At 36.3% G+C, this 72,089-nt stretch overlaps 1 protein-coding gene across 4 annotated transcripts; it reads left to right on the top strand.

Annotated features, from left to right (window-relative positions):
• The first annotated feature begins 19,567 nt into the window (after positions 1–19,567).
• On the top strand, positions 19,568–67,124 carry PCDH10 (protocadherin 10). 4 transcript variants are annotated; one of them, XM_087963132.1, is made up of 6 exons: positions 19,568–23,186; positions 25,081–25,139; positions 25,710–25,816; positions 35,475–35,780; positions 60,234–60,309; positions 66,543–67,124. In XM_087963132.1, exons 1-5 carry the CDS (start codon positions 20,535–20,537, stop codon positions 60,266–60,268), a joined length of 3,159 nt encoding a protein of 1,052 aa, XP_087819258.1. In that variant the 5' UTR covers positions 19,568–20,534; the 3' UTR covers positions 60,269–60,309; positions 66,543–67,124. The 4 variants fall into 4 exon arrangements, with proteins under 4 accessions (XP_087819258.1, XP_026524429.1, XP_087819259.1 ...); XM_026668644.2 differs by lacking the exon at positions 60,234–60,309; XM_087963133.1 differs by lacking the exons at positions 60,234–60,309; positions 66,543–67,124 and adding an exon at positions 40,535–40,745.
• Positions 67,125–72,089: the final 4,965 nt, after the last annotated feature.

Here is a 72,089-nt window from a genome sequence, read left to right as displayed (position 1 = left end):
GCGGCACCGGAGGCTCAGGCTCAGCGGCTCCTGGTTTTGCCTTTTCCTTCCCAAGGCAACGCGGACTGGAGCCGCATGGAGCTGCGCCGGCGGTAGCAACTCCTGACAGCCCCAGCCGGACACCTGAGCGGAGCCCGGGCGAAACTGCCTGTTGCTGCTGCCGGAGCACCGCCGGGTCGCCTCCTCCAAGCAGCCTGCCCGCCCACCGGGCTTCCCCTCTGCCGCGCGGCTCGGGGCCAGGCGCGAGCGCCCGCAAGTTAAAAGGAAGCCGAAAGTTGCTGGGAAGTTGCTCGGGTGCTGGGAGCAGGCTTTTAAAGTGCCGCCCGAGCAAAGTTTAAGCAGCCCGCCCGCCCGCCGGGCGGAATCCTTCCTGCTCCTCGGCGGGAAGACGCTCCAGCCTGCAAACTTTGCCTTTGCAAAGTTTAAGCCTGGAAGCCCCGGAAAAAAAAGGGGGATCGGCGGGGACTCACCTTCGGAGAGGTCGCACTCGAAGGTGATTTCGAACTCCCAGCCGAGGCCTTTGCAAATTTCTTTTCTTTCCTACCCCTAGATCGCTCCGCACTGTTTTGCAGCTTTGGGGGCCACGCGGCACAGGGCAATATGCCACGCCCAGCGATTTTTTTTCAGGGGTGGGCCGGATTGGACAAACCAATGGCAGCGATTTTTTTTCAGGGGCAGGCCGCATTGGACAGACCAACGGGCCGGATGTGGCCCGCGGGCCGTAGTTTGCCCACCCCTGACATAAGGGAAAGGAAGAAATTATATGGAAAGCTTTTATATTAACTGATTTTTTTTACATTGATCATGCCATTTAAGAACCAAGTAACTCTTTACCAAAAGTTGTGTTCTCACTCTAGATTGAATAACCAAGCTATTTGGGTCTGTTTGTAGAGATAATTATGAAACATGACAACATGACACAAACTCTACCCCTTTTGTATACCACAAGGAGAAGAGTTGCACTATAACAGTATGTTGCACATTTTGCTCCTTTCAAATCATTGTAGTTAGCTAAAAGATAAAGGGAGTATTTCATGAAAATATTTGTTTAAGTGGAATGGTTAACAGCTTCATATTCAAGAGGTAGTTCAGAAATAAGAGTCACTTACTAATTCCTCAATCATCTGGAAAGAGGGCAGCCAACTCATCAAAGCACAACAACCATAGCTGAGATCAGAAAAGCTCCCTACTGTCTAGAACCTAAATTGGATTCTAGAGTTAAACTGCTTAGTTTTGGGAAATTTCTGTATGTTTATCAATTTCTTTCAATAAACTTGGCTAAAGAAGTCTATGAGAAATTTGCTATCAACTACGTCAAGTTCAAGAGCTTAGCATTAACAATTGACCTTAAATGCTAGAAAATTGAGAGAGAGAGAGAGAGAGAGAGAGAGAGAGAGAGAGAGAGATTAAATCTCAGCTAGCAAAAATACTAAGTCGTATACAACTCAGAGTTGCCATTGGTGAGATGGGCTGCTATATAAATTAAATAAATACATACAGACATTCATGTATACTGTAGCAGGGGAGCTGTTGTGCTGGTAACAATCTGTAAATAGATCTGTGTCAGGAATTTTCATTAATGTTATTGTACAGACTTTACAGTTAGGACAGGAAGGGGCCCTGGAGGAAATATCTGGAAAATGTAGTCCCCAGCAGACAGAATTAAATCAGAGAGCTGGGGGTAGGATAACAGATTCCAGCAGCTGAGGATAAAGAATGGAGACAGAGCAAAAAGAACAACACAGCTACGAGGAAGAGGCTGGACTTCTTTAAAAAGAGATTGCCACCCCAAGAAACAGCAAAAGCAATATCTCAGCCTTGAGATTGTATCCTAACTGTCACAAGGCCTCCATAGGCCTTTCCCTGGGCCTGCAGAGGATATGTTTATGAGACAACACATTGGTATGAGGCCATTTGGCCAAAAGGGACAGACTTTGGGATATTTTTAGCTGTATCAACATTACTCACTATAAGATTTAATATTTTATATTATTGTGTTGTTTGATTTTTTTTAATTTTAACAGCCATTATTTTTAATTAAAGCTTGTAATTCCCTCCAAAGTTATGTTGGTGTGCCTGGGCCAGGTAGGGCTGGTCATGTGGCAGAGGAATAGACAGGCCCAACGGCCAGTGGTCCTTTTAGGGAAAATGCCACATAATTATCAATTAGGTGAATTAGAAGGATGTAAAAGGCACTCTTCATTTGTAAGGTGACTGTTAGGAATATGAGTCACCTAACAGCTATTTGGGTTGGAAATATATAAACCAGGATAAACATTTTAAAACTGTAACTTTAAGAAAATGCAAAACTGTAATTAGGTGTGGTTTCTCAAACGGCCATAAGATGGAGCCAGAAACCTGGTTTGTTTAGTCTGAGTCTCAGAAGAGAGTGTGAGTGTATCTCTGTTTCCTTCTGTTGGAAAGTATTGCCGTTGCTCCATTTCTTCTAATTGACTGATATTACTGGATTTAATGTAAGTCTGATACTGAACTGTTTTTGACACTGGAATTTGATATTTGGATTATCCCTGGATGAAAACTGACTGATTTTACCTGTGAATGACTTTGGATTGCTTATTTTGGACTTTGCTTAAACCTTTCTGGAAGTAAAAACCTACATTTACTATACAGTGTATCTGTGTGCTCTGTGTGTATTATTCAAACACTCCTCTCAAATACGTCTCCCTGTATGCGCTCATTCTCCTAACGGGGAATTACCTCAACACTGGTTATAGGCCCAGGTCATACCAGGCTCAGATAACTGAGAGTTAGTGTGAATATACAGTACTGTATACAGAGAGCTGTTTACTGTTTAATTGTGGTTTACTATCCTGGTAAAGATGGCACAAGTCACTTCAACATGTCTATCACTGATAACCCGGTTGGATGGAACAAACTATGTTTCCTGGTCTATGAAGTGCAGTCTACTTCTGTGTAAAGAAGGTTTATGGAATGTAGTTCAAGACCCACCAGATGTAAATGCTTGGGATCCAGCTAATGAGGATGATGCCAAGAAGCTTGCTGACTTTAACCAGAACAACGAACGAGCTCTTTGTATAATTGGACTAACACTGAGTGACCAGCAGCTAGTCCATATCCGTGGAGAAGAGTCTGCTGCTAGGTGTTGGGAGAATTTGAAGAGAACTTATGTTCATGACAGTGTAGGTGCACACATACATCTTACACATAAACTGTTTAGAGCATGTCTTCTAAAAGGTGGAGATATGTTAGCTCGTTTAAACTTCATGAAAAGAACTTTTCAAGAGCTACATGAAAAAGAACTAATATTTTCAGAGCTGCATCAAGTTTACATCATTCTTTCCTCATTGGATGAAAGTTATGATGATTATGTAACTTCATTGGAAGTCCTGCCCAGAGATAATCTGACATTGACTGAAATAATTGGAAGATTGTTAGAAGAAGCAAGAAGATGGCTGGACCAACTGAGGAAGGAACAACCACAAGAAGAGGATTTATCTTCAACTGCCTATACTGTTAGGAAATGTTTTTCTTGTGGGGCTAGGGGACATATAGCTAGATTCTGTGAGAAAAGAAAAGGACAGAATACTGGCTAAGAATACTGGGAAAGTATTCCCACGACTTGCTTTCCTGGCTCTGCCCAGCCTGCACAGCTCTGGCGCGGCCCTGGCGGGATGAGCGGAGGCACTCGCTGCCTTGGTGAGAGCTCTGCCGCCGGGAAGGAGGGCCCGCCTGTCAGCTGCACTGGGCGCCCCAGGCAAAGCTCTTCGCGCTCTACCCGATGCCGGGCAGGGATGGCGGCTGGGCGCTTCTCCCGAGGTGGGCCAATCCTGCGCTGCAGCCCCGGGAGATTCGCCTCCCCACATGGGGTTGGGCTGCCTCTCGGGCAGGGGAGGCTTTGTTGTAGTAGGGTGTTGTTTTTAAAATAATTCGCTTTACCTTCGAAGGCAAAGGGAAGGTGGCGACAGGAGCGGCTGAAGCCAAGTGTCTCCTCAGGGCTCCAATTGCAGGGAGGAGCCCTGACTGGCCACACGCGGCTGCGCCAAATGCCGTGGCGTTGCTCTAACGCCGCGGCAGCAAGGGAGAAGGGAAAGCAACGGTGACGGAAGGTCTTCCAAACATCCAAGCTGTTGCCGCCTGCCCACCTGAGGATGCAAGGGGGGGAAATTAAGTCACCCCCGAAAAGACGGCCTAACCATTTTTTCAGGGGTCAAAAAAAAATAAGGCCCGGCCTTATTTTGTGAGAAACATGGTAGCTATTGTAATTATTTAGTGTACTGTTGCCATTGACCATGCCAGCCAAAAACTCCAAACCAAAACAAAAGAAAAATATCTGTACCAATGACCTCCCAGACTCCTGCACATGTTTCACATGCTGCCTATGCAATAATCTAGTCCACCCTGCCTGCTTAAATGCAAACCAAAACCTAGCTGATATGGTTAAAAATTCAGATACATTCTTTTTTCTATGTCCATCATGTTCTCCTAAGCTAAACAAACTGAGTATCCTACCTGACAGAATTGAAAGCATAGAATCACTCATTCACTCAAAAGAAGAACGCTTAGCAACACGTTTTGAAACAACTATACAAGCAAGCCTAATCTCTCTTGAAAAAAAAATACAGCACAGATAAGTGAGTACCTATCAACTCAAAATCAAATCCCACAACAACCACAACCACTACCTCAACTACAATCACAACTACAACCAAAAATAACCACCAAACCACAGCCACACAATTACTATCCCTTCAAATAATTCCACAAATAATATCTCCTTACTCATCAGAGACACCATGGAATGTGAACAGAAATGTCCAAATGCCACCTTATTTGGTCTTGAAGACACCAACAAATCAGATGACATCACCAAAGTTTGTGATATCATAAGCAACTCGAATACAACAAACATCTCTTCTGAAGATATCATTAAAATAACCAGAGATGGCCCTGGGTACAAATACAATGACGGCTCTATGGCCCCAAGATTTTGTAGAGTTGTATGCAAAAATGAGTCCAGCAAACGCATATTCATTCATACAATAAATGCCATTGCAAAAACAAATCCCAACCACAAAAAACTTTGTTCAAGTCCAGACTTATCCATACTGCAAAAAACCCACTCCTGTGAACTCCGCGCAGAACTCGAAAACCATCTAGACAATGAAGAAAAGGACCTATACATTGACTACAGAGCTGATTGCATCAAAAGAAAGTCACACAACCCACAACTCCGTATCCAACCCCACCCCATTCAATCCAACATCACTCAACACTAGGCATGCACACCCCTAACTACCTCTATTCCAACTACAACTGGCCTTAATTGCAAGCTACTCAATGCCTTGTAAATAAAATACTTGAATTTTTCATCTAACTAAATACGGCTAAATTTGACATATTATTTGTCTGTGAAACATGGCTCAACGCATCTCTCCCTGACTCCATTACCACAATAAGAGACTATCATGTTTACCGATCAGATCGTAGATCAGATCAAATCCATAGAGGAGGTGGTGTTGCTATCTTCTATAAAAAGTCCCTACATCTAAAAAACATCCAAGTTACCCAGGAGCTTGCTATTCCTGAGACCATCGTTTGTGAACTGTCCTATATGGGCAACATCCTGCCCACACACTTTTATCTTTCTTGGTGACTTCAATCTACCTCATATTAACTGGACCCTTAACGAATGTACAACTGAACCCACACATACAACCTTCTACAATACAGTAACAAATCTGGGACTCGAACAACGAGTAAACAACAACACTAGACTTAACAACTGTCTCGATCTCATCTTCTGCAATAGTTTGAATTTAATTTATGGAATACAAATTAAAGAACCCTTTTCCAACAGTGCCCACAACATGATTGACTTTTGTCTCAACATACGTCCACACAATAATCATCACAACTATGGAATCCCCAATTATAACTTCAAAAAAGGCAACTATGATCTTATAAACAATGATCTCTCATCCCTTGATTGGCAATTTCTATTGTCTGGATGCAATACTATAGAAGACCTTTACAACATATTTTTACGTGAAGTCAAAAGAGTCATCAAACTATATGTACCAATAACAACTCCCAAAGCCAGAAAAAACAAATTACCCATAACAATAAGGAAGCTTCAATCCAAAAAGAAATCAGTTTGGAAGAAAAACAAATCTGGTCATGTTGCCAACTTCAAAAGCCGATACAAAAATTTATGCCACCAGATAAAAACTGAATGCACCAATTATCACATTAAACAAGAAGAAAACCTTCTACGCACCAATTCCACCTATGTTTTCTACAATTTTGTAAACAACAAACTAAAAGACTCAAGATCCATCCCACCCCTGAAAGGACCTAATGGTAAAGACTGCAACGATGACACTATTAAAGCCAACCTCTTTAACACATTCTTTGGTTCAGTATTTGTGAACAGCAATGGATCATGCCCAGTATTTCCTAGTCGAACCACAGACAACTACAATAATCTAATACATATCGATTTTACAGAAGACAATGTTGAAAAAGCACTACGCAATCTAAAACCATCTCTATCTATTGGACCTGATGGAATATGTGCCTACTTCTTAAAAAAGTTATCCACTGCCATAGCTGAACCTCTAAGCATAATCTTTGAAAAATCTTTCAGGACCAGCTCCTTGCCAAAACTATGGTCACAAGCCACGGTCATCCCCATCTTCAAAAAGGGAGTCCCCAGCCTAGTTGAAAATTACAGACAAATCTCTTTATGCTGCATCACCTGTAAAGTCATGGAATATTATTAACTAATCCATCATCCTCCACTTAGAAACAAATAACCGACTCTCTAATAAACAGTTTGGTTTCAGGAAAAAACTATCCTGTAATCTGCAGCTCTTACACTGCAAAAACATATGGACTACACAACTCAATCAGGGCAAAGCAATAGACGCAATCTACATAGACCTCTGTAAAGCCTTTGATTCAGTGGTACATAACAAACTACTCCTAAAACTAAAATCTTACGGTATCTCTGGACACCTGCATAACTGGATAGAAGCATTCCTATCAAACAGACAACAAATGGTCAAAATTGGGAGCATCCTATCAAATTCTGTACCTGTCAACAGTGGTGTCCCCCAAGGCAGTGTTCTTGGACCAACTCTTTTCATACTCTACATAAATGACCTCTGTGATCATATCAAGAGCAACTGCGTTCTCTTTGCTGATGATGTAAAGCTATTCAACACCACAGACAATACTGCTACCCTTCAAAAAGATCTTGACTATGTATCAGAATGGTCAAACAAATGGGAACTTCAAATCTCAATAAATAAATGCTCTGTCCTACATATTGGCAATAAATAAATAAATCAGAAAATAAAATACAGGCTGAATAGTCAAGACCTTGTTGCTGATCCAAACTCTGTCAAGGATCTTGGAGTACTCATCTCTAATGACCTAAGTGCTAGAGCCCATTGTAACTACATAGCCAAAAAGGCTTTAAGAGTTGTTAACCTAATCTTACATAGCTTTTTCTCTGGTAATATTACACTACTAACTAGAGCATACAAAACATTTGCTAGACGAATACTCGAATACAGCTCATCAGTCTGGAACCCACATTATGTATCTGATATTAACACAGTTGAGAAAGTCCAGAAATATTTCACAAGAAGAGTTCTCTACTCCTCTACTTGTTGCAGAATACCTTATGCCACCAGACTCGAAATTCTAGACCTAGAAAATCTAGAACTACGCCGCCTTCGGTCTGATCTAAGTATAGTATATAAAATCATACATTGCAATGTCCTACCAGTCAATGAATACTTCAGCTTCAACCATAACAACAGAAGAGCAAACAATAGATACAAACTCAAGGTTAATCACACCAAAGTTGGTTGCAGGAAATACGACTTCAGCAACAGAGTGGCCAATGTCTGGAATACTCTACCGGACTCTGTAGTTTCTTCCCCAAACCCCAAAAACTTTAACCTTAGACTGTCTACTACTGACCTCACCCCTTTCCCAAGAGGTCCGTAGGGGGCGTGCATAAGCGCACCAATATACCTACCGTCCCTGTCCTATTGTTTCTTTTTTTTTATTTTTCTTATATGTATCCATGTATTCAGAACTATGTTTTTACTTATACCTATTATCTTGTAAGCAATTGACAAAAATAAATAAATAAATAAATAAAAATAAAATAAATAAATATAAGTGAAAAGCACAGAAGAAAACCACAAACTAACAAAAAAGTTATGTGGAAATGTGTTAATGGTCCTGTCGTAAAAACAAAACAAAATACACTATGTTTCTTTAACACCAGGCTTCAAAATCACCTGGTCTTGAATCTAAATTGTTAGATCATCCAATGAAAACATTTTCTATAGGCAAAGTAGACATATGATGATCAAACCTCAGACATTTCACTGGGGAGAAGGAATCTGTTGCTCATTTTCCATTTCAATACGAAAGATAGATTTACCAGGCTACAACCATTTATTTGCATTTCTAAATGGCAGCATGAAGGAAAATATGGTTTTTATAAAAGATTATTCTTCATTTGTAGAAGTAATAGCAGCCTAAAATGATGACATATGGAGTAGCAGACAGAAACTGTGTTGCTCGGTTGAATCTTGTCATTTGCTTCCAAAATCTAGAAATACATACATACATGCATACATACTTAAAACATTTTTGTTGGCATTAAAGCAATTAATAAGAGAAGAAAAAGCATGTCTGCTGTAAAACTAGATTTGGACTTCTTATTAATCAATAACTTACATTGAAGAAAGTTGTGTTTGGCATTGCAGCTGGAACAGTATTATTAGAAAATGATATAGTGAGCATTAGGATATATAATTCATATTGCCTTCATTTGCTCAGACCATTGTGAAAATCTATAAATCATTTTCTTGTTCATGTATTACCTAAGTGCAATTTATCATTTTGCATTAGGGGTTGCTTCAGATCATCAGTGCTTTTAATTCACTATTTAGAGTTTAACAAAATGCTGTCCAGCCCTGCCTGACAAGTGAGACTATATGAAAATGGAGTACCCTTGCACATAGCTTGGACAAACCAGAGAAGAGATAAAGATGCGGGAAGCAGTTAATAGTATGCTGTTAGCCTAATGCTTTGCTTATGCATAGTAGATGCAATCAGTGAGAAGTTATTTTCCTATGCTACACATGAAAATAACAGGAAATTGTACAATAGAATTCTATGGACACTAAATGGAATTGTACAGAGTTTTTCTGGCTTGGACAATCAAGATAGAGGAGAACCAGTTTGGTCTAGTGGTTAAGGCACCAGGCTAGACCAAGAGATAGCAATAGCACTTAGCAATAACACTTAGACTTATATACCATTTTACAGTGCTTTACAGCCTTCTCAAAGCAGTTTACAGAGTCAGCATATTGTCCCCAACAATCTGGGTCCTCATTTTACACATCTCGGAAGGAGGGAAGGCTGAGTCAACCTTGAGCCTGGTGAGATTTGACCTGCCAAATTGCAGGCAGCCAGCACTCAGCAGAAGTAGCCTGCAATACTGCACTCTAACTACTGCGCCACCGTGGCTCATGGAGAGTTCCAATTCTGCCTTAGCCATGAAAGCCAACTTTGGGAGACATGATAGCAGTCTTCCAATATTTGAGGGGCTGCTACAGAGAGGAAGGGGTCAAGCTACTTTTTAAAGTGCCTGTAGGCCAGACAAGGAATAATGGATGGAAACTGAACAAGGAGAGATTTAACCTGGAAACAAGGGGAAACTTTCTGACAGTGAGAACAATCAACCAATGGAACAGCTTGCCCTTGGAAGTTGTGGGAGCGCCATCACTTGAGACCTTCAAGAAGAGATTGGACTGCCATTTGTCAGAAATGGTGTAGGGTCTCCCGCTTGGGTGGAGGGTTGGACTAGATGACCTATAAGGTCCCTTCCAACTCTGATTATCTGTTACCTGTTAAAATTAATGTGGAAGCTAGGCAGGAATTTGTAAATTGCAATCACGTGGTCCTTGCTTAACTACCCATGTGTTCCTCATTTAATAAATAGGACTGCCCAGACTGTTGTCACTAAGCAATGCAGTCATGTAATATCTCACTTTATGACTGTGTCACTTAGCAACAGCAACTCTAATTGCCATTGTAACCAAAGAACAACTGTACTGACTTTGGTAGGTGTCTATATAATTTCAATCTGTAAATTACTCTAGGAGGAATATATGGCCTATAACATGGCTTAACAATATTTTGAGTAAGAAAATACACTGCTCAAAAAAAATAAAGGGAACACAAAAATAAGACATCCTAGATCTGAATGAATGAAATATTCTTATTAAATACTTTGTTAATTACATAGTTCAATGTGCTGACAATAAAATCACACAAAAATTATCAATGGAAATCAAATTTAGCAACCCATGGAGGTCTGGATTTGGAGTTACACTCAAAATTAAAGTGGAAAAAAACACTACAGGCTGATCCAACTTTGATGTAATGTCCTTAAAACAAGTCAAAATGAGGCTCAGTAGTGTGTGTGGCCTCCACGTGCTTGTATGACCTCCCTACAACGCCTGGGCATGCTCCTGATGAGGTGGCGGATGGTCTCCTGAGGTATCTCCTCCCACACCTGCACTAAGCATCCCCCAACTCCTGGACAGTCTGTGGTACAACGTGGCGTTGGTGGATAGAGCAAGACATGATGTCCCAGATGTGCTCAATTGGATTCAGGTCTGGGGAACGGGCGGGCCAGTCCATAGCATCAATGCCTTCATCTTGCAGGAACTGCTGACACACTCCAGCCACATGAGGTCTAGCATTGTCTTACATTAGGAGGAACCCAGGGCCAACCGTACCAGCATATGGTCTCACAAGGGGTCTGAGGATCTCATCTCAGTACCTAATGGCAGCCAGGCTACCTCTGGTGAGCACATGGAGGGCTGTGTGGCCCCCTAAAGAAATGCCACCCACACCATTACTGACCCACTGCCAAACCGGTCATGCTGAAGGATGTTGCAGGTAGCAGAACGTTCTCCACGGCATCTCCAGACCCTGTCACATCTGTCACGTGCTCAGTGTGAACCTGCTTTCATCTGTAAAGAGCACAGGGTGCCAGTGGCGAATTTGCCAATCTTGGTGTTCTCTGGCACCAAACGTCCTGCACGGTGTTGGGCTGTAAGCACAACCCCCACCTGTGGACGTCGGGCCCTCATACCACCCTCATGGAGTCTGTTTCTGACTGTTTGAGCAGCCACATGCACATTTGTGGCCCACTGGAGGTCTTTTTGCAGGGCTCTGGCAGTGCTCCTCATGTCCATCCTTGCAAAAAGGTGGAGGTAGCGGTCCTGATGCTGGGTTGTTGCCCTCCTACGGCCTCCTCCACGTCTCCTGATATACTGGCCTGTCTCCTGGTAGCGCCTCCATGCTCTGGACACTACGCTGACAGACACTGCAAACCTTCTTGCCACAGCTCGCATTGATGTGCCATCCTGGATGAGCTGCACTACCCGAGCCACTTGTGTGGGTTGTAGACTCCGTCTCATGCTACCACTAGAGTGAAAGCACCGGCAGCATTCAAAAGTGACCAAACCATCAGCCAGAAAGCATAGGAATTGAGAAGTGGTCTGTGGTCACCACTTGCAGAACCACTCCTTTATTGGGGATGTCTTGCTAACTGCCTATGCTTTCCACCTGTTGTCAATTCCATTTGCACAATAGTATGTGAAATTGATTGTCAATCAGTGTTGCTACCTAAGTGGACAGTATGATTTCACAAAAGTGTGATTGACTTGGAGTTACATTGTGTTGTTTAACTGTTCCCTGTATTTTTTTTGAGCAGTGTATAATACATTTCTTTTCACACACCTATCAATATTATTAATGATCTGTCTGCTTTTATTTCACTGAAGTATAACTTTTATCTATCTATCTGTTTATCTATCTGTCTAGATTACTAACATTAATGGACAAACATTCTAAGGTAGGATATTGAAAAACATGATGCTCCTCTGTTGACATACCTAAAGAAAGATGATAAATTTATATTTTATTACATACCTGCCTATTGCATTCTTCAATGTGGAAGCTTACATGCTGACATATTGAACAAAGTACACATACATTCATAATGATTCTTTTTCCCCAGGAAATATCTAGGAAAGTGGAATACATGGTTCATAAACACTGAAAATATAACTATTTGTGCAATTCACTACAACGTAGTACATTACTATCCCACAATCTTTTTATAAGCCAATCTAGATATTCTTGTGTAATCAAAAGAAATTGGGAGATAGTCTCAACTGTTTTTACAATTGCAAAAATGCATTATCAATAGATAGATCTGTTATTCTGATTTTCATGTAAAATAATACCCTCAAACAGATATTCTCAAAGCCATTGATGTATTTTTTAAAGATTTGGTAAAAAAATAAAGCTATAACTGATAGAAAGCTTGATTCTTTCAATGCTAAAAGTAAAGATTTGTAATTATTTAAGATTTTTAAATTATTCAAATTTATTATAACTGCCCAATTCCAAACACTGTTAATTTAAATGTGTTTAAAACAGTTGATAGACTTTCCTTCTCAATTTGGCACACAGCTATGGTAGCAGTTAATTCAAAAAGAAAGAACTATAACAAAAGTTACTGAAGCTGTGCTGTCTTCCTGAATTGATTATTAAGAATTACATACGAAGGTCTTTTCCCCATTACTGAGTTAAAATGCTAGCCACCTACTCTTAAATAGGATGAGCAATACAGACATTCCTTTTCTTACTGACACTTCCTATCATGCTTGTATCCTATCTGTTCCAAGTCATTGTCAAATGGTATTCTTCTGATTGGGAGGGGGACACTCAATACAGACAAAGTGACTCTGGATTTGCTTCCACCTTGTCCCCATTCAACATATCATTTAGCCAATGGGAAACACTTCCACTAGGTAAGCCACTGCCATGGGAATGGGGAGGTCTGATTTTGTGATGGTTGGAATTTTTTTTAGGTTGGCTTACCTAGACTTCCTTCCATTTGTTTAGGCTTTAAGTGAATATCATAAGACATTAGGAAAGAAATAGCTCCAGAAAGCATGAAGGCACTCTACCATTGTGGTGTAGCTGGTTTGGACATGTAGAGTAAGTAGAGTTGAAACAACCACCATTTTTACTTTAGGCAGAAGTGAGAAGTAGAACTGATACTGTTGAACATAGGGGAAATAATTATACTACCAAAAGTTCAGTTCTTTATTGTCTGGATATTACAATAAAACAAAGATGATTTAGTTACAGTTAAAGATACTTTTCAAAGTAATAGTAAAATAGAAAAGCATAAAAATATCCCCTTTCCCTCCCAATAGAATAGTGGATGCTTGGTCATATCACAATGCTGCTATTAAAATAGTGCTCAAAAGACCCTTCTTCTTCCCAAAATAAAATATGGAATTCTGCTCCCTCCTCCAATGCCTTATTGACCTCCTACAAAAAAGTTGAAATTAGAAAACAGGAAGGAGAGAGGCATATAAAGTACTGATGTAAAACAAATGCTCATAAAAAGGACAACTCTGGAAGAAAAATGAATCCAATGGAAGTTGAATAATAACTAGATTGAGATGCCCACTCCTTCTAACAGTCCCCTTCTAACAACTCTGATCATGCCCAAATGAGATAGGCTTTTGGCAGGATGGTGAAGACTTAAGGATAAAGTATTACTTGTATTACCAGTACACAATCACAGTTTAAGTGTCTTAAATCAGGGGCTAAGGATGAAATATTGAGATCAAGAGGAAAGATAGGTGATGAAGCCATAATAAACTGCAAGTAGGGAGAAGAACTAACACTACACAACTAAATGTCAATAGTTCATTAACATATGTAATAAATCTCTCAGAATGAAACCTATGCATACTTAATCTCCAGGAAATATAGTATAACTACACTTGTCTAAATATGCATAGGATTAATGGTATAGCCAACATACATATATACTTGTGTGAACTGAGCTAGCCTTCTCTTAGCTACACAATCTCCAGTAGAATTCTCCATTGCAGCAGGGCTGTTACTGAGAATATTGGAAGCTAGTTCTTATATCTGGATAGCCACCCAGATTGGAGAAGGCTAAAATGAGCTATAAATTGTTTCCAAATCTTTTTTTTTTTTTTTGTAGCATAGGCATTCTGGTATTTCTGCTTCAGTACTTAGATATAGATCAGAGATAGATTAAACAGGAACTTCCTTAAACGGGCTGGGCACTGTTTAGGAGTCAATTACAAAAACGCTATCAGAACATGCAAGGATGCAATCATAGCACTTGTCTGCATTTCATTAAAGCAGATGCATAATTTCAAGGTTCACACACCTACCTTATATTTCTTACTTGCCCAATGCATTCCTAACTTTCTAAATTTATGCAGCCATACTCTCATTTATGTCAATGTCATTCTCAGCTATATGTCCTAGCCCATAGGTTTACATACCAAAAGAATCCAGAAAATAGAGACAATGTTCAAAAATTAAAAGGAGAAAGCTGCTTGGTGTTCTGATCACTAGACAACATGTTTTGTGTTATTCCAGTTTTCCAAACCCATCCCTTCCAAATGTTAGGCTTCAAATTTACTATCATATCCAATCAGTATGCCATCCATTTCCACATATCCAAAGGCAACAGGTTGTTGGAAGATTGCTGTATTTGATGGGTTTTAAATTTTCTTCACCATGAAGAAATATGTTTCTGTTTGCCCCTTGTTCCACATTTTTTATTGGTTAATTATCCTATCTGGACCATCTTTTCCCCCTCCTTCGGAGAATTTTTATTACTCCATCAGGATTTCCCGTTTTTCCTCAATTACTCAGAGAAAAAAATGCCTCTCAGAAAGCTCTAAGCATGGCACAATAATAAGAGGATTTAGAAACAGATTGCTTTCAAGTCATGTTAAATCACCACAAGCAGTCATTTATCCAGATGTTAACAAACTGGCCCACTTTCCTTTTCCCAAAGGAAAATGCTTAACATGGAAAGTCCATTTTCCTCCTGCTCTCCTCCATCTTCTCTATGAAAATTCTTAAAAGAGAAACAAGGATTTTTAAACAGAGTAAAATATGAAAAAGAGGAGGACAAGAGAAAATCTCAAAATACCCAAAAGATATCAATAATGAAGTCAATCTGTTTTACCCCATTGAAAACGGAAACAGTTTTTGATAATTTCCACACTAGTGATTTACAGCAGTTTATAACATAACTTAGCCACCAACATGGCCTATCTTCATTACTGATTCTTCAGCACAGCAGTGATTGGAGAACTGCATAACCCTATAAATCACTAGCAAGGGAAAGGGTCTAAATCACATCAAGGATGCAAGTAGAATGCCTCTGATTTTGTACATTTGCCCTCCCTCTGTAAAGAAATTCTTCATGCAGACACACACCTGGTGATTTTATGGCTCATCCAGTCAGTTTTCTTAGCAGCAATAGCAACGGTGCTACCTTCTGTTTCCTTTGGCTCTGAGACTTTTAGGTGATTACTCACCAAAACACCCTGAGGTCTGATTCGCAAAGCCAAAGTGAGCTAAGTGATGAGCTTTCCTCGATGTTATTAGGGAAGGAGGCAAAGTGAGTAACATGATACTTAACTTAGCTTCTGTATAAAAAAAAAAAAAAATCGAAACGTGGGTTTTTGACAGATTGGGGGAAGGGAGGGGTGGTGGCAGAAAGTCCTGCGTGAGATTAATGTAAAAGGAATCGGGCTTCCCGGGAGAAATGAAAGAAGGGATTTATTCGGGAGACAAAATAAAGAGACGCGGGAATTTCACCTGAAATGCAAAATGAGGTCATTTTATGAACCAATATGGAAAAAAAAAAAAACTCGCAGTCTGCCCAGCCACAGGGAAACCGCGGGCATCGCACGCACGTCAGCCAGCCAGTCAGCCAGCCATTTCCAAAGCAGGAAAATGCCGGGTAGCGAATGGCAGGCTTGCAACGTGTTTACGAAGTGGGCCGGTTCTTTAGATTTCTGTTCGAACCGCCGATCTGCAGCCGCTTGGTCTCCTTCAGAAAGAGGGCGCACGCGGTGGCGTAAGCTAACCGTCGTAGTCAGGAGAGATCGGGAGCGAGAGTGTGAGGGAGAAAAGGCCGGGCCCGTGCACACGCGCCCGCGTTTTAGCGTTTAGGGCTACTTACACACACGGCATTGCGAACCGACCTAACAACTTCGGCAGAAACTCGTTCTGATCGCTAGGAGGAGCCTGCTGCTTACATTTGCCACAAACGGAGATTTGTTTCCTCCATCTTCCGACTTGGAGAAAAGGGGAAGGAAGGAAGGAAGGAAGGAAGGAAGGAAGGAAAGAAAGAAAGAAAGAAAGAAAGAAAGAAAGAAAGAAAGAAAGAAAGAAAGAAAGAAAAACAAACAAACAAACAAACAAACAAACAAAATTGGTCTGTGGAACCGGACCTTATTTTACTACCCGGATTCTTCCTTGTCGTTTTCCTCCCTCTCCTGTGAAATGTGCAGTATTCATTTTCAAGGAGAATTTAATCGCGGCTGATTGTTCGTTTTCTCATCTCCCTTCCTGTCTGGGTTTTTTCAACACATAACCACCCGTTCAGCCATCCTTGATGGCGTTTTAGAGCAGGGTTGTCCAACCTTGGCAACTTTAAAGACTTGTGGACTTCAAGTCCCAGAATTCCTCAGCCAGCAAAGCTGGCTGAGGAATTCTGGGACTTGAAGTCCACAAGTTTTAAAGTTGCCAAGGTTGGGACACCCTTGATTTAGGGCAATATATTAAAACAGGCAAGATTTAACCATTGCACACAGCTGTGAATCTTTCCAGAGGTTCAAAATCTTTTTTCAGCCTCCCAAATAAATCGCGGAAAGGAAGTTCCCGTGTGTGTGCAAATAAGAAATATTCACCCGCCTAGCAATTCCCATTTTTGACTCCGGGAAAGCCACAGGTCTCGTTGGTGCTTTCACTCGCCTTTCTCATCCTTTTCCACCAGCGTGTGACGCTGCAGTAGCAGCAGCGGCTTTTCGGGCAGTTTTGCTCTGCCAGTCCGTAAATTTACTGCAGCTAAAAAACAAGCCCTCTCTCCGCCCCGCCCCCTTGTTTTTTTTTCTTCTCCCTGGCAGCTTAGGCTCTCCTCTGCTCAAAGGCAGGACCTATTCACGTGAAAAGAAGCGGAGAGCCGGAAAGGTGCTAGGAGAAGGATGCTCAGAGATGTGTACCTTGCAGCGGTGGGTGAGGACGGGGGTGGGGGGGGGGCGATAGACAGCTTCTCAGAAAGCTAAGAATCCCCTTTTTGCAGCGGGTGGAAGAAACGGACATATGCTATTACATTAAAGGCAGTTGTGTTTTGACGGCTCCGGGGATCTCCCCTCTTCCTATCTAAGGCTGTTTTGATCTTGTAATTCCACATCTTTCCCGGAAATCTATATGACGCTTCACAGCATAAGAGCCAAATGGACCTACCGCTCGATTTATCGGTTAGGCTTTAAGACCCGAAACATGAAGGGGATGGAAGATTAAATATGTTCAAAGGAACATTGAGTTTTCGACCAGCGTCGCTGAAGAAATGGCATTTACCTTAAAATTCCTTGTTTTAAAGAAGCCGACGAAATGTAATGCACGGAGCTGAAGGGGCGCATGTATACATGTTTAGCGCTTGCTAAAAAGAGGTGTTATCTTCAACTAGATTGATAAATGTTTGAATGCAACCGAACGCTGCGTCTCCCTTGTGTCCTCCATATCTGTGCGGAGACCTTGGCAGCACAATAAAATAAAAAAATCATTAGCCCAGACTCCATTTATAAATGATTTCCTTAAAAACAATCCCGTAATAGTTCCGTTTCGAATTCTGTAATTTGGAGAGCTCTTTCAGGCTGCTTTCAGGCGAACTACTTTGGGGCACACATATATAAGATTCCATCGTAAACAGCCATTTCCAAAACAATCTACCCGTGATTTGGAAGGCCACCTTACTGACTATTTATGCTACGATCTTCCAACTCTTCCCCCCACCCCCCACAAAAATGGTTTGGTGGAAATTGCTTGAACCCTAGCGATTGAAGTTTAAGCTTGCCTGCTCAGTAGTAAGCCCTACGAAGTATTTGGTTAATGAAACATCTTCCGCCATTCTGCTCCAATTCACCCTACAGTGATGCTTCAGATCTACTACTATAGTGATACACTATTCGAAGAAGGAGGGGGACGTAGTCGGCGACGCTCGTCGCTTTCCTGCAAGCGCTAAGGCTTTCCAGCGGGGGCGAAGTTAGCCTCAGGGGTTTTGCGGCTCCAGGAAGTTTAAGAAGTCGAGAAGCAGCGTTTCACCAAGAGAGCACTAGAATCCGTTGCTATAGTGCAATTCCTCTGCGCCACCATATTAAATCAGGAGAGCCAGGAACGGTAGTAAACAGCCGATCCGTAGGAGTCTAAGTGTAGGCTTAAGCGGCGAACAGGCATAGTTATTGATCTTAATTTCTCGCCATCACAATGCACAGCCAAGAGCTATCATAAAAGCCAAGACTAAATTCTCTTTCTTCCTGCCCACAACTTGGATACATTGCTTGTCGCCACTGTCATTTAAGCCAATATGTTTATAATTAGGGCCATAAATTCGGCTGCTTCTCCCAAACGTGTGCCCTCTATACATATTGGATTTCAACCCCCATAATTTGGTAGCCCTGGCCAGGTATCGTAGAAATTCATTATTTCTGGAGTCCACCACTTTTGGAAAAGATTGTTTAGAATATGTATACGTGAGACGTCAATCTGATGAAGCAAACCCTTGTTCAGGAAATCCTGTCTGAAACATTTACCAGCTTTCTACCACTCTATTCCTGGTAGTTCTTAGTAGCATCACATGACTTCGAAGAGTCTCCTAATCTGCCCCTCCTTTCTTTTCTTGTTTAATTTCTTCTGCCAATGAGTTGGTACAGTCAAATCGATTAAAGCGCAAAAAAGGGAGTGCGGCCAAATGTTTCCAATACGAGCAACACCGCCCTCCCTACAGAAAGGAGTCAACTTCAGAACCTTGCTGGAAAGTCAAATTCTCGAATGTGTTTTGTTACTATGCAAAATTAATGAGGCAGCAGACAAAAAGGAAAATCTACCTCAAATGTTCCGTGTTTGTTTTGTTATTTTAAGGGCTTTCCTTTTTTTCAAGCAAGGAGCGTGTGGAAAGAGTCAAAAGACGAAAGGGAAAGTCCGCAGCAGGTGGAAATTCCATCTCCAAGGACCAGCTTGTTTATTAGCGTCATGGTATTGCCTGATGACGAGAAGTAATCTCCTTGCTCAGTAACTGCAACAGGGGAATAGTAACTTTCCGAGGCAGAGAATCCCCAGTAAGCGCTTCGGGAGTGTCAGGGTTATTCTCTCCGCCACACACAACACACACACACACACAGAGAGAGAGAGAGAGACAGACAGACAGAGCGAGCGACGGGTTCTCCCGTCTTCTCTCCTCCCTTTTCTCTGACGGAGGTTGCTCGACGGGCGGCTAAACCAATCGGCTCTCGTCCTAGGCCTGTAACTACAAGGCGATTGGTTGGCAGAAGCAGATCGCTGCGCAAAAACAGACCAGCCGAGCGCTCGGAGCTCAGAAACTGCCAGCAAGAGATCACAGAAGCTCGAGCTGGGACAGGAAAGAAAGAGAGCCTCCGAGTCAGTGAATGAGTCTGGGAAGCCAGAGATAGCAAAAAAAAAAAAAAAAAAGAGGAGGGTGGAAGAAAACTGATCCGGACTCTTGTTAGCGGGGGAAGGGGAGGGAGAGCGCTCTCAGAGAAAAGGCATTCAAGGAAGAGATGGCGAGAGAGATTTAAGAGAATCTCCACTGAGTCCTCGAGAAATTCAGGGATTTAAAGTTTAGGGTCGCCGAACTGCTCTTTTACCTTCTTCTCACCCCGCCACATCTTTTCGATGGCTGCAATATCTTCTGGCTGTTTTTAGTTTCATCTGTTCCCCTCTCCTCCTCCGCGGGAAGAGGGAGGGAGAAAGAGCAGCTTTTTCTTGGGTCAAATTTATTTTTCTTCAACCGAAAGGGGCATGTCCATCGGTTCTTCTGGCAGCTTCCCCCCCTCTTGCTCCTACAAGAAAGCCAACCCGAGGATAATCTTGAAATATACCGGTTCCCCCGGATTTGTTGCTGCTGCTGCCTCCACCGCCTCTCCTCCTGCTGCTGCGGTGCAGTGCCTGGACACTGGGAATAAATTAGCACGGGCTCTTCTGTCTATATAGCCACCTACCTATTGCCTCTGGTTAGCCATTTCTTACGAAGATCACTTGGTGTGGTGGGAGCTCTGCCTGGCAGCCTCCCGTGCCTGTCTTGCATGATTTCCCAGCCTTCCGTCATCGTCCCCCCCTTCCCTTTTTTTCCAGTTTCGTGTGAAGGAAGAGGGTGATGGGGAAGAGAAGAGAAAATGAAGGGAAAGGAATGAGCATAAATCATTTTTGACGCTCGCCCTCAGTCTTTTGCTTTTCCTCTCCAGGCCCGTTAAACACGGTATTTCTCGAAGGAGGAGGGGGATTTTTTGGTGGAGAAGGAGGAAGTGTTGGCGTCGGAGAGGGGGATCTCTTTCCCCCTTTTGGAGATGGTGGTGCTATTCTTCTTTGCCTTAAACTGGATGGTGGAGGGAGCCCTTTCTCAGCTTCACTACACGGTGCAGGAAGAACAGGAACATGGCACTTTCGTGGGAAATATTGCCGAAGATCTGGGCTTGGACATTACAAAACTTTCCGCTCGCCGCTTCCAGACGGTGCCTAATTCGCGAAGCCCTTATCTGGATCTCAATCTGGAAACCGGGGTGCTGTATGTGAGTGAAAAGATCGACCGGGAGCAAATCTGCAAGCAAAGCCCGTCCTGCCAGTTGCACCTAGAGGTTTTCTTGGAAAATCCGCTGGAGCTGTTCCGTGTCGAAATCGAAGTGCTGGACATCAACGACAACCCGCCTGCTTTCCCGGAGCCCGACCTGACCGTCGAGATCTCGGAGAGCGCTACGCCGGGCACCCGTTTCCCCTTAGAAAGCGCCTTTGATCCAGACGTGGGGACTAACTCGCTGCGCACCTACGAGATCACCCCCAACAGCTACTTCTCCCTGGACGTCCAGACGCAACCCGATGGCAATCGCTTCGCCGAACTAGTATTGTCCAAGCCCTTGGACCGAGAGCAGCAGGCGGTGCACCGCTATGTGCTCACGGCCGTGGATGGTGGGCAGCCCCAGCAACGGACCGGCACGGCCCTGCTCACTATTCGGGTACTGGATTCCAACGATAATGTGCCCGCCTTTGAACAGCCCGTTTATACCGTCTCCCTGCCGGAGAACTCGCCTCCCGGCACCCTGGTGCTACAGCTCAATGCCAGCGACCCGGACGAAGGCCAGAACGGCGAGATCATCTATTCGTTCAGCAGTCACATCTCTGCCCGGGCGCGGGAACTCTTCGGCATCTCCCCAAGGACCGGCCGCTTGGAAGTCAACGGCGAACTGGACTACGAGGAGAGTAGCGTGTACCAGGTGTACGTCCAAGCCAAGGATCTGGGGCCCAATGCCGTGCCCGCTCACTGTAAGGTGTTGGTGCGGGTGCTGGATGCCAACGACAATGCTCCCGAGATCAGTTTCTCCACCGTCAAAGAAGCGGTGAGCGAGGCGGCGGCTCCAGGCACGGTCGTGGCTCTCTTCAGCGTCTCGGATCGAGACTCCGAGGAGAACGGGCAAGTGCAATGCGAGCTGCTGCAAGGCGACGCGCCTTTCCGCCTGAAAAGCTCCTTCAAGAACTACTACACCATTGTAACCGAGGGGCCCCTGGACCGAGAGCAGCCCGGCGGCGACGCCTACACTTTAACCGTGGTGGCGCGGGACATGGGCGAACCGGCGCTGACCACCAGTAAGTCCATCCAGGTGCGAGTCAGCGATGTGAACGACAACGCGCCCCGTTTCTCGCAACCCGTTTACCAGGTGTACGTGAGCGAAAACAACGTGCCCGGAGCCTACATTTATGCCGTCAGCGCCGCGGACCGAGACCAGGGTGCCAACGCGCAGTTAGCCTACTCCATCTTGGAGAGCCAGATTCAGGGCATGTCGGTCTTCACCTACGTCTCCATCAACTCCGAGAACGGGTTCCTCTATGCGCTGCGCTCTTTCGATTACGAGCAGCTCAAGGAGTTCAGCTTCCAAGTGGAAGCCCGCGACGCAGCCGGAGGGAACGGCGAGGGGGAACCCAACGGCGAGGAAGCGCTAGCCGGCAACGCCACCGTCAACATTGTGGTCGTGGACCAGAACGACAACGCGCCGGCCATCGTCAGCCCGCTGCCGGGCCGCAACGGCACGCCGGCGCGAGAGGTGCTGCCCCGAGGCGCCGAACCGGGCTACTTGGTCTCCCGCGTGGCGGCGGTGGATGCGGACGATGGAGAAAACGCGCGGCTCACCTACAGCATTGCCCGGGGCAACGAGGCTAGCCTCTTCCGCATGGACTGGCGCACCGGCGAGTTGCGCACGGCGCGCAAAGTGCCCGCCAAGCGAGACCCGCAGCGGCCCTACGAGCTGGTCATCGAGGTCCGCGACCACGGGCAGCCCCCGCTTTCTTCCACCGCCGCCCTTCACGTGGTCTTGGTGGACAGCGCAGTGGAGCGCCAGGGGGCGGGCGCGGGCGGGGGCGCGGGAGGAGCGGGCACTGGGGGCCTAGTCCCTGGGGGCGCAGGAGGCCCGGGCGGAGAACATCGGCCCAGCCGCTCGGGCGGGGCCAGCAGCGCCGACACCTCCCTGGACCTGACTCTGATCCTCATTATCGCCTTGGGCTCGGTCTCTTTCATCTTCCTGCTAGCCATGATCGTGCTGGCCGTCCGCTGCCAGAAGGAGAAGAAGCTCAATATCTACACGTGCTTGGCCAGCGACTGTTGCCTGAGTTGTTGTTGCTGTTGTTCTTGCTGCAGCCGCCAGGCGCGAGCCCGTAAGAAGAAGCTCAGCAAATCGGATATCATGCTGGTCCAGAGCTCTAACGTACCCAGCAACCCGGTCCAGGTGCCCGTAGAGGAGTCGGCAAGCTTTAGTTCCCATCACCACAACCAGAACTATTGCTATCAGGTTTGCCTCACACCCGAATCGGCTAAGACCGACCTGATGTTCCTCAAGCCTTGCAGCCCTTCCCGCAGCACAGAGGCGGAGCACAATCCTTGCGGGGCCATCGTCACTGGATACACCGACCAGCAGCCCGACATCATCTCGAATGGCAGTATATTGTCTAGTGAGGTAAGACGCTAGCTTCTCCACCTTTCAGGAGCAGCCACTCCTGCCAAGTACATTGCAGTGTTCGCCTCAATTTCCCTCTAAAAATGTCACCAGTTGAGGTTAATTGATGTCCTAATACAACCTCGCTTTATTGAAAAGGAATACCTACAAGGTCTACACATCATTGCATCCTAACCGGACTAGTCTACGACACCTTTTGGCTTGGGCTGCCTGTTGAATTTGGGGAAACTTCCTCTCATGCAACTTATGGGATTGATAACTAATATTGCAATATTACAATTATTATTTTTGTAATGTAGTATTACAATAATAATTGGAATATTATTACAATTGACAAATATCCCTACATTTTTATTATTGATAACACAAAACTTGCACAATCAGTAAAGGGCAACAAAGAGATAGAGGGAAGGAAAACAAAAATTCTTTGTAGCCACTTTATGGTTGTCCAGATTTTTCCAGTCAAAATATGTAGCCTTAAGTAGTAGCATTAATACTGGTAGCATTGTGTCAATTCTAGAGTTAGTATAAACCTGATACATTTTTTCTGATAGTTTTCTTTTCACAAATGCTTACAATTCTGTACTTTGACATTTCTCACCATTAATTGTTATTAGAAGTTTATTGTTCAACCTGAATAGATTTTCCACTATCATTGTGATTATAGCAAGTAGTTGCAGATGAATATGTACCTGATTTATGTCAACTCACCAACAACACAAGCTCTTGTCTGGAAAACATTGTTGTGTACATATAAGTCAATCTGCAGTTCAGTGCCGCTTTCTTCTGCACCATCTTTGTCACTTTTCAGCCACTTTCTTTTCAGATGCAGGAGTGTAAATATTGTTACAGTTTAACAAAGGCCATACTGTGAACATTTTAGTTTGCTTGTTCCATTTTCAGAATCAAAGCAGCATAGCTTGAGCAGTATTTACTATTTGTGTAGAATGGTTAGTCAGAATTAATTCTATGGTTATTTTCATCGCTTTTTCAGGAACAGATACCAAGTCTGAGGGAAATCAACAAACAGCCCTTTAGAAATTCCTTTATTTGTGATTGAGGATATGCAGACATTTACTTATGAAATATGAACATCTAACTAGCAAGCAGAGAATTAAAATTTCATAGTTAAAAATCCATTCATTATCGCTACATAAGATTATTATTCTGTTTTTCCCCCATCAAAAGAGGTACCTTGAGAAAATGCAACTGAAAGCATCCTTAATAAGTATGGAACTTTTGTATTAAGCTAGTGTGTAAATAATATTTATCTATCCTATAATCTGGGTTTAGCCTTTTAACCTGTGATGTGATACAAAATAACTTTGCTATATTTTCTGTGTACATATTGTTGGGAAAATGTAAAACCTATTTCCAGTGCAGTTCTAAATATATTTACTCATAAGTAAAGCCTACTAACTTTATCAGGAATTAATCTCAGGTAAATGACCACAGGAGTGCAAGTAGAAGAGAGTTTTTAATTATTATTATTTACACAGCTTTAATTCTCCCCCCTTATCCAATGAGATATATTGGATATTTTATGGCTATACATTATTTTTTAAACATGTCATTGCTTCCATGATAGTTTGCCTTGAAGTGTTTAATTAACTGTCATTTGAGTTTTTTCCCCATCCACAGTACATGTTGGCTAGTTTGAGTAACGGTTGTGGATTTTACATAAGATGAGTAGTTGCTGTTAATTGTTAATTTAGAGACAAATGTATAATTCTTTCTTATTCAATTTAAGAGAATGGCAAAAAGCAGATGAGATATACCAGAAGTATTAGTTATTTAATTGATTAAAAGCAAGTATATATGCATATATGTGTGCTATTATGACTAAAGATTCACAATCATTTATTTATTTGTTTATTTCCTAATTATTTTTTAGACAAAACATCAACGTACGGAGCTCAGTTATCTAGTCGACAGACCTCGGCGTGTAAACAGGTAGGAGCTTCACATTTCTGATTTCCTAAATTAGGGTCAGAATTATGTACAACCTGACATGTATTTCTTAAAGGTGAAGGAACATACAGATATGTACTCACAGAAGGTATTAAATAGCAGCTGAGCAATATAAAATAAATGTATTCAGGTGGCACCAGATATGTGCAATGAACATCTCCTGAATTATGGCATTTGGTGAATCACACTGAAATTTCTTGGGGGGAAAAGAGAAATGTTATACTGATTTGAATTATGTTTCAAAAACTTAACAGGTAACATTGTAGGACTACCTGTCCAAATTTAGATCCTTGACTATTTAACAAAATAGTCTAGCATAATTTACACCGAATACACATGGTGGAAATAACAAGCACTCTAAATATTTGGTTACTGTCCCTGAAAATATAAGTTTTGCTTTTGATGGAGAGTGCTGCTTAGTTGAAACAGTATAGCAAAGACCATCTAGCTGAGTGCAGCACCACCTGTGGCCATATGATGGCAGAAGAATGTTTTACGAATTTCTCTTTTCTTGGTACTTCAAACATTAAGTTCCTTTTTTTATATTTCTAGTTCTGCATTCCAGGAAGCAGACATAGTAAGCTCTAAGGACAGTGGTCATGGAGACAGTGAACAAGGAGACAGCGATCATGACGCCACTAATCGAGGTCAATCCACTGGTAAGTTTGATGGGGAGGGGGAACTCTAAATATTTGATCTTTTAATAGGACCATCAGGAGCAATTATAGATAGGTAAATTAATAATGGGCCATAAGTAATTTGATGTAGAGCGTTTATAATTTCATGCTAATGTACATCTGACTGGATGTAACAAATAGATTTTTCAGTTGTAACACACTTATAAGAAGATTATTATTATTTTAATGCTGGCTGTCTTTTGCAAAGTAGATCATTTTGAAACATTAATCGTGCTTTGTTATATTGATACAACCATGCTGATATATTTTGGTGGGCTTCTTAAATCCTGAAAAGCTAATGGGATGTTTTCAGACTGGTTTTCAATAGCAATTCTCAGATTGGCTCAGAACTGAGTTTATTCAGAGTTATGCTCAAGCGATAGGTCCACAGGGAATTGAACAAGGGAGAATTTCAAATGCATGACAGAGTAGACTGTTTTATGTGTGTGTATGTATGTATGTATGTATGTATGTATGTATGTATGTATGTGTATGTATGTATGTATAATGGAGAACAGTCATTTTATCTTCAGTTGGAAGCTCGAAAATTCTTGGAAATGTAGTATTTTTCAAGTAGTAAGTATTGTAATGCTTGGTTGAAGAGAATTTGACTCTCATTCCCTTGGTAAATCTGATAGTATTCTCACTTTGCATCTGTATACTTAAGAGGAATGCTGACTCTTTTAGCATTTGCTTCACTGAACAGCATCCCTGCAGTTTACCAGGTGTTGTCAGTAGATTGTAATCAACCGAGTTCCTGGGATCTAGGCTTAGTAGTAATAAATCTCTGCTTTTTCTAGTTTGGTAAAATCTCCAGAGAGCTGCTGCTACAAAAATGCCTTCCAGGTTTATGCTTGTTTGTTTTCTCCCTCCCTTTCTTTCTTTCTGTCTGTATCTTCCCTAAAACATCTTCTAAGGCAAACCCTCAACTGCCCAGAAACATAGAAACCTTGACACTTGTCTATATGGAGGAGGAAGGAATCCCAGCCTTTTTGAAGAGTTCTATGCTTGGCTATGAGAAGTTTAGGCACCTGGGGGAGGGGGAGTTTGGGATGCCATTCAAGGACTGCTTTATATTATTGCAGGTCATTAATATGCAGACCTAATGAGATTTGAGAAAAGCCAAGAGCCTGTAAGCTCCCTGCAATTTGCAGAGCTTCGTGCTTAGTGAACACAGCATTTATTTTGTGTATGGGAACCTTATAACAAACCAACTCTTGCCAGAAGTGTACATTGGAACAATATCTTATTACTATTTTTGCAAATTATTATATTCTAAATGTTTGTTTTTCCCCAGTCTTCTTCCAATTTTCTGGCATCATGTTTAAGGCAACAATATTTGAAGGGTTTTTTTTTCTTAACAAAAGCTTTATTTATTCTACCCCTCAATTGTTCTCTTACTGTCTTTTAAAAGAAAGAAACAAATTGGAGTTGGGCAGCTCATAAATTCAAATAAATAAATAAATTTTATTGCAGCACTCATGTTCATGAATATTTCATCTTCAGCCAGTTTCTCTCTCAATATAATGAACCATGGTAACAAAGTGTAAGACAAGAGAATCAACATTTTTGCAAGGACCTAGAATGGGAAAGCAAAATGAATAGATGCAATCATTTGGGATGCACATCAAACAAAAGGCATTTTTTTAAAAAAATCCACTAATGTTGGTATACTTAACTTCCCTGTTCTTGTTTTAGATTATTTAACCTGGAATTAGATTGTATGAAAGCTGGCTCTGAAACTAAACTCTTTCTATAAACTAGATATTAATATACTTTACTAATAAGTTGAAATGTTTTCACTTAATCTGATTTTAATTGACTTCAGATTCATGACTTTCTGTATATTTGTTTTGTATTTTGATCTGTGAACTTTAGATTCAAGTTTATGCAAATATAAGAGAGGAATAAATTGCATTCAGCAATTGTTTTTTTAATCAGAATTAAGAGTTTTATATGATTTTTACTGTATATTAATCATAGTTTGCCAAATTACACAATCATTTTGCATTCAGTTATTTTTCCATTGCATAGATGAGTATTGATGCTGGGGCTATGGGTTTAGAGAATCTGATAAACGTACAGGTTTTTTTTTCTACCTAGTTTAGAGGATGTTAAAGGACATTGTGTTTATATGCTATTGTGTAAATATAATATGAATAATAATTAAACAATGTTGGTTCAGGCAGAAGTAATAAGTAAAGAAACTAATTTAGCTAAATACTTCAATTGCCAACTTCATCAATAGTCTAATAGTCTCATATAGAGAGATGACACCAAATATACTAAATGATTTTAAATTTATTTCCATTTTGTCAATCAAAATCACTTTTCTTCACTAGCATCAGATAAATATGATACTGAATACTAAAGTTTTCAAAATTTTTATATTTTACTTGATTTAACTATTGGAAAATCTCAATACTTGCCAGGAATTTTTATGTATTTATTTGGACCTTACAACAACTTTTGGTCCATTGTTTCTCTTATTGCCATCTTTCATTTCTTTTTATGATTTGAGTTTATGCCTTCCATTTGCTTCTCATTCTTATTACTTTATAACAGCATTACACTGATATTCCTTTGTAAATTCTTTTCTTTAAAAAAAAGCAAAACCAACTAATTATTTAGCACAGGGATGTCAAACTTACAGCCCGTGGGCCGCCGGATGTATCATGTGCTGGCCATGCCCACCCCAGTTTTAGTGAAGGAAAAAAGTCACAATATATCACGTGACAACAATGTGATGCCCCTGATTTAGCACGTATTCAAGAGCCAACATTTTCTGAAGCAATTGTGATTACCCATTAGGTCTCAAGCCATACTATAATGAAACTTGAATAGATTTTACTTTAGTGTTCCTCCTTTTTTTTAAGGAAAAATAAAGCTTCAGCCTCTTCTTTTCTTCCTATCTGGTCATGCAAGACCAAATTGCCTATTGTTGATTAATGTGTCATGGCTTGGACAACAGGTACAAATGGCTCTGTTGAAATACATCTCCTAACCAGTCATATCTTATATTTATATATCACTTCACATTGAGACACTGTGTATGGTGGAAATAAGTTAAAAAGCTAAAATTCATAAATGCATTAAAATAATGTTAGACTAGCATTTATTTATCTATGTATTTAAAAGATTTACAAAGCCACCCTCTCACTATCTGTGATTCTGTCAAAAGACAAAAACATTGAAAGAATAAAAAACCAAAACAATCTAATAAAAATAATCTAACAAAACGAAAAACATAATGCATAATTAACACGTAATAAAGGGTTGCAATAAAAAAACAAGTGTACACATCACAGAATGGCCTCATTTACCATCGCAGCTCAATGCACAGAAAAAGAGGTTAAATCAGGTTAAAACAGCCATAGTGTGTGTTTATTATTAGTTTTATATCCCACCATTTATTTTGTACATCCAAGTCAGTAGACATAATGCTCTGGCCTCCTGTTTTCCCCACAGCAGCCCCTAATTCAGTTTGGGCTGTGAGAGAATGATTAGCCAATAGCAATAAAATAAGCCACTAGAATAGTATTTAGAAAATAGCTAAATGTGGTTTAAAAATCTAAACTAAAAAGCTGGAATAATAAAACATTTTCAGCTGGTATGGAAAAGATTACAATGGAAATATCAACCTAAGCATGTCCAAGACATGAATTCCATAATCAGAGCGTCCCCACTGAAAATTTATTTCTTTGTAGACAGACCTGTATCACTTCATTTTAAATCCAATACATTTAGAAAGCACATTCAAGATAAACTGACTCTAGGTGTTTATAAATGAGCTCAGAAGTGGATTGCACTGGTACTTCTAAAAACAGTGGATTTATTTTTGTAAAGTTAGAGAACTGTAAGATCAAACTGCATGTCACATTCTCTGCTATAATTCAATAAAGCATTGTGAAAAATTCCTTCACATGAATAATAGCTCAGTTAAAAAAAATTATAAATATTCATTTTTCTGAAAAAGTGTTTTTGAATAATATATTATTACATTTAAAAAAATAAATCTTGTCTGTAACAAAATAATGCAAACAACATTTGTGGGCTAGAAAAGGGATTATCTAGAATATATCAAAGCAAAGCCTTGTGGCTTCATAGTAAAAATGAATTTAAAATCCAAGGAGAACAGTAGATGATAAATGATGATAGGAAGTCCTCTATTTTTTTTTAACAGTTTGGTTTCTGAGTGTGAAATACAGTATTGGAGATGAAATATCTAAATTTATTTGTGTACATTATCCATGGGCAATATATTATCTTATGTTATACCTGGTATTATTGAGAGCCAGTTTGCTCTGGGGGTTAAGACAGCAGGCAGGAAACTGGGAGAATGTGAGTCTAGTCCTGGCCAAAACATGAAAGTTAAATGGCTGACCTTGAGACAGTCACTCTCTCTGAACCCAACTCACAGGGTTGTTGATGTGGGGAAAATAGGAGGAGGAAGATGTATTGTGTATGTCCTCTGTTTTGACTTAGTGGTATTTATAAAAATAATAAAGACGGGATAAAAAAGAAATAATATTCTGACAGTTTTAACGTAGGTTCTAAGAATCTGTTTCTGTGGGTTTTTTATGTTATATCTTGTAAACACCCATCTCTCTCGTGAGCTAGACTTGAAACAAATGTACCATTTCATCCTTTCTAAAACATAATGCTGATTTTGAAATTTGATTTCTAATGGAGTGTGGAAAAAGAGGCTGTATCTTTTTAGTCTTCACTTATAGTACAAAAATCAAAGATTTACAGGATTAGATTGTAGATAGTACTAATGACTTGCTTATTACATATCAGTGGAACACCACTTAAAATGCAGCATTGTCTGGCATGCAACATGTTGGGCCTTTTTTGTTCCTAGTGTGTATAAAGAACTCACACTAAATAGTTTGAATATATACAATTTTAGAGGATAGATTTTTGTCAAGAGAGTTGAGAAACATTTCTTGCCATCTGCAAAATGAATCAGAGGTTTTTAGTGATAGAATCTTGAAGACATACTTTGCAAATTCTGGGTGGAAAACAAAGAGCATAGGACAAAGGTGAAAAGAATTGCTATTTTCCTTATCCAATCCACACTGACTTTTATTTCAGTTCTATTTAAAGATGATTCTGATATTTCAGTTGCTTTGTACGAAATTATACAGGGATATGTGTTAAAACGGCTTTTGGTAGTTCTTTGACAGTGAGCATATTTGAAAATTTTCCCATTGTTGGTTGTTAATCAAAATGGTCTAGATTCTGCTGTGGGATTGATGTTTTGCAATTGCATGGTCGGACAAGAGAAAACAGAAGGCTCACAGATATAGATTGTTCAAAGGAAGGTTTAGGTGATCAGCCTTCAAATTAAAGAAGTGGAAACACTGTTGCTATTGAAAATGTAACATCAGGTAGAAAATAGATGTAATCTGGCAGATCAATTACTTATAGTTGGATCATTAGTACATATAATATATTGGACATGACTTAATATCTCTGGAGAAGGGGTTTTTTTGTGTATCACTTCTCCCATCTTCCCCCTTTTACTTCAAGAAACAAATTGCAAATATCAGACTTTCAGAACAAAATAAGAAAATTTAATTATTATTATTTTGTGTAAACATTAATATTTTGTGATAGTCATGGTCTTGTACTTGGTTACATCAATCTCAATGAACTTAGCAAGATCTCTGCACTCATGTTCCACGTGGTTTTATCAATTCCCACATTTGCTTTTTGGAGAAAGGTATAGTTTGCAAGTTATTGGAATCCTTTTTTACTTCAGTTGACTGAAGAAGAGTAATGAACATAAAGCATACACTGTATTATTAGTATTCTTTTGGTATAAATGTTGAAAATCTATAACTCATATGTACTTATAAAATGCTAATTAAAAAAGAAAAACTTTCATACTCAGAGGTTATTTGTAGACTCCATTCCTTTTCTGTAAATTGGCTGAAATAACAAATGTATTCATTGAGAAACTATTTGAGTGTTGAAATGATTACATGAGAGAATGGAAGCGTTTGAATGGATTGAACGTTTCCTTTAAAATATAATATTGGGATTTTTGGTTTATAAAAGACTATGGAATTAATAGTTCTTGCCACATTTCTTGATGCCAGGAATCTGTTCTAACCAGGAGGTTTGTCAAATAATGAAAAGCTCTAATTTTGGTTGGAAGTCAGTAGTACAAATGTTATTGAACATTCGTTAATATTTGTTTGTCCCTACAAAATATTTAACAATATTTTACCATCGTAACAAATAGCTTGGCTGAGTGGATATATTTTTATTGTTATGTAAGTTCATTTCTATCCTTTGGGAAGAAGCAGAGCATACATTTAAAGAAATAATATTTTGAAATCAAGCCTAACATACCATTGTTGTCACCCCCAAAATATGCTTCTTACGCATCAAACCATATGTACATCTTTGTGTGCTATTACACAAACTAAATACATTTTCCACTTAGTGATTAGAAACACTTCTTTGTTTTTATATAAAAAAATTAGCCCTTTACATAAAAAGTGAAATGGTAAATAACAGAAAATGAAAGCTTCTTTCTTTATATGCTTCTTTATATTATTATCTTTAATCACTGCCCATACACTGAGTTCATTGGGTCTAGCTTCCACAGTAAGCATAAAGTGTGTAGAATTGTACCCTAAACCTAGTTTTTATGATGGTCATGTTTGAGGGGAAAAAAACACCAAATAAATCACCGGCAGTAAGCCACTGTGCTTCTAATAACACTGTGCCTTAAAATTTTAGAATATCTTGACACTGTGAAGAACCCCCTGCTAGAAATCCTGTAACAAGCTTTTAATTTCTATGTTGAGATTACCTAACAGGTATAGGTGTCTGTGTGTTTACCTACAAACATGTATCTGTTTATATACATGAATATAATTTCAAACCAGAGTTTTGGCTTCAATTTTTTGGACTATAAAGGAAAACGGTCTGATAGCTTCAGTCTATGAGACTGGACATGAGCTTTTGTTAAATATTATTAAACAGTTATTCAAAATGTATGCTTTTAACATTTATTGAGTGCAGTGTTAAGTTTGTGAATAATTGTATCAGTGAGTCAACTGACCTTATTAGTAAGGGCACATTTTTAGATACTGTATCCTTCTCCAGCCAAATAGCTTCTAGATGTGTTGGTATTTTCTAACAAGTAGCTATGTTGACTAGCAATTGTGCAGGTGCCTCATAATTCCTCATTTGAAGGCTTTGATTGTGGAGATTAATATGTATAAATTAATAAGTTCAAATCGCTTTAGTTGGCATGAACAATGATAATTTCATTCTGATTTTCATCTGATTTTATTATTATCATATATCACCTGGAAAACTAAGCAGTACACTCTTTATCTGTCCTCCAAAAGAATTGGAATTGGGGTCCCATCATATTTGGAGGGCAGAAGGTAGAACAAAGATGGATTAATGAACTGTATTCAATATAAATAGGCATTTCGTGAAAAAAAACCTTCCATTTTTTGGATTAATATTTGTATCTACTCTTTTACCAGTAGTAAGTAAACTAGCCATTTATTTTGCAAGCATTTATATTACATTATAATATACAGGTTGTCCTCAATTTAGAACCAATAGTTTAACAATTTTACAAAATTATGAACAATCTTGGAAAAAACGACTTGTTTATCGTACCTGTGTTCAAAGTTATAACTATTATATCACCATGCAGCCATGTATTCACAATTCCAGTGCCTGACAACTGGCTTGTATTTCTGATGATTGCAATGTCATATAGTCATGTGATCATAATTTGCAACATTCCCAAATGACTTCTGAGAAACAAAGACAGTTTGCTTAATGACCACAATCATTCACTTAACCATGTGATTCACTTAATGACTGCATTAAAATGGTAACATCACGTCTGATCACATGATGACTCAGGTTGACTTATGGCAGAAATTTCAGTCCTAGTTGTGGTCATAAATTGAGGACTGTATATTTGTGTTTGTGTGCATGTATATAATATGTTTGTGTGCATGCATATAATTTGCTTTGTATTGTGTGTATTGCTCCTCTAAAATTTTATTTCCAGGTGATGTTTACATGTACATTGCTCAATGGTTTACTCATTATTTATTTCCAAACTTTTGTGATTGCAATTATCTGTAGAAGATTTCAAACAAAGCCAAATTCTTTTTTTCTGAATTTAAAATAACATTTCTATTATAAAGTATTAATTAAGTCAAATACTCCTTCCTTCCTTCCTTCCCTAAAAAAATTACTGGAAACTTTATGGGATTTTTACCAACATGGGTCCAATCCAATTAAGCTGAAAGTTAGTAGAAGAGAATACTAACCTATATTTACTACTAATCTTTGGGGTTATATACTTTTGATCATATGGTTTATGTATTCATGTTGATGTATTATTATTCAGTAGCAGGCATTCTTCAGTTGGAAAATATAATCTTTAGACTCCAAATATCATTCTTGGATACTGACACAGAAGAGGTACATTTGTTATAGCAAATAATTCCTACTTTGTGTGGTCTACAGCTTACCAGCAAATTTGGAATTCTTCCATGATACACTTCCAATGAATTCAATAATTCTGGAAAATGGTTATATATCTTTTACCTGATGATGTTCTGACCAAATAATGTTTAACATTTAGCATTATTATGTTAATGAATTATAATGTGTAGGGAATGGGTGACATGTATGTATATGAAGATTATAATTTGATCATTGTTGAACCAAATCAGCAAGAGAGTATCCTTGTTTATTGTACAGGCATAAACAGCTCTTCACTTCTTTTCTGAGCAACACTGTAAAAAATAACTTTTTACTTCTTTAACTTTTATTACACGCGTGTTAATATTATCACAATTAATAGTCCATCGACTATTTCATTTAAGTACATTGCTATTTCTTTAAAAATTGACTCAGTTTCATATGAAAAAAGAAATACCCATCATAAGACACAGAGTGAAAACCTTGCTTATTGTTTGAGAAATGAATACATTTAAAAGGATTTGTAAGCATACTGTTTTCAGTTGTCAGGGATTCATATTGGTATAGAGTAAGCATTTTCACATTTGTCATACAAGCTGGATCTATGTCTTATTAGACTTGCTGTGAATTTTAGCAGTTTCTTTTTATAGGCTTCTAATGTGACTTAGGACTCTAGTGAAATTAAATGGAAAAAGTCTGAGGAGCGTATTCTTAAAAAAAACCAGTGGCCTAATTTGTTGAAATTTTCAGGAACTTTCTCAACATTTCCCCCCCACCATCGGTATTTTTTATATGTCACACTTTTGCATAGATATTAGACCTATGTAGTCTATTAATGGTCATTAAGCTGAAACCTTCACCTTCGGAAAATGGGACTTGTCCCTAGAAGGTTTAACAAAGCAGGAACCAAGAATTTTTTAAATAACAGTGACCCCCATTGTCATCTTATGATTATTTGGCCAGTTGTGGAACATTCTTGCACTTCTTATCTTTTTTCTTTCTTTTTCTTTTTTGAATAATGAAGCTTCTTTGAAGACTTAATCAAATTCTTCACTGGTAAGATGATAATAGAATAGAAAGTATCTTTTTTATCACCATGCCTTCAGCAGGTGATGACACTAAAGGTTATATCTGCAGTTTTTCTCTTTCCTGCTTATAGGCATGGATCTCTTCTCTAATTGCACAGAGGAATGTAAAGCATTGGGTCACTCAGATCGGTGTTGGATGCCCTCTTTTGTTCCTTCTGATGGACGGCAGGCTGCGGATTACCGCAGCAATCTTCATGTACCTGGAATGGACTCTGTTCCAGACACCGAAGTGTTTGAAACACCAGAAGCCCAGCCAGGGGCAGAGAGATCTTTCTCCACCTTTGGCAAAGAGAAGGCCCTTCACAGCACCCTGGAGAGGAAGGAACTGGATGGACTGCTGTCTAATACACGAGCGCCTTACAAACCACCATATTTGAGTAAGTACTGTTCACAAAGGATGCTAGAAAGTGTTCCTTTTGTAGGAGTAAAACATCATTTCCAATATGCTTGCTAGGAATAGATAAAGACAATGGGAGGAAAAAAAAAACATTCTTCTGAAATTCTTCACCCTCATAATTACTGTCCATATAGCATTGATTTTTTAAAAAACAGTTGTGGCATTTTAAGCTTTCTACTTCTAGGACACTGTTGAAGATGAATTTATTTTTTTAAACAAAAATGCCTAGCTTGTTTTTTAGAAGTTCTGCCTTACTATACACGATCTTAAGTAAACAATTAGCAACCTCATCATTTCTGCACATTATTAGTTTGTGGTGCTCTTCATTGAAATTTATTCAGCATCATAATGTTTGTACTGTGGAGCAATGTTTAGAGGACATCTTACGGGAAGTTATACTTTCCTTCTACTCCACTATTTTTTTTTTTTTTTGTTTCCTTGATCATACTTCAATGAATTTGAATTTTCTATTTTGATGTTTTCTGAATTTTTATGATCTTTATCCATATGGTAATGTTTATGTAGGCAACAGAGAAGATGTTGCATAGCTTGGGAAAGTTATTTCTTTATATGCTTCACATTATGAGCTAGGTAAAATATGTTGAATGAAGATGATATATTGCTATGTTTATCAACCCATTTTTATATTGCAAGACTGGAATTTTTCCTTTCATTAGAAATATATTCAGTGATTATTAAAATCTATATCATTGGAACAGAAGAAGTCACCATTCATCAGCAAAACATTTATTTAATATTACTCAACTACTGCAAATATTTCAGGGAATTTTTAGAAGGAAATTAAAATCTGAAACACAGCAGAGGTGATATCAGCAATTTCAAACAATACACTTGCTACTAGAGTACTTCATTTGATCTATTTAATCATCCTTATTTCTGTCTTGAAATTATCCCATTGTAAAATATAGCTTTTCTTTTAGATTGAATAGTTGAGAGAATGGACGATTTTTATATTACTATTAAGATTTAGATACTACTTACTAGATCTTCATATTAAAAAAAACATACATTCCCATGAACAACATCTGGTGCACATTTGAAATTTTGGATATAGATGGAGTTGACAACTTCTTGTTCACATCAAGATCCATCCCAAGCATGTTCCATTCAACAGCTATTTTAGAGGCATGTTGCTAATATCCACAACCTAAACTCAGATCTACCATATTTTCTTTGTTTGTTTTATTCAGTTTACAAAGTGTGTCAAAAATGACAACCTAGCATCCAAATTTGCAAAGCCTTAATTTTCATTAGAATTCATCATGTAATTTCCCAATGAATTGAAATAAACCCTGTATTACAAATTAATAGCAACTTTGTGGGGTGGAAGGTGGTTTTGGTTCTTGCAACTCAGTACTAAACCTAAAAAATACATAGCTGATATTTTTATAGAATATATTTATTAAGAGAAGAAATCAATGCCTTAATAGCACAATGTGGAGAAAAGATTGAAAACAGATAGGTAGGCAAAGATAGAGATAGATGAAAAAACTATTTTTATTTCACTTATAAGGGTAAAAGCAAGACTTTATACAAAAGATAATTGTAGTAGAATGGCTAATAATGTCCATAGCATAATCAAGTTTAGAATTTTCCTTGGTCAGATTACACCAAAAAAGAAAACATTAAAATTTACATTTTGAATTAAATAAAAAGACTAAATAAGAAAAGTCCCCAAAGATAGAATCTACTGGGTATGCAGCACACTAGCCATATTAGTTTAATTGATAAAACTGAAGAAGTATCAATCAGCTGATGTATTATTTCTTTAAAAGGAGGAAGAAATGGAGGGGATAAATATATTTTATTTGACTTAATAAACATTTAATTGTCAAAAGATTTGGAATTATTGAATTTATTTCATTAAAATTGTGATGGTAACAATAATGATAATGGTTTGATGTACGTGATCTGTATATGGTTGAGGCCTGGATCTGATTAGGAAATCTGTTTTGTGCTTCACTAAGAAGTCAGTCTCAGAATTTCCAGATAAAAACACAGACAACTATCTACATGTTTACATGGATAATTTTAAAAATGATTTTTTCTTCTGGCTTCAGTGATGGAATCAAACAGAAATACCTTTCTTTGTCTTCTTCTCAATGGACTACTATGGAAAGTACTTGGCTATGGCTTTGACCCCATCATGGTAGATGGAAAATATTTTAAAAAATCCTGCAGATTATAGGCAGAATACATTTTAGTATTGCAATATTAACTTTGTAAGATACTGTAAATGGAGAAAATAAAATGAAAAATATATATTTAGGTAAAAATACATAGCTACTTATTATGAAAAAATGAATGTTTACCAGCTTTTTAGAACTATTTAAAGAATTGATGAAATAGATAAAATCTATTTGGATTGGCACTGAGATATACATTGAACATTTTCCTTGGAATTATTTTTTAATGCTGGAAAAAGTGAGTGCATAATTAAAATGCATAATTAAATAACTGAAAGTAGCCAATATGATCGAATAATGAATTTCATAAGTTTATAAGTTTGTGACAGGTTAAAGGACTTATCTGAGAAGTCGTGACAAAATTTTGGAATAGATTGATGCAGTAAATAAAAAGAAGTTGCCTACACCAGATGGTATTCATCCAACAGTTGCAAATACATTTTAGGAAAAAGCTGAGTCAATTTGCAACTTGAAAAATAAAAATCACCAGGCAATGCTCATGTTTTAAATTAAATTCAACTCAGAAAATGCTGCAGTTCAAAATACTTTAAAATCCTCAGCAGATATAATCTACTGTATTTATTTATTTGTTTTCATTTCTATAGCTGCCCATCTCAACAAGTCTCCTTTAAAGCATTAGAAAAATTACAAATGATGAGAGTTTTCAAATGAGTAAAAACAGTAGATTTTTCTATATCTGGACAAGGATAATTCTTTCAGCATCTGCTTTAATAGTATATTTATACAGATCTCAATAAGCTATTATGCTACACAAACTAAATGAATCACTCAAATCTTATAACCAAGTTCTGCGATTTTATGATAAAAAATTGCATGCAGAAAAGAAGAACATGCCAGTAGTCCTTGTTTATCAACCAGAATTTGCACTGGCAAACTGCACCATTAAGCAAAGTGGTCACTAAGTGAAACTGACAGTGTTTATGACCTTACTTTATCTTTTCTTTGCTTTAGAAGCCTACAAAGATTATATGTACAAGGATTGGTTGCAAAGTTACGTTTTCATTACCATCATAACTGTAAATGGTCTCTATCTGAGAAAGTTGTTAAACAAGGGCTATCTATATATTGAAATTCTGAGTCACATTAGCAGCTGATCTGTGATATATAATTTGATGACTTTTTTAAAGAGCAGATTTCAGAACTACCAACACTAAATAGACTTGTATATTTTTACAAATAAGGCAGGAGACATATTATTAAGAAAAGAACTTTTGTTAGTCAAATGAAGTAACAGATGTAATACAAGGATGTCATTATTTATTATATGATTTTAATGGAAAAGTAATGGGATCTTGAAGAAGTAACTTCATTCATTTCATATTTATCCTATTTTCACTTCTTACTTATTGATCTAAGGTAGTAGTTTACCCATAATCAAATTGTGTTTTTAGGAGGAAGTTACTGAATCTAAAGTGGAAAACCATAATTATTTCCAAGATATTTTTTTCTTAACTATTATACATAATAAAATTCTGAAACATACTTCTTAATTACAGTCAATCATATGTAACTTGACAACATTCAGAAGTCTTATTAATAAAATAATCAAGAAAAAGTGTTTTTAAAATATCCATATTATTTATAAAATAATAATTACAGAAATTTTAATTCTTTGTATTTCAAAGTCATTGAAAAGAATTCAGCAGAATGTTTCAGTAATAAAACAAAAAAGAATATACTCAGTATCTTTTAGGCAGAATCACCATAAAACCTGACAAAATCAAAAATAGGTAACATTAACTCATCAACCAGGACAGTCAGAGAAATTTTGCAAAGACATGCAAATACATAGGACAATGTTTGGGTTTTACAGGGAACTGAAAATTAACAGTGCTTATTTCCAGATACATTTACAAGGATTATATTAATGCATGAGGAAATTTTCTGTCTCAAGTTTATGTTTATGCTATTAAAATGTATTATTTCATTTTTACCAATTAAGAATATTATTGGAATATTATCATAAGTATAAGTCTTCAAATAAATCTTCACTTCCAGTAACTATAGGAACACATCCATATACTTTTCTTCACTATGTGGACTCGGACTGCCATTTTCTTTGTTTGGGATTTTTTTTTCATCTTTAGGCTACAATTCTGAATATTGCTACTCTTCTAAATACTGAACTGCTTAGATTTTCCAATATCAATCAAGTTGAGTAGGTTCCACCATTCCTGTTGTCATAAGAGTGTCATCTTCTAAAGTCTAGAGTAGTAGAAGCTTTACATAAATAAAAAAAATATGGACTATTCATACATTTGTGAGTCATTTAATAAGGTAGCTTACATAAATACTGTATTTAATTGTTAGTACCAATGATTGATTCTACCAGTTCCTCTAAACATCTACTTTCTTTGACCTTTTAACCTTGTGAAGAATGGAAAATATAGTATCACTTTCTGTTCTCCTTCTATTTTTGTTAATCTGTTGCATAACAATATCTGTCTTGATATTACATTTCAGTTTGCTTATATTTTTGCTTCAATTTTGACACTACTATCCCAAGCTCCATGGAGCCAAAACAACTTTTTTGAATAAAGAAGACTTCCTTTCAAGTACCTTCAGTCTTCAGTAGAAGGAATTGTATGAAGAGTAGAAAATTTAACTAGACTTCTGAGAAGCTTTTCTTCTTGACTATCAACTACTAGATATGAATAAAAATACAATCTTTTGAAAAGGCAATGAATCAATACATTGATGATTATATAATTCAAAATGTGCTTTCAAAACTAAGATTAATCTGAATTTTTCTTCATATTTTTAAATAAATCATATATAATTATACACAAAATCTGATAACTATACTACATAGTACAATTACATAATGATTTAATTCTGGCTAGAGGTCAAACTAAATCGGGAAGGCCGTATCCAATTCATTTCTTTTTTTTTAAGGTTCAAGTAATAGAAACTGGGAAATGCTTGAATTGTTTATCCAATAAGAATAGGCAATACTAAATTAGTAATCTGATTCTTTCATCTAATTCTGTGTAATGGCCAAATGCAAATCCTTCATAATACATGCTATTATCATCTAGGAAATTATAAGTAGTGAACATGGACGTCACAGGCATATTGTGAAAGCATAGTATGAAAGAGATGGCCTTAGAAGATACTAAGACAAATGAAAAAAGTATTAAAGTAAAAATTTAAAAAGTATGAAAAAAATAAAATTTGTATATGCATACACACATATATAAAGTCAAAAGGCCTTTCAGATCTCATTCAGCTTCTTATAAGTTCAAAATCTCATCCATTTGATCTTCTTGGCAACAGTGGGAAAGTGCTAAACATCCCAGAATGTTTTCTTTGTAGCTTTCTAGTTTAGCCATGGATTTCTTGGTGACTTCCCATCCAAGCAGTAACTCTGATTTGCTTTTTTAATTGATTATGGTTGGCAAGTGCTGCCACCTGTTGTAGACATAAATATATATACAAGTAAGCAAAATGAGCTGTGTTAAAGTAGAAAAGAGAACATAATTAGCAACCAAAGCATGTTTAATGAAAATGAAAATGGCATTATGTAATAAAACAAATAAATCAATGGTGTTAGATATCATTATATTTACTATTATTTATCATTTTTATTTTTATTTTGCGATACAAGGAAGTAATTATAGAAACATTCCTTCTTCCTTTTATACAGGTAGCCCTTGACCTGCAATCATTTGTTTTGTGATTGTTCAAAGTTACAGTGGCACTGAAAAAAAGTGATTCCTGTCAATTTTACACACTCTTGACCATTGCAGCATCCTCATAATTATGTGATCAAAATTCAGATGCATGTATTTATGATGGTTTAGTGTCCCAGGATCATGTGGTCATCTTTTGCCATGTTCTGACAAGCAGAGTCAATGGGTAATTCAGATTCACATAACAATTGTGTTATTGACTTAAGAACTACATTGATTTGATAAACCACTTTGACAAGAAAAGTTGTAAATGGGGCAAAACAACTGTCATGTTAATTGTGGTTGTGGTTGTAAATCAAAGACTATCTGTATTTCTCACAACAACTCTGTGGGATCAGTTGGGCTGAGAGAAAGTAGTCCAAAGTCACCCTGTCAAAATTTATTTTCATGCCCAAGGTGAGACTAAAATTCAGTCTTCTGGTTTCTAGGCCCACACCTTAAAGATTACTCACATAATTACCCTACCTCCATCTGCCTAAAAAATATGTAAGGCTTGAACATGATGTGTTCCAGATTTTTCTGCTGTGACCAAAATAAAAGTTGAAAAGCAATTTTCCCAATTCAAATACTGTATATTGTTTTCAATAGCATGTTCCTTGGGTAAATACAAGCCCTTCCTGTGACTTGCAATAAAAATGAAGCACATCTTTCCTCCACTACTGTTACGATATGTCTATTTATACATCTATCAATTAAATATATATATGCTTCTTTGGACAGTCGATGTTTATTAATTTCCTGAAATTATTTAGTCAGGAAAAGAAACTAATAAAAGGGAGGGGTAAAATGGACATTTTAGCATTTTTCAGATATCTGGAGATTTGAAAATATTTTCTACTGAATTTTCTGTATCAAGATTAATGCATATTTTAATTTCTGAAACCACATATTTCACTACTCACCAGAAGATGGATTATAAGGCAATACTTCAGATTCAAATGGAAATACATATTTCAAGGCATGTATGTGAATCTAAACAACACCAGGCGGCAAACAAATTACTGTAAATAGCAACTTTTCATGACTCCACACTGCAGCTGTGAGGACAGTCACAGACCTTGGAAAAAGATGCAAGATGTGACCTAAGCTATGTGGGCACCCCTGCATTGTCTGGTGTACTGTTAGAATATGAAGCACTACACAATCCTAGTAAATTGTGTTGTGTCTTGGCAGAACTTACTGTACAGTTAAGAGAAGCCTTGCAACGGAATCAAATAGTCATGGTATATGATGATCTCGTCCTCATTGTTAAGGATAAAATGAAGGAGGATATTGGAGTGGATAATTTTAATTCCTTTTCCAACTTGATAATTTGCCAATAATATTCTTATGTACACATACACACATATATGGAGAAAGACAGAAACAGACAGACAGACAAACAGAGAGAGAGAGAGAGGTAGGTAGGTAGGGGGGAATAAGCACTCATGCAAAATATACCGTATTTTTCACTCCATAAGACACACTCCCCCTCCAAAGATGGGTAGAAATGTCTGCGTCAGTGCCAGTTCTTTGGTGAATAGCAGCTGGGCTGTGGTGGCGGGATCCTTTTACAGTGCTGAACTCCGCCTCTTCTGTCTTTGTCATTGCCCGCCCCTTCTATCTCTTTTTTGCAGTGCAAGAGTCAATAGGCAGAGCTAGCACATGAGAGGACACCTATCTGTGGACCTCTCAGGCTCCACCTGATATTTTTTTTTCTTGTTTTCCTCCTCTAAACCTAGGTGCATCATATGGTCAGGTGTATCTTATAGTGCGGAAAATATGGTAACTGTTCAATTAGGGAGTTCTAGAGCCTAGGAAACTGCTAAGAATGTACAGGGTTTCCAGTTCTTGCAATTTACTCTCCACAAAACCCAGTTTATAGAGAATAACTTCTCCAATAGATTTATATGACAAATTAAGGCATTCTTGTTTTTATGATCATCTTCCCATATCGTGACCAGAAACAATAGGCTAGTTTAAATATTTCAGCAGTCTCCTTTTGCATGGTTTTCAGTAGATACACCCTGGACCAATTGACACTTCCAATTATTTTTCAACCACACAGAGGGTATTGGTAAAAAGGGACACATGTATAAATTCCACCTCTGTTTCCAGTACATACTATTTTTTTTATTTATATCTCACAAAAAGCATTTTTTTTCAAATTAATATATTTCTCCATCATTGTTTTCTTGATATTCAGTTATGCTCATTACTGAAATACATTAACCTTTCTGTACATAAAACTTGTGGCTTACATGCAAACTCTATCAAGTGCTGTATCTGTTTATCAAAGTAATCCATTTTCTTGCCCGTTTTCATACCTAAAGTTTATACCAAACAATTTACTGAAAATTATATAATTGTCATTCTACAGGCAAATATAACTATTTTGTAGGAAATAAAATAAAATATAATTTTATTTTTAAAATTAGCATTAAATATAATAAAACCAAATTACAGTAAAATGCCAGCTCAGTAGCAACAAAAAATAACAAAGAATTCCATTAAAATTCTTTAACAACTTCAGGTATTATTAAATAACATTTTTAAAAATTTTACACTTGGTGCAGAAATACTTGGCATTTGTTAATCTAAGTAGGTACTTAACTTTTCATGGTTAATAAAATATCTGGATAAAGTCTACTTTTAATTATACATTTTGTATAATTTTGTAGCTAATTAGGAGGGAACACCTTTTCCAGCAGCATTTTAAAAATAAGTATGTGGCATAAGTAGCCTGGGAAGTCTACAGTGCTTTTTACTACAAAGTAGTTCATTGCTAGTTCATTTTGTTCATGCATGTGCACTATCCACAGTACACCACAGGGGGCGAATTAGCTTTGTACCAGCTGGCTACTAGCATTTGGGGATGTTGAGTCATCTGGACTTTCTTCCGCCAACCTCACCTCACATCTGAGCTGGGCTGGCACCAGCTCCCGCTTCCACGTGGAACACTGCTATTTTAAGCTTAGGACACATTTCCTACAATTCTGCACTAGAGAAACATCAAGTGTCTCCAATTCACAATGAAAGCTATTATGTCAGTCTCTTTTTATGGAGAAATATAACAAAAGCCAAAATGAAACATCATGATAACAAGGCAAGTTAATTGTTGTTGAGACCCTAGTGTCTGAGATGAAGAAGATAACAAGTGGCCTATTTATTATATAACATGACTCATCGGTGACTTAGACATTGCTGTGAAGAATATGCTAATCACGTATTTAAACAATACAAGCTTGGAAAGGATTGCCGATCTTTATGCCAAATGCAATTAAGTACTCTATAATCTTGATAAATTGGAAGGATGGGCTGAAATGTGATAAGATAGCACTTCAAATCAAGACATAATTGCTTTGCTCTTGAATGCTAAATAAAAGACTAAAGCAAGTAAATATGGGATATTGTAGACAATGAGGATGAATAAACTTCATTAAAAACTCATCGAATCTAATAATTTCTGCTACAATAAATGACAGCAAAATGGACTGGAAACCTCAATTAAAAATATAGTCATGGCTAGAATCCGGGTTTTTTTCTTTCATTTTGTATGTTCATATTTTGAAGCAATCATGCATTGTTTACATTAAGTGAAGCATGCTTTTGTAGCATTTTAGAAATATGCTACAAATTGCATATTGTAATGTTTTGTTCACATTAAAAGTGGGGAAAGAATCCTCTTTACAATATGTAGGAAACTAGGATGTTCCTCTCTTGAGACACTAGCTTTTAGTAAGTAAGAATAGTTATAATTGCACTGAATCTGTAAACCCTTTTGTTATTTACATTCTAAGTATTGCTGCTCCACAATTGTAATCAGGTCATCCTAAAATGTAGATTTGACATTAAAAAAACATGAGTTACACTAATATGAAAATACTTGATAATTAAAAAAAAACTTCGTTTCGTGGATAAAGCTGTGAATATACCATCAATGTCTTGGAATTACTTGTCTACTGATCTTGAGTATTAGAGGATCCCATAAAACAATAATATAACTGATTTCCTCTTAAATCTCTTTGGTATGAATATTGTTCTCATTTAGAAGAAAATTAACACTCACAATTGAGGAAGGAAGGGAATATCAAGCAAATTACTGGCATATTAAAAAATACACATCTGCCTATGAATGAATGTTTGCACAAAAACATATATGCTGGCCTATCATTGCATTTGCATAACTTAAATCCTCCTCTTCTCCCCCCCCCCATCTGCTCTATTGCTCTTTATTTTTTCATTTTCTTCTTATCTCCATGATAAATGTAATGCTTTTCAGATTAACGGGTGATAGATTATACATATACAGGAGAAATATACATAATTTGAATTATACTGTTGGCAATTAGTGTAATAACTGTGAAGACTATTTCCCCCAAAGTATAAATGTCTCCTTTTCACCATGTTGCTGCTAAAACAGTAGAAAACAGTTATTCACTGTTCATTAATTTAGGATGCAGTCTTTTTCCTCCACTGATTCAGAAGTAAGAGAAGACAATCCAAAATGATAAAAGTTATACATAAATATGGATTTAAAAATTGGACAGGCACCTGAAATGATGTAAGGTAAGACTGGAAATGGAAGACAAGTGGAAAGTTGTGATGATATAGTATAGTATATAATTCAGTGGTGAGGCAGCTTCTTAGAATCATAGACTTACTTGGTTTTCTCTCTATGAGTTTGAAATATTAACTTCAGAAGATTCTTAAAAAGTATGTTCTGGGTGGAACATGGACCCTGACAATGTTGTAATTTATTTTTTATTTATTAAATAAAGCCTACCTTACTCTGAAAAATTACACCACAGCAACATACATGGATCATAATGAAAATGGAGATAATCAACCTGAGTACTCTAATTTCATTCCAACTAGTTATAGACAGTGATGGGTATGGTAATTAACAAGGCATTAGATATTTCAGAGTTGTCTGATGATACTAGAGGACTTTAAGCAAGCAAAGTGACTTTTTTTGTGTTAGTTAATGTAAGTTATATTACTCTTTTAGAAAGCTTTCTTGTAAATGAATAGTTATTGTTATGAAACTACAATTCTGTTTTTAAAAGGTCAGTTCCTGAAAAGGTAGCAGGATATGCTTAAAAAAACTGCTCACATATTAATATCAAAAGTTGGGGGAGAAAAAGGCTAAGAAATGGTTTAGTGCTTTGAAAGGGAAAAAAAAGTAGCCTCTAATCTTCTAATAAACAGTTGAGTGTGCATCTTGAATTGATAAAATGTATTTTAAATTTCCTGACTCTAAAGTTCAAGTTAATTGTCAATTGTAGTTCCACTGGACTCAGTTCTTTGCCAGTAAACATTTTAATGAATTGATAAGGAGAAATGACAAACAATTCACAACCCAGAATGTATGATATTAATCAATAAGCGTTGCTGACACATATAATCAATAAGATAGCTTTGTGAAAGTACTCTAATAGGAGAAAATAACAAATAGCCTAGCTAAGCAGAAGAGTGACCCCAAACTATCCCAAGGCCAGAAGCCTGGCTTGCATTGAGTAACTCCTAGAGGTACTTTGCAACAAGTGGTGCAGTGGGAAATGAAATTACAGGCTTGCAAGCATTGCTAACATATTACGTAAGTAAGCATATAGAACATAAAACCTGCTGAAGTGATAGTTGTATTATGAAAATCTTGTGGTTAATCTATGGACATGAATATATTTGTAAATGCTAGTTTTAGCCATGCAAGGGAAAAGAGGCAAACACATGTACAGAAAAAGTGGAATGATTTGATGGTGATCAAGTATGTGGGTTTGGTAATTTATCGTTATAAAAAGTTTTGCTGTAAACAAAGATGTTACACAGGATTTGAAGGAGACCTTCCCATGTCCTTCTTCTGCACAGAATAAAGTTGTGTGACGAATCTCTACCTCTGTGTGTTCAATTGGGCTTCAGCACCCTGGGCAAGAACCCAGGTTTGGGATGGGACAACAGAATGACTTGAATAAATAGGTGGAAGAAATTCTCATCAAATTTGTAGATACTAAAAAAAAGAACTTGGTATCCAGAAGTTAGAATAAAAATCCAAAATAATGTTGAGAGAGTACAGTTAAATTAGTAGAGATAGATTACTCATTAAGGTGATGATTGCTTCAGCTGCAAATAATAGTTTGAAGCAGGTCCATAGGACTTTTGGCGTAGTATCTTTCTGAAAATTTCTAAAGCAACTATTTTTTCAGGACTGCGTATGTAGCTTGACAGTAAGATGTACAACATATAAATTTAATAAAATAAAGTTATTTAAAGAGTTGCAGACTGGTGCTATGTTTGCATCTCTACATACGGTATTCCAAAGCACTTTTTTGTTTTCAATTCAATATACTTCATATCTTTTTTTCTTCATTTAATAGAAAAAAATGCACAAAGGGTAAAAGATAAAATAACTTTGACAAATGTATATGTGAAAAGGATCCTGGAGTTTTAGATGTTCATCAACTGAATATTAGCCAGCAGCATTATAAGGCTGTTAAAAAGGGTTTTACATTATATCATAGAAGTACAGTTGCTAGGTCTGCCATGATGTGTTGACATATTGAACAGTTCCTGGCACTTTTCTTTAAGGAAGATTCAGAGAATATGAACAGGTACAAATAATGGTGGCAAGCATGAATAGGAGATAGAAAAACAATTGTTTGAAGAACAGACTGAGGGAATAAATATTTTTAGCCCTGAAAAAAATATGATTGTGGTAGGACTGTGACAATTATTTTTAGGTATTTGAAGAGATGTTGCAGAAGAATAGCAAGATCTTGGTCAGAATGCAAGGATATGGGCAGTGATATCTACATTATCTCATTGCTCTCATCAAAATGTCAAAAATAGTGATGTGACAAGTTCTATACCTTTTGTCTCTTTTGAACATGTACACAGTGTTTTGACTAAGATAGGAATGCTGCTTTCATCAATCTAATCCTGCCCTTCCCTCCATGCTCATTATATGGAACAATGATAATAAATGACAAGAAGGAATATTTGGAAATGTTATATGAACAGTTGACATTGTAATATAACAATAAGTAAAAACATTAAAACCCATTACGAAGGCAGATGAAGAGCTCCATTTTATTAGATACATTTAAAGAATGGCTGGCCTAGTGCCAGAGAATTCTTAATTTTAATTTGGATTCATGCATTCAGCAGTCATTTGACACAGTGTCTGTCCGAAATAGCTCTTTCCATTACACTGGCTGTTGATTATGTAATACAATATCGAATAAACTCTCTTTTTTCCTCAGTGCCAAATACACCTAGGCTTTACTTGATTTTGGAATATGAAGAGCTTGACATTCAGAAATTACATTTAGTTTAAAATCTGTTTATGGAGATTCTCAGTTATCTAAGTCATGGTTGTTGCAAAGGTTGTCAAAAGACAACCTGGTTTGACAACCATGGTTGTCAAAAGACAACTAGACTTTGTTTTTCCTTGAAGATTTCACTTTTCATCCATGAAGCTTCTTCAGTTCAGTTAGTTTAGAATAGCCAAAGCAGTGGTATCTTACATGTTAAACACATGTGGGCATTTCAATTGTATGCAACCTTACTGATAAGCTGTTCTCACTGTATATCTTTAGACATACTCTTCATTTAGAATACATGACTGTAGCTCAAGAATTTTTAAAAATTAGGCAAGAAGAAAAGCATTGGCTATGTATCTTACACTGATCATTTGAGAATGATAAGGTAGAGTTATTTGGCACATAATTCCTGTTTGGTGCTAAAACTAATGAAGCAGCATATATGTATGTCTATGGTATTTGGTTCATAAACCTTTGAAGGAAATTTTCTTGATTGTTAGTCCAGTATCCTAAATATGCTTTTGTAGAGAATGTGCATTTAGATGAGCCATCTATTCCCTTTTAATGGTAATGGTGACAGTTTCAGTGTCAGAGTGAATATGAATGGGTAGAAAACAGAGAATAGTTATTACTACATTCATCAGTGCTTTTCTGTCTATAGTTGCCTTGGAGTCAGTATCACCAAATAATATTTGAATTTATTTAAGTAGTTATATAACATGCACTTAAATGTAACTCTGAAAGACTGCTTGTGTGTCGCCTATTGCATATTTTATACTTTAGGTATGCTCATTTTTCATGCATCCTCAAAATAGGAATAAAAACATCATTAGTGTAAAGGAGATTTAATTATTTGGTTGGTAATGAAAACAGAACAATTATTAAAGTCCTTATTTTATTTACTGCCTAGATATATGATTTCACATCCCTCATTTAATTTTGCAAACTTTTAAATAAAACTACATGCTTGAGTAAACTTTGTCTTTTTTTATTTAGAGGTGTGAATTTAATATATTGCAAAATCTAGAATGAATAAGCATCGCCCACTTTGTATTCTGAAACTGGATTAAATTTAGACTTCTCTTGTAGGAGGAGGCCTTCTGCTCCTCCATACTTGGAAGCTGGTTTCACAGAATTTATTTTGTTCTTAACCCTATTGGAAGCTATGCTGTCATAGTGATTGATAATGAAGATTTTTTTTGTACACTGTTCCAGTGTGATAATAGGCAATAATGGGGTGGATTCCTATACAGGTAGTCCTCACTTACTGACTGTCTCATTTTCTGACCATTCAGTTATGATATTGTAAAACCAGCACACTTTTATGATGGCTGCAGTGTCAGTACAGCATCAGCATTTGTGTTCTTTGCCACTGGCTAACTACAAACAATTCAAATAGGGAAGATGTTTGATCACACAGTGCTTCACTTAATGACCAAATGGGAAGTGAGGAAAATGATTTTTTGCTTAGTGACTGCAGATCCTAGCAATGGAATTCCCAGTCCTGATTGTGGATGCTAAGTGAGGATGTCCCACTGCAATCAGCTCTTGGCAGTTAATGTTATATAGGGAGAAAAGTGTAAAACATCCTTGATAGGATGTACACTGAGAAGTTATGCACCAGAGGCAAATTCCTTGTGTGTCTAATTATACTTGGCCAATAAAAATTCTATTCTATTCTATTCTATTCTATTCTATTCTATTCTATTCTATTCTATTCTATTCTATTCTATTCTATTCTATTCCTATTCCTATTCCTATTCCTATTCCTATTCCTATTCTACTCTACTAAATCAGAATAGCATCATAACTAAAATAACAATAAAACTACTAATAAAAATGAAAGAGAGACAGGCTAGTGTAATTAGGTTGTCCTCCAAAACAGTTCTGTTTTCAGCATATTTCAGAATGCAATTTGATTTCTGCATCACTTGCTTCAACCAGGATTAGTCTAATATTCCAAGGTGCCCAAGTACCAAGCCAATAATAGATTTATATGAGTAAAAACCAACTCTTTAAATTGTACCTGGAAGCTAACTAGTAGCCAATGCAGAATGCTAGCAAAGAATAATATATATTTAATGGTGTGTGTCAATTAGTCCATGGACTATTGCATTCTGGAATAACTATAGCTTACAAATAGTCTTTAAAGTTAATTCTGTGTCAGGACTCCAACAAATCCACTCCTACATATAGCAAATGCAGGTGTCTGAATGGTAATAAGGTTGTGAGTTACCATGGTGAGATATTCTTATGGCAGATAAAGCCCAGCGGGTGCAGCAACTAAAGGAAAAACCCTTCCAATGATAGATTTCACTTACTGAACTATCTAGAGCAGGAGTGTGAAACTCATGTCATCACGGTGGCGTCACATGATGTATCATGACTTTTCCCCCTTTTGCTAAGCTGCGCGTGGGTGTGGCCAGCACGTGACACATCCAGCCCATGGGCTGCAAGTTTGACAGCCCTAATCTACAGTCATATATTAAAAGGCTGTCAAAATCACAAACCTACTATTTAAGGATAGTGGCTGCCTATCCAAATATAACATTAGTATTGATGAAAAACTTCAATGGACAAACTATTTCTGTCTCACAAAATTGAATCTAGGTTGGTCACCAGGACCAGAGGTTTATTTTTGTCTTGTTTAGGTTAAACCTCAGCTGTTTTTCCCATCCAGAGTCTGAGGGCATCTCAGCTCCAAGAAGGAACATCAATTGCTTTTCCCCTAAAGGTCAGGATAGTGTTATATAGTTCAGCATTATCTGCATATTGATGGAACTATATCCAAATTGTCAGATGATCTTGTCCAGAAGCTTTGCATAGATATTACAGATGTATAGAGAGAGAACTGATCCCTGTGAAACTGCAAAGGAAGGGCCATTGAATTGACCTCTCCCCCTCATTCCAATGGACTAAATCTTTTCAATGAAGAAGAAGCAGAAATACAAAGGAGTGCCTTCAATGATAAACAGTGTAAGGTAACTGAATCATTGATATCAAAACCAATGAGAGATATAAAAAGAGTCTTTATCCAGGTCTAGATTGAGATCTTCAATGAAAACAATTCATGCTGGGCCTAAAAGATAAGCCATGTCATTTAAGGTGATCCTTAGTTGATTTACCACCACCATGTCAACAACCTTCCTGAAAAAGGAAAATGAGCAAGAGTTGCAGTATTTAAAAATTTTGGGTTCTTATACAGTGGTACCTTGTTGCTCAACTGCTTTGAAACTCATTGAATTTGTACTCAGTGCATCGTGATGGGAAAATTTTGTCCCAGTACTTACTGTTTGTTTGGTACTCAGTGCAGAAGCTAGGACTTGTTGGTGTTGACTGCTTTGTGACTCACTATATTATTCCTTATGGGAAAAATGTGTTTGGTATTCATCATTTTTTGTAGTTATCATGCCTCATGGAACCTATTAACAATGAATACCAAGGTACCACAGTATTTGGAACATAGTACATTATGCATTGATATACGATGTCAGTGTTGTCCTGTAAAGCTGTAGGAGGTCTCAACAAGGACTATTTCCTGGCTGTACATTAGAAGTGTACAATTTTAATCCTGATGGCCATATGTATTTAAGTGTCTCTTCCAGATATTTACCTAAGTAGTTGTCAAACTGTATGTTATACTAAGACTACATATTTTACTGATTTTATTACATTTAAATAAAGTAAGTGGAACTTTTTTTAAAATGCTGGCTTCTACTTATTCTATGAAGAGTGTTATCTAGGATGATGCTCCAAGACCAGCTATGGTCCTCAGACAGGGGAGGGGGAGTGCATTGTTCAGTATACCACAGGTTAAATTCGAGACATTTTGCTAGGAAACCCATATGTTCACTATTTAGTCATTATGAGTGGTGTGAATGTGTATGAATAAATTAGCAATATGAAGTGGAAACAATGTATTTTCTTTACATAAACAAAAACTGAACGATTTAATTCAAAGCAACTTTATGGGCATGTGTTTAAATATAATGGTTCAAACTTAATGCTAAGCATAATATTACTGACAGTTATTAAGAGGACATTAGTGATAATAAAGTATAGTTATGTATAGTAATTAAGAAAAATGTTTGATTGTTTTTGTGCTCCAATACTGAGGTCAGCTGCAATACTTTAATGCTTCTTGAATGAGAGGACATACGAACAAATACAATTTAATTGCATATTGCAAAATTCACACACATACACACACACATTAGAATTTTGTAATATGCAATTAAATTGTGTATGTGTATATATATGTGTGTATACACACACACACACACACACACACACGAATATATATTCATTCATAATTGTAAATACCTGGATCAAGGAGTTTCAGAAATGTCAGTTGGATAGAGGGCAATGATCATGTTACTATCATATTTCTTTTACATATGATATTATGTGAACATTTCAAATGTTTTTAAGCAATTCTAAATAACTGAACAAAGATTGCTTGTTTGGGATAATGTGCTGGGATTAAAGTGTTGCAGAGAAAATTTGGAAGAGAAAGTAACACATTTAACACCTTAACCTTTATAGAATAAATGAGATTAATCAAATAAATAACTAAGAAAACTTGGATAATAAAATTAAAGTGATAAAGCAATGTGCATATAAAAGCATTTTTATATTCATCTTTATATTCAGTTTTATTGCATATTATTGCTTTCATTTCTCCCATCTTTAGATTTCAAATGCCCTCCAAAGCCAAGAATGTAATTCACAATAAAAATCCATACATAAGAAAAATATGATAGCCTGTTTAGGAAAAAAAAAGTTTAAAAGCAAGATTAAAATTCAGAAAAGCAAAGCTGTTTGCAAATATTGTTAATTAAAATTACGGAGTATGTTTTAAAATGTGAGCTAGCATGCTTCCGTTCAAATGCATCAGTAAAAAAGATCATAAAGTGAACAAAATTAAATGTGTAATAGTTGCATTTTTGAGAGAGCTGATATGGGGTTTTTTTTTTTCTTGGAATTAAAGCAGCCAGTTTGATTATCATGAAGTTCATGTTGCAATGATGTTAAGCTTGTAAGGCAATACAGAAATGATTTTATTTTAATCACAGATCAAAACCACTCAGATAATTATCCTATATACCAAATTGTGCCATTCTTAATTTTCTTTATTAAGTTTGGCTGTAGGATCTCATTTTCTGCTTGCTTGGAACTGAAGAATTTCGAAATCTGTTATGTATTGAGTTTTATTCCTGGTCTATTCTAAAGAGTTCTGTCTACAGTGACAAGCCGTGGTTGTCCAATATATTAGGCAATATTCTTTTCCAACTCTATTTAGAAATGTAAAATGCATGTTCTCGATTACTAAAGTGTCACTTTTCTTCTAAGTAGTGAATTATTTATCTATAGAGGTTTATATCAATCTACTAGTGATTGAAAGATAAATATATTCTGCTTTCTTGTATAGAAATGAAATCCGATAAAGGCATTGATGTTCTTATGCACCTTAAAAGTTCAGTCTCAATCATTCCACCAGACAATTTTTCTTCTTTTCTGCCTACAATCTATCCTAAAAAAATCATTAGAAATGGTTCTTGAGCTCTTTCCATTTCATGCCATTACAAAATGATTTACCTGTTGAATATTTTTTTTCTGCTGTAGTATGTCTTTCATGGATTTCAAAGTAGAACAGTATATTGTGAAAGGCTCAAATGATCTATTACAGCAAAAATGATGTGGCAGATATGCTGGATATTTGTTATACGTTTTGTGATTTTTTGGGGACATGCAGCCCAATGTGGAAGAGGAGGATGTTTTTGCTGGGAGAAAAATATGCAATAGTTTAGAAATGTTGCTACTAACCCAGATATTTTGTTCAGGTATTAATTCTACTGCACAGACAATGTGTATTCAAGTGAGATGAAAGCTGGGTGGGCAGAAACATAGAACTGTGGGTACAGCATTATTTTTTTTAAAAAAAACCACCTAAGACATAGTCAGCTATACAGACGCTTAAAGGAATAGAATGCAGAGACACATTAGCTCTGCCCGATATTTTTTTTTTTTTACTGCTTGTATAGTGAATCAGTTTTTGAACAGGGAGCTTTGTACACTTTAGAAGCACTCTGCAGAGTGGAGGGGATGGACTTAATCTTTACAACAGCCTCTAAAGAGGCAGTTAGGCTGGAGTCAAACTGTTGATCCAAAGTCACTCTAGTGCATTTTTGAATTTGAAATTATCCATTATATGGCTAATTATATGGAAATTATATGGCATTCTAATGACTATATAGTTTTGATGACTAATGCATGCATTATCTAGGAAATCTAGGAAATTAAACAAGGTTCTTCCCTGGTTTCTACATTATTCAATTTATTGTTCAATTTCTATTTAGTTTTTTTTTTTAAATGTGTCAAAATTTTCAACCCAATTTATTTCTTTTCTTTTAAAAGGAACAATTTTATATAATTAGTTTACTTTATTGTCATTCCACCTCATAGAACGAAATCAAACACCATCTTCAGTGCACATCATGACCATGACCATGAAAATAAACACAAACACACATCCTTCATCCTTCACACATTGAACCGGAAACCCCCGACACCACACCAACACTGCACTATACAGCAGAATTCAAAAGAGCTACTGCCCTGGGATAGAAGCTGTTTTTCAGCCTATTTGACCTTGTTTTTATTATTCTGTACCATCTGCCAGATGGTAATAGTTCAAAAAAAGGGTTCCCAGGATGAGATGGATCTTTGAGAATGTTTTGAATTTTCTTAAGGCAGTGGGAGCTATAAAGTTCTTCCAAAGAGTGGAGAGGGCAACCAATGATTTTCTGGGCAATGACATTAACCCTCTGGAATGCTTTCCTATCTGCCACAGTGGAATTGGCAAACCATACAGAGGTGCAATATGTTAAAATGCTCTCTATGGTGCAGCGGTAGAAGGTCACCAGCAGTTTTTCATTCAGTTGTTGTTTTCTGAGAAGTCTCAGGTAGTATCTGCTAGGCCCTTTTGACCAAGGCTGCAATGTGGGCACCCCAGGTCAGGTCCTCTTTTAGGTTAATACCCAGAAACTTAAAACTGGCCACTTGCTCCACTAAGTCTCCATTGATAAGCAAGGGCTGGATGTCTGACCTGTTCCTTCTATAATCCACTATAAGCTCCTTGGTCTTATTGGTGTTGAGGACCAAGTTATTGTCTCTACACCACGAAAGCAACTGGTCCACCTAATCTCAGTAGGCAGACTCATCCCCCCTGGAGATAAGTCCCACCACTGTTGTATCATCTGCAAATTTAGCAATAATATTACTAGTGTGAGTAGGAATGCAGTCATGCACATAAAGAGTATAGACGCTTGTGGTGTACCAGTGTTAAGAATAAGGGCTGAAGAGGTATGATTACCTAATCTGACCCTCTGTGAGCGGCTAGACAGGAAATCCATAATTCAAAGGAAGATTGAATTAGAAAGCCCAAGGTCCAGAAGTTTAGACACTAGTCTGTGTGGGAGAATATACATGTGTATTATGAGTAAAACAGAAAATACCATTTATAAAGGGATGAAAAGATAGGTACTTTCTTAAGTTTTGAAATAAACTGAAAATATATCTTGAATGGTAAATTGCAGGCATCTTGTTTTCCTCTTTCATTCTTTTTCCTTCTTGAAATAATGTCATGGAAATAATGCTGGTTATGTTGCAAAATTTGAAGAAATATGCTACTCTTCTAAGGCAACATTGTTATAAAATCTTAAGTAAGATCCAATGCTCATCCCTTCAAAATAGAATTCTTTCACCTTATTCATCTCCTAAGAAAGATTTTACTTAGCCGTGCATGCAATGTACAGTATTTGTTCTCAAACACAAATAGTACCACAAAAGAAGGGATGCAATTTTAATCCACACACAATAATTTGAATGGGATATATATGAAGAGAGAGATGGCGAGAGTGAAAGAGAAAGAGCTATTCAAAATGCTGTATACCACACCGAAGAACTAATCTGCCGTGAAGAGAGAGAGCGGTGGGGAGGAGAGAAAGAGAGAGAGAAAAAAACTTTTAGCCAATCTATGCATAGAAATGTGCTGCTCCATATAAGAGTTGGATGGAAACTTAACAGTTTCATCTTAGTAAGGTACATATGGTATGAATAATCATATTTGTTTAATTAACTCTCCCTCTTATTTTTCTTCTGTAAGAAAAGTCTCATGGGGACAGCCACTTAATGAACCACAGAATAGCAATAATATTTAGTAGTCTGCAAACATCCCTCAAGATGGGCACTAGTCTCTCAACAACATTTTAATATTGAAGGACAGTAACTGTAACAAAGATTTTGGAGCAAATTGTCTTGAGGAACAATTGGTAGGACTTAGATTTACAGAAATATTTTTTTAATTTGCTCTAGACATACACACACATACAATATGAGATATTTGATGTCAGAGAGGAACTGAGGATTAAAAAAAAAATTTTTAAGGTGGGGCCTGAAGATATAGTTCTACTTTTCAGGAAAACCACTTTTCATAATAAATCAAAGGCATCCTCAAGTATTCAGTACTAAGGGTTGATGACATGGAATTGTTTTCATTATTTCTTGGTTTTATTTGGATTTTCATCTAGGTTGGTGGTGATACAAGTGATTTTTTTTTTTTGTAATTACACTACAGATTTTTTGTAACATTTTCCTGCATCAAAATAATAAAATATGCTCGTTGTGCTGCTTTTTTAAAGTGGTGTAAACTGTGTAATAACAAAAATGTTGTCCAGTGTGGAAAAGGAGAATGTTTTTGCTAAAAGAGAAACATGCAAGTTTAGATCTGGTCTAAATGTACACAGCCAGGTTCATTTTTCCTTCTAAATAAATCAGTTCATCCCATTAATATTCTCTTCATATTCTCAGATGAGTTTAAAAGGTTCCCTGCCTTTACATTGATAAAACTTCCATCCTCAGCACATTATTATAAAGTCAGCTGAAAGATAGTACAAATCTTGTGGCATTTGACTTTGGAGTTTCTTGCTATTGATTTCAAAATCCCTGTGCTTTCCTTTCAAAGAAACAGTATCAATAAACCATAGATATTGATGCTGATATTTTGACTGTAAACAAATTAAAAAACTACCTTTTTTCTTTATACACATTTAGCATTTTAAAAAATGTTCTTTATTTACTGTATTCATAAATTGCTTTAATTCAAAATGTAGTATTTAGCATTACAATAATGTCATAATATAGTGGAGTAGTATAACCATAATAGAGTACCAATAGCAATGTTTGGCAAAACTTTGGCTATTTAATCTTGAAAGAGTTTCTGGAAAAAAAGCAGTCCTTAAATCGCTCTCTAAGGGCTAGAAGAATAAGTTTGTTCTTGTGGATTAGGAGGTAAGCTTTTCCAAAAGAGAACACTGGGCATGTTTCTCTCCATGAGACTTTACATGAGATAAATACCTCTAACAAGCTATTAGCAACATAGGACTTTATAGGTAATATTGGCATCCTGAACTGTTTTAATAAACAAGGAATAACCAGGAATAACTCTGATATAATATCACTGCTGCGAAGCTTCATACCAGTGATATTATATCATAGTACCATACTAAGTACATGTGGCCATATTTTGTACCATCTGAAAGTTTTGGTTGGACTTCAAGGGAAGTCCCATGTACAACACATTGTGGCCATCCATAGATAAGGTAATAAGGTCACGAGGGGCTACCATCAATAAATCTTCTAAGAAAGATAGCAGTTTTCATATAACCTTCCTGGCTATGATCTCCAATGGAAGCTGTGTGCTCAGAGATCCATATTCTGAACTGTGAGTTCAGGGACTGATATTCTCATACTATGAATGTGCACTTTCAAATAGAGCAGATCCCCATTAGAAACCAAACTTGGTATCACCCCGAATCAGCTTTTCTAATGGGCTGTGAAAAATAACCTTGAAGAACATGAGAAAAACCCATAGCCAAATAATAGAAATCTGGCCATTGTAATTACCAATTAATCATGTATAATTGATATCACTGGCATATTGCTATCTCAACCTATACTGATGGATAGCCTTTTCCTACCTTTTTGTGTAGGTATTAAATGTGACGGAAAGTAAAGAAGTCCTGGGGGTTCTTCATATTGAAGTGCCTGCTGGCTCAATTTCTCCACTCTCAACCAATATCTGTGCCCATCCAACTACAATAAAACATATCCCAAGATAAGCAGATAATATATAGAAGATACCAACAAAAGGTCCTTAAGAGATCTAAGCAGGATAAGGGTGATTACCATCCTTATTTTATTCAAACTCATCAGTAAGATTAACTGATGCAGTTTCTGCTCTCTACCTCAACATGAATCCTGATTATCACAGTTCCAGATGATCCATTTCTTCTGGAGATGCTTGTAATACGATCACTTTTTCAACATGCTTATCAGCTCTACCTATTTTTTCAAAATTTGCAAAACTGATATCAGTGATAAGATGACCATACAGTAAAAATTGATTGATCAAATAAAGCTTGTTTTGTCATGGATATGTTTTCTACATATGTAAAGGATTTGCCCCTTGGAACAATGGACTGTAAAATAAGCATATTAAAGTTCTGATGGCTTTTTGTGTTTCACCTTATTTGATGCAATGCACAGCAGGATTTCTTTGTAAAAAATCAACATGTAAGAGAAGTAAAGGAGACAGATAATGAGGACTGTATTGCTAGGAAATTAGTCTACCTGGTTTCGTAATGATGAGCACGAAACACAGCAAATGTATTTAATAAACACATTCTTAATTAAAATAAAGCTTTTATTGTATGTTACACCATATATTGGCATTCAAATTAAAATTGTATTATTCTCTATATATTTTTTAAAAACTATATTGAGTAGAATTTTTAGACAGATCATTGTAGAATTTATTATGTCATTAAATTGTCTGTGCTAACCTTCAAAAATTATTTTCCTTTTAAGCCTATATTTTATGGATTTTTTTTGCTTTCTCTGTGATAATTGTTTTTTCTTATTACCAAATATTATTACCAAATCATATATATGATATATAAATATGTCAATTTTATTTAAATTTTCTAATTATAATTTTCAAAATAAGCCAGGGATGAACATAAATCTATTATTTTCAATTTATTTTCATAATGAAGAGATTATAAAGTTCTTTGTAAGAGACAACTTGAGACTTTAGAATTCTTGGTTCTTCTATGATTTCTTATACTGATTGTAATGCTTTCCACCTCTCTAGGCCTTGCCATTTGTGGATCACAAAGTGGATTATAAAAGAATAGTGATTAAAGAGCTGCAGATCCTCTGTGAGATAGGTAAGCATTATTATTCTCCTTTTACAGATGGGGGAATCATGGACAGAGAGGTGTGAGGTGCAATCCTATATATTCCTACCAGAGGTGAGCCCCATTGAGTTCAATGGGATTTGCTCCCAGGTAAGTGAATATAGGATTGCGGGTTTAGACTTTTCTGTTATTTTATTTCCTTTTTCCTTTTCCCCCTTGCAAAGGGTAAAGCCAGTCATAGCTCAGATATGTTCATATTCTTTCCTTTAACTATGGAATAATTCTTCTTTCCATATAACCTCTCTGACTCTATTTCCCCAACTGTAAAGCAAGGATAATAATACAAGTTGAGACAAATTTTCTATGTTGGCACATTTTAGTGCCTGCAGAAAATTGCAAAATTAATTATGCTCCCACTTTAGAGGCCAATCATATTCACAATTAGGAGTTTGGAGTAAAGGAAAATATTATTTCATATAATAATAAATTAAACGAGTTTCAGAGAATCAACTTTTGAAAAAAAAATAGTTATAGAAATACTCAGAAAGAAATTCAGGTAGTCCTTGACTTAAGACCACAATTGAGTCCAAACTTTCTGTTGCTAAGCAACACAGTTGTTAAGTGAGTTTTGTTCCATTTTACAACCTTTCTTGCCATAATTGTTTTGTGAATCATGCAGTTGTTAAGTTAGTAACACAGTTGTTAAGTAAATCCGGTTTCCCCATTGACTTTGCTTGTTCGAAGATCACAAAATATGATCATATGACTGGATCAATGCAACTGTCATAAATATGAGTCAGTTGCCAAGTGTCTGAATTGTGATCATATGACTTAAGTGTGATAAGTGTGAAAAACAGTCATGTCACTTTTTCAGTGTCCTTGTAATTTTGAATGGTCAGTACATGAACTGTTGTAAGTCGAAGATTACCTATATGATAGTAGATTTAAGTACAAGTTATACTTAAAAGTAATTAAATAGATAATTAAACAGATAATATGTGTGTGTATGTACATACATATTGTTTAATGAGGATTCAGAACAATATTTTCCACATACAAAACCACCAATAGATCACTTTTGTGCCTGAAGCTGGAAATCAAAGATTAAAAGCTTAACTCTACAATTCACTTCTCCAACTCCAATTCACTTCCCCAAGAAACTGCAGAGGTATTGGTTCTTGTTTATGATGCTTGTGTGATTAGAGATATTTTTATTTAGATAAATAAGGTAAATTAGATACAGTTTAAACTAAGTCCTTAAATTTAAACATTTCTCCCCTTGAAATTGACTTAAGTCTGGGCAATCTGGCTCAGACAGAAAGAAACTGATAAATATTTTATATGCCATAATTTTTTTCTTTTTCTTTTTCAAACTGTGGAAGCAGCTTCACTGTTCAGTTTTTATGCTACAGTCCACATAAAGCACCAAATCAATAAAATGCACAAATGTTTACTAACAAAAGTAATCAAATATAAGATAATTTAATATTAACAATAGTCATTTTGGACTTCACATTTATTTCAGCTTTAAGAAAGTATACTGTTCCCTAAAAGCTATAGATTACTTATAATGGTTCTTTATAAATCTTTAACACTTATAATTGACTGGATCACGTTATCCAGAAAAATTCTATGTCAGTATTCAATCTTCCCTTTCCCTTTTCCAAATTTCAGATGTCTAATTTAGTCGGATAATAATAGGACTAGCAAGAACAATGGAAGACTAATTACTGATTCCATCAGGGAGTTACAGCTCCTATGGGTCTTCTAGCTGAAGGAGTTGTATGGCTATATTTTAGCTGTAGGGCTAAATATAGATATAATTGTACTTACTACTTTTCAGGTTAATTTCAGGTTAAGCTTAGAGAAAGGGAAAAGGAAAGGAAAAAGAAAAAGAGAAAGGAAGGGAATGGAGTGGAGTGGGGACAAAGCCTGTCATGAGCCAGACTCAAATTGCAGATTTTGTTTCTTTTTGTTTGAGGAGATAGACTTAGAGTGTGTTCTAGAGTCTGCAGATTGGGAAAATAGACTTACATGAATATAATATTGATCAACTTCAGTGGAAATTCTGTGTGGACCTTCGGGACATTCCTTTGTGTGTGTGTGTTTGTGTGACTTGATTAGTCTATATCTGTGCATTTTGGAATGTTGGCTTAAAATACATAATAGAAAATTAAGTGACCTTGAATGTGATTTAAAACACATAAAAGTACAAATGGCTAAAATACTACATAATAGTATTTATAGTAAATGACACTATTTTCAATAATAATTTATTATGAATATGATAATGAATTATGAATATAATAAATTATATAATGATTATGAACTATTGTTTTAAGTACTTTTTGTGCATTATGAGTGATCTCACACATTAAATAAAGGAGTCCAACTTGTGGCCATGGGAAATATTGATTTCAGTGGTGCACCAACTGCATGACAGCACCAACTCTCATATTACAGTATATAGTTATTTACAGAATTGCATAATAATTATCTGGATAGAATTCAACTATATACAGTAGAACCTCTGGTCACAAACTCTTCTGATCATGACCAAATCAGGTTCCAACCAAAAAATTCACATTTTTTTTTTCACGGCCAATTTCCCCTTCTGAATCACCATATTTTGTGTAAGCACCAAATTTCCAAAATTAGGTTCGGTCACGACCAAATCAGGTTCTACTGTATTGTTATGATTTTCATAGAATCATGATCCTGTTTGGCAAGAAAAGTATACCATTAAAAAAATACACAGTTAGATACATTGGATAAGATACTGTTTTTACATCCTTGCCCCTAGGGGAAAAAAAAGTTATATAATAATAGAATAGCACTTGTTATGAAGTTAAAGCTAATTAGTTAGTGTCTATTTGAGTTATTCATAATTGCTTCCTTTACTGAATGTATTATTGTTTTTCCTAGTATTAATAATTCTACTATTGTTTGCATTACAACTTTAATTCTAAAAAAATGAACTAGAAACAGAGACCTAAGGATGATATCCCTGTTTGAGTGTGATTCCTGCAAGGATAAACATGTAGAAATATTAGAAATTTGTTCTGAGTTCAAACTTGTTATACTAAGGTGTGTAAACAGATCTTTGGATATTTTTGCAATAACTGTAATGAGATTCTTTTTTTAAAGTGATAATAAGTAATAAAATAGAAGTATTTTATACTGTTGTTGCATTGATACTGGATACAAATTTTCATCTACCTTGAAGCTTTAATGGAATTGACACAGTCTATACTTATTGCATTTCTTTTTCTTGTAACTACACTATTAATGAAGAACATGTAAAAGTGTGCATATAAACATGCCAATATAGGATATATCTGATAAAGTGGTTGCTACTAGGACTGTGTGTAACTAGTTTTGGAACTGTTGAAGTGCTGTGCTCTCTCAGAGATTCAGCATAGCTATTTTGAGGGCCTTCGAAAGTGATCTGAACATCAGAAAGTGATCTGAGCAAATGCATACAAAAATGACATTGTCATTGGGAGAAAATGTATTTTCTCAGACAACAAAAAAAGGTCCTCTACAGCAAACTCTCAGCCCATGGGCCGGATGCGTCATGCACTGGCCATGCCCACACCCAGTTTAGCAAAGAAGAAAAAAGTCCTGATATGTCACATGATGCCACTGTGACAACGTGAGTTTGACACCCCTGCTCTACAGGCTATGCTGGATTTTTAATGGATTAGGTCTTTGATACTAAAAGCAGTACATTCAGATGGGTTCTTTGTAAATCTCTCTAAATGGCTTTGCATAGTACTAATAAATATTTATTTTTACTTTGCAATTCACAATACAACAAAAAATAATAATATACTAAATATAGTACTGCATATTAAAGGTCAACAAGGTCAAAAACATATTAGAATATTTTGATCTTCACGGCTTTGCAAAACACACGGATGGTGATGCTTAATTAAGTAAACTGCATTAAAGACAACATTTTATCTCAATAATTTTGCAATATTTGTTCTAATGAATGAAAAATAATTAGTTTACTTTTAAGGGAGCCATCCTCTCTCCATCTACAGTTTTCTTGATTGATCAACTTGCTGTATTTGCTATACTATGAACCTCAATGTAAGAGATTTAATGGGAGGGAGGAATGTCTGTTAAAAGAGAATGTTCACTAAATCTATATTGGATTTTATGTAGTTTAACATATATAAAATGGTGAGTGGGATTTTAATGCATATAAAGGAACATACAATATACACATTTTCTCAGTTGAATCTGAAGTCTATTAAACTGAACATTTACACCAAGCATCAAAATGTTAGAAATTTTTTTTCCCTTTGAATAACTAGCTCTAACAGGATCACAAGCCAGCTTTTGATTCCAGCTATCTTATTAGATAAAAGAGCTTTTAAACTCCACCACCACCGGTTTCTAGGATGAGCTTCATGATTCTTGAAATTATAGTCAAATTTGTTTCTTTTTTAATAGATGTTAATTGATATATACTAATGCTGTCCTTCCAAAAGCATCATAGTCCATTTACCATTGTTTCTAATAATGCTTATTATTCTCTTTAGAACTATATATTTAAAATCACAAATCATTACATCATAAGTCTCAGCTACATTACCTTACTTATTTCATTGGAATTTAAGTGAAACTAAATGTAGGAAGAATTCTAGCCCTGACTGCTCCAAATAAATTATACTGAAATACTGAGTTTTGTTCCTTATAAGGAATGTATAACTATGTAGCCACTGTGAATGTAATAGTATTTTTGCAATGCATCTTAACTTTAATCATTTGGAAATAATTTTCAGTTTGGAGAGACTCAGTGGAGCTATATCATACTATTGATCTCTCTCTATATCATCTCTAGCCATAGGCTATTCATAATCAAATCAGTATTTGAATAATTGTAATATTTGCATAGATAGATCATTTTATTTATTTTTATAATTATTTATAGTAATAGATAAATTCTAGATATTATGAGGAAAAGTAGCTGACCATCTTTTCATTTATTTACTTCACATGAGAACAAATTGGGAGGGGGAATGAGATTTTTGACAGGGAATTAATTAACTCGAAGTAACAAAAAATAAGATGTGTTTTGAAATATGTTAGGGAACTGATAATGCTTGGGATACAAATTGTCTCCAAACATGTTTTTTTTATTGATGCATATAGTAAAACTTGCTTATTGATCTCTGTTATAGAAATCTTCAACATTCACAGTTCTTAAAACTGTGCAATGCAGTTTACTCTCTTTAAAGAAAATTACATTAAGACAATCCAGTCATTCTCTTTAAAAAAAATTACATTAAGACAATCCAGTCATTTCAGATCTAATATCCTTCTGTCTGATATTTTTCATATAATTTTGATCTTCTAGAATTTGATTATAATGTTAGTATAGCTTGAATTTATTTGTATTGATATGCATAATAATGAACTTAAATGGAAAATACATTGCCATTGTTTTTTCTTCTTCTTCCATGACTACATCAAAGTTTAAACTACCTCAATGAAGCCACTTCTTGGCTTTGTCATGTGCCAAAAATAAGTTATTATTTGCACATGTTTCTGGTAGTAGCTGACATACCAGCAGACGAGCTGTGCTCTGTATCTCTCCAAATTCACATAGTATGTTGTTAGATGCTAATAGTTTCTAATTGAGCCTATAGTTTTTACATTTAGGCACTCCAACTCTGAACCTATTCAAGGTCTTCCCTGGATCATTCAGCCATATCTAATTAGCCACATCTAATTGATAGCTATGGTGCTATGCTAAATAGCAGAAGCAATCATAAGAAAGATTATTATTTCAGTGTTAGTCTTATTTTGTAAGATTCAACAATCACAATTGAAAAATTCCACTTACTAGTCCTTGCTAGTCCTATCATCATCCCACCAAATTAGACAATTGAAGTTTGGAAAAGGGAAGGGGAAGAGTGAGTACTGGCAAAGAATTTTTCTGGCTATAATACAATAATCCAGTTAAATATAAATTTGAAAGATTTATAAAGGCATACAATAATCCAGTTAAATATAAATTTAAAAGATTTATAAAGACATATTGTAATAAGCAATTTATAGTTTTTTTGTGCAGGGAATAATTTGATAATTATATCATTTCTGAAATAAAGAAGTCTGACTATTGACTATTGTCCATGTTAAATTATCTCATAATTTATTGCTTTTGTTAATAAATACTGCTGCCTGTTAACATGTCAATCTTTACTTATCTAAGATTCCCCTCCCCCACTTTTTTTCTCTCTCCACAGCACGGAAAAGGATATGCTAGTCAATTCTACAGGACTTACCTGAAGCAGCATGATTTGCACAAAAGTCGACCAACAAAAGCATCAACTTTTCAACTTCATTATCTTGGCCATCCAGTTCTGTGTTAACAGAAGAAATATTGTGCTGTTGAAGACATTATGGCCAATAATAGGACCTACTTGCTCTCAGCAGGCCTGAGAAATGAGTTGAAATGTATGGAACTATAGAAACTTAAAGAGGCAACTGATTTTGTCTCTCTGATCAGTGTGTGCCTGTTTACAGCACTATATAGCTCCTTCTTTCTCTTCTCTCTCCAAAATGTCACTGAGCCCTTTAGATGTTTATATTCGCCACAAGAAGCCAATCGTACAGATTTTAAACAAAGGAAACGTGCATTATAAATGCAATATCACTGTTTTAAACTTGACTGTTTTATATTATTTTTGTGTGATCAAGTGTTCCCCAGACTATTCCAACTTTACAAAAGAAATTGTGAATCATGTTATTTTCACCTGTGGGTCTTGAATATGTTGTTAATCTGCAAGCCCACAAATATCAGAGACATTCTGTAGTTTATACACCGTGTTGCAAAGTGTTTACTGTACTATTTCAAAGCTTCTAAATAAATATAAAAATATATATTATATTACATATAATTTTCCGGGAAACGTGGTACCATTTAGTTGATTTTTAAATAAATTCATACAGTCTGCACCATACCCTAAGATGAGAAGGTAATTCAGGGTCCTTAAATTAACCTTGCCTAAAAAATATATTAAAAAAATAAATATTTAATAATAATCCCCCAAATTTTGTACTTTGGTCAATCCTGTTTGTCCTTGTTTAAAAAGCTGTAAGCAACACCATTTTTTTCTGAAAATTGTACTGAATTTCCAATGCCAAAGATACAGCTGTCAATAATTATGAAAATAAGCACTGACTGTACTATCAACCTCCATTATTTTGATTCTATTTCTATTGCTTTTAATTTAGAATCAAAAACTTTTTATAATGACTCTATAAACTCACATGTATATGTTGTTAAAAAAAAGTACATTGGGTGTCTGTACATTTTGAAATGTAATATATGATATAAACGAAGATAACTAATTTAAGGAAATCTTCCCATTCTCCAAGAAACATAGCTTATCTACATAATCATTTGTCATAGTTTTGTGCCAATATATCTTTTCAGGAAGGCTTGAATTGATTTTTTAAAGAACAGTCAAGGACAGAGTCATAATCAGATATTAATTTGAATTGGTCCTTTTAATACTAATGCAACTTGAAGTTAATTTTAATTGATGCTAATTTCACTGTTAACCAGTTTTATCCCATCAGTGTTATTTTTATAAGAGTTTCATGGTTTGACATATGTCAGAAAGGGTATTTTAACTAGAAAAAGAATAAATTGTCAAACATTCATAAGTTTGGAAAACAAAGCTTACCTTTGTTTTATAATTTTTAAGTTGAAAAACTGTAAAAACCTGCCTATCTTCTTTTCTTCCTTCCTTGACTAGTGCACAAAGGAAATTTTAAAATAGTATCTGTGATATAGACAATTGTTTTATTGTAGAACTTGAGGTCATAGGGTTGTGTGCAGTCTCTGAAAGCTTTGGTGTAGCCCTCAGAATTTTTTTTTTACCACATTTTTAATGTAATAGGAAGTCATAATTAAAACATGACTGAACAGAAATCATATTAGCTATATTTTATTTTATTTTTATTAAGTGTTAATGAAATCAAACCTACTCAGCCCAAGTGTGGCCCTTGGTTCAGATAAAAAAGTGAACTCCTGGTTTGGTTGAAATTGAAAGCAAGCATGCTTCTGAATTAATGAATAGCATCCTCTATTATTCAGGAAGTTTGAGATCACACCTATGAACAACTATTTGCTTCATTATTCATATCTGAAAACTGTCCAAATTATGATTTAGTAAAAGTAAGGGTGAACAAAGATAGCCCTAAAATTATTAAAAACAAAAGAGACTTATCCATGGATAGCTTTTGATTCTGGACCCCATGTTTGAAGCAGTGCACGAAAGGAATTTTTTTATATGTCAATGTCCTCATTCATGACAATAGAGAGGGGAGCATTTCACATGAATACTTTTGTACTTCCAGGTATGAGTGCATCCCATGTCTGTAAGACATTCAAACTCACATTAACTATGGAATAACTTCTACCTTTTAGTTCATCAATATTTTTTCTTGCAATATTCCTATAGTATGAATGGGAAGTATGTGCATAAAATACTTCAACAATGGAATGATAACTAATGTCAGTTTCCAAATTGTTCACAGAATTATTTCTGCTGAAAATTTTGAATGCCTCTTTCTAAAATATTTGTATATTGACAGAAATTTATTGCAATCCTTTGAACAATGTATAAATATATTTAAACCGTGGGGATGGGGGGAAACACAGAAAACAATTATTTAATTTGAAGAAACATAGCCGTAAAATCTTTAGCTTTAGGTAATAGAAGTTTGGTCACCTTTATGCCTTGTTAGTTTTATGGGGAAATGGGCTATTTTAGTAATGAAATGTGTGAAGAATTGAACAGTCTGTCAACTTGTTGCTGATTTTAAGGCAAGAAATTGAAAACCCCTCTTGGAATTGGTTTGCTTTATTTTTACAGCCTCTCACTGTAGAGATGTTTTCTGTTAATTAGAATTCTTTCTAGTCTTGTGGAGACAAATAATCACATTTTCTTTTTTTTAAATAGACTATTAAAGTATTTTTTATTTACCAAAACTCTCCCTCACATTTTGCATGCAACTTTTTTGGTGAAAATGTTTACATCACTTGCAGTAATTCCATCTCTCTTTGTGATTAACTATCTGCAATTGATATGTATATGCATCAGTTCATTTCATGCTTTAGGTTTTCCTACTCTCTCATCCAAATATATCAACTACACAATGAAAGCCAGAGAGATTCACACACATAAAGAGGTTTTCCAGGGTTGGTTATCAGTTTTAGAAAAAGAAAATTCAAAGAAAATTTCTTATGATGCTCTGTTTTCACAAGTTGAATAAAATCATAATAATCATTTTCCTTTGCTAACACAACTTTATGAAAAAGTGGCATGGTATTTGTATATTATGGTAAATACTTCATTTAAATATTTTGATGCTTAGCAATCGCTGAACTTGATGCCTGACAGGGGGAAAAATGAAATTAAGTACAAGCAAAGAGTACAAACTGGAGTTTGCTCCAATAGCACATGATTTAAATGAAAGTACATAAAACCAATGTGGTAAAATCAAGCAACAATTATATAACTGTCAAAAACTTAATGTGGTTTGAATGTTGTATCCAGTCATCCTGATGGATTGGTGCTTTTTTATCAAAGGGAATGGGATTTTTATCTAATTTCCTTGCATGAATGGAATAGGATGGTAATCAATTTGTTCCACATTTTAATACTCATCATGTGAATCTGAAGATAACTTTCCCAGCTTTAGATCCTTTAGATGCAGTGTGAAGACATAGATATTGTATAATATATAAACATTCAAGATGAATTCAAGAATTTATTTTGTCCCCTGAAATCATTATCTTCTTAGAGAGAACTAATCTAGAAGCTGAATGTTTGCACAGGTCTAAATGGATCCCAGATTGTGTGAATGCAGACCTGTTATTAAAACAATATATTTAGTTGCCTAAGAAATCTATGGAAGCCACTTTGGATTCTTAAAGGAAGCATAAATATATTTGTTTCAGATACTGTATGTGATCCAGCACCTTGGAAAAGAATGAACATCTTAACTTGAAGTCTTGTACCCAGTTTCTGTGGGATAAGTTTCACTATACTCAAGACTTAAGTGAAGAATGTGCTGTTAACTTATATGCTTTTAAAAAAATTCAATCTACAGATAATACATTAATATTCGCATATTTGTCTATGAATACATACAATCTATCTCACTATCATCTATAAGAAAATCCTTTATATTTTTAAAACTAATGGTTGTTTCCTTAGAAGACAAGGAAAAACATGAGTAATGTCTTGCTTTCTTGAGCCATGTTTATAAATATGAAATTGTTTCTGTCAAATGTATACACAAAATAACAAATCTTAGAGGTCCACTCCAATAATTGTATTCTGGAATTCTGCACATAGCATGACTAATCTGCCTCCTTCCTGTCTCTAACCATATTCTTTATAATTAGCAAGTGTTTTTTGCATTTTTGCAAATGCAAAAGATTTGCACAGCATTATTTGGTATAATGTAAGGAGTCACTGTTTTTGCTTTAATAAAAATAATAAATTATTTTATATAATTATAAAAAGGGGGATAGTGGATAGTGGAGAATGAAAGGATTTATACTCCTTGCAGACAGCTAGTCATTTGCATTCTTTTAGAGCATCATTGAGGCCACCTGGAAGTAAACATTTTTCCATTCCCCAACATCCATTCGGAGCTGAAGAAGCTTCTTGAATGAGAAGTGAAACCAAAGAAAATCCAGAAAGTCAAATTGCCTCTTGAAAAAGCACAATAAGAAACCATAACTTTGATGATTGAGAATCTCCATAGACAAATCTTTTGAAAGGTATTTTTAATTACTACATGGAAAAATAGAAATGCAATAGAGATATATTTTAATGTAAAAAACAGGTTTTCCATCATTTATTACTAGTTTTTTTTTTATTAAGGTTGGAGGTATGCTTAGCCTAAACAAAAATTTATACAGTGTTATGAACACTCTCTTTCCAACAGTAAATTTCATTGAAATAAAGTTTGAAGTTCCAATATACATTTAGTAACCATTTACCCATTTTGGGATATCCATCCCTGGTATATGATTACAGCTCTTTAATAGGAATTTTTCTATACTAATCTGAACAGTCATTTTTTTCATGATTGAGCTGAACAAATTGACTCAGTAGTTAGCTTCCAATGAACTCTAAAATGGTGATAGTATTTTACCATTAATATTGTCACCTATGATCAGTTTGTTAATGAACATGTTTGCACAGGTTTCTATAAGCCACTTTACAAATCAGGATGATATATTTATTTATTCGTCTTCAATAAGAATAACGCCAAGCAATTTACAGAATAAGAATTTGAATGTACCTACTTTGTGCTGGCATTATGGTTGTTTCCTTATTGTGCTTTGGTTTTGGATATAATTCGTGCCCAATCTCCTTTCTGCTAATTTTCTTCTGATGATATATTTGTGTTACATTGGCAGTCTTCTGAAACAGCTGGTAGAAAGTGATTTCAACTAACAAAATAGGATTGCAAAGTGGAGGTTTGTTTCTTTTTATAGACTCCATCTGGCATATTTTAAAAGTTTGGCTTGTGCTTCTTTTATCTGATTCAGGTGTTTTTTCACTGTGTCATTTCCTACACTCATGGATTTATTTATCTGCAATTTAATTTTGAAAAACAAAGGGGTGGCTTTATACCTTGTAGTCATTAAACAAGAGAACCACCACATAGAATAGGTCTTTTTAAACGAAGGCAGATTTTTAAAAACTCTAGATTATGCAGCAGATTTTCTGTGAAAAAACACTAAAACAAATGAGAATTGC

The sequence above is a fragment of the Notechis scutatus genome, chromosome 4 (assembly GCF_049901735.1).
Source record: "Notechis scutatus isolate UNSWTSFEM ecotype Mainland chromosome 4, rNotScu1.2, whole genome shotgun sequence".
Lineage (NCBI taxonomy): Eukaryota > Metazoa > Chordata > Lepidosauria > Squamata > Elapidae > Notechis > Notechis scutatus.
The sequence above is the reverse complement of the archived record's forward strand: the minus strand, read 5'-3'. Positions and strand labels throughout refer to the sequence as shown.

Bases quoted from the DNA above. Each gene is read 5' to 3' on its own strand.
- PCDH10 (XM_087963131.1), top strand. From the start codon at position 20,535: ATGGTGGTGCTATTCTTCTTTGCCTTAAACTGGATGGTGGAGGGAGCC. The intron at 23,187-25,080 runs GTAAGACGCTAG...ATTATTTTTTAG, and splicing joins GCAGTATATTGTCTAGTGAG to ACAAAACATCAACGTACGGA. The intron at 25,140-25,709 runs GTAGGAGCTTCA...TTATATTTCTAG, and splicing joins AGACCTCGGCGTGTAAACAG to TTCTGCATTCCAGGAAGCAG.